This window comes from Tachysurus fulvidraco, chromosome 14 (genome assembly GCF_022655615.1).
Source record: "Tachysurus fulvidraco isolate hzauxx_2018 chromosome 14, HZAU_PFXX_2.0, whole genome shotgun sequence".
NCBI lineage: Eukaryota > Metazoa > Chordata > Actinopteri > Siluriformes > Bagridae > Tachysurus > Tachysurus fulvidraco.
Window position 1 is genome coordinate 15,945,195 of NC_062531.1, and position 63,130 is coordinate 16,008,324.

The 63,130-nt window shown below is 38.2% G+C and overlaps 2 protein-coding genes and 1 long non-coding RNA gene across 4 annotated transcripts in view; 1 reads left to right on the forward strand and 2 right to left on the reverse strand.

Moving 5' to 3' along the window:
• The window catches only part of snap29 (synaptosome associated protein 29), a 22,355-nt gene extending 22,203 nt beyond the window's left edge, over nt 1-152 (reverse strand). Inside the window, exon 1 of one of the 2 annotated variants that reach the window (XM_047799793.1) lies at nt 1-152. This exon is cut by the window's left edge and continues 4 nt beyond it. The gene's annotated coding sequence lies outside the window, so the exon portion shown is untranslated. The other variant, XM_047799794.1, reaches the window with a different exon arrangement.
• A 12,991-nt stretch (nt 153-13,143) lies between these two features.
• Nucleotides 13,144-15,670, reverse strand: LOC125138495. Its single transcript, XR_007137670.1, has 2 exons — nt 15,114-15,670; nt 13,144-13,634 (listed from the first exon to the last, which is right to left on the reverse strand). It is a non-coding gene; the product is annotated as an uncharacterized LOC125138495 (long non-coding RNA).
• A 1,329-nt stretch (nt 15,671-16,999) lies between these two features.
• Nucleotides 17,000-35,168, forward strand: polb (polymerase (DNA directed), beta). The gene is made up of 14 exons (XM_027167210.2): nt 17,000-17,222; nt 17,668-17,725; nt 17,913-17,979; nt 18,124-18,198; nt 18,372-18,430; nt 18,557-18,606; nt 18,707-18,758; nt 18,932-18,986; nt 19,078-19,150; nt 19,300-19,370; nt 24,897-24,983; nt 25,064-25,131; nt 34,219-34,358; nt 34,627-35,168. Exons 1-14 carry the CDS (start codon nt 17,162-17,164, stop codon nt 34,719-34,721), a joined length of 1,011 nt encoding a protein of 336 aa, XP_027023011.1. The 5' UTR covers nt 17,000-17,161; the 3' UTR covers nt 34,722-35,168.
• Nucleotides 35,169-63,130: the final 27,962 nt, after the last annotated feature.

The window sequence follows — 63,130 nt, forward strand, 5'->3', positions numbered from 1 at the left end:
CTACTTCTATTTCGTGGTTTTATTGACGGTTGACAAACAACGATATGGCGCATTACCGCCACCAACTGGTAAGGGGTGTAGATCAGGACTTTGTTTTAAAGGTAGGGTCTCTGATATTTGAAAGCCAATGTTGACCTATAAAATCTCCAAAGCAAACACGTCCCTAACCCAAATGGGTCCCACCCCTGTATTGATAGCCCCGCCCACGCATACAGACGCAACCCAGGCAACTAACTAGATACAATAAATGTTGCAGATAAACAAAGAAGCAAAAATGACACACAAGTATAATCATGCAAAGAACGGCATATATTAGTTCTGTGAAACAAAGCAAAACCAACGCTACTCACCTCGGCGTCTTAAGTAAAGTTGGCAGCATATTCACAGATTCAAGTTTCCTGAGTCAATAACACCTGAGCTAAACACTGTTACTAGCAAAACACTACGATAGAAAAGAGGTGTTATTTGTGTAGTAACAGCGTTTAGCTCAGGAGTTATTGACTCGGGAACCTCGAATCTGTGAATATGAGGCCAACTTCCTGGTCCTTCAGTTCTCTCCGGCGCTGGAATGCTGATCCTATGTTAACACTAGTTCTTGTCTTATCCTAAGCCTTTCTTCACTTTCTTTCTTTGTTTTTATCCAGCCATGTCAATGTTAAAACCGCTTTCTGCTAATGTCACACATGTGCACTGAACACTCTCATATTGACAAGACCCGCCCCCTTCTGCTCATTGGCTACACGTTTGTTTTGATTTTTGTTTTGTTTTCGGCCCGACTGTTTTCTGAAGCTCAAAAATTGGAGACCCTACCTTCAATCCAATTTAATAGTGAGTATATTGTAGTGTAGATTATATTAAACAAGAATTCAGCTCTATTAACATTTGACAACATTTCAAATATAATATGGTCTCTAGAAAAAGTAGATAGTGACTGTATTTTTGTTTTCAACCAAAATGACATTTTCCCAAGAAATCTTTGAGTGAATACAATAAAAAATAAAAGGTCAGTTGGCCCTATGTCAGTTTGGCAAAAAGTACAAATGTTGTGGTCAAAATAAAATCTAAATATTAAGAATTCCCCTGAAGGATATATACCATTCAGTATTTCAAAGTGAATTTCCTTTGTTTTAGGAATCACTGGAAATTCTATATACTGTTTATTTTATATATTATTTAAATTTTTAGGACAAAATTACTGCAAAATTTTGTATGAAATATAAAAAGTATAATATATAATTTTGAGATAAATGTAGAGCAAATAAATTTATTAGGAATCATGAGTTTTCCAACAAACAAATAAAATTCCTTGGAATAGCTTTTATAATATGCTCAAATTGTTAATATTCACCCGATAAATTGTATTTTGTACAAAGATTCCATCTCCATCAATGAATTGAACCACAGACCAAATGCCTTTTTCAAGCCAAACAAGATTGAATATCTATTTAAGTCTGGATAAAACAAATCTATTATTCCAAATTGAAATTCTGTGTCTTGTATTGTTATGATTATATAAAAGTTCCAATATAATAAAACTTGTTGGTGAAAAGAACATAATTTAACCGACAATTTTGAAACCATAATATCACATTTTAAAAGGTAATTAGTTACCAAAATCTCTGAAAAATTTATTTGCTAATTTTCTTTGTCATTTGATTTTTAGCATACCATTCATACACAAAAAGTCAAATGATTGTACAGTAATCCACCATTCTCAGTCTTATACAAGTTGTGCTCTTTTAATATACATTACACGATTTCTCCATCTAAAATTAATGGCTGTATTAATTTATATACATTGTATATAATGTAATTTGTATACATTATATATATATTGAACAAAATTACAAGCGCAATACTTTTGTCTTTTCCCCATTTTTCATAAGCCGAACTCAAAGATCTAAGACTATGTACACAAAACTCCTATTTCTCTCAAATATTGTTCACGAATCTGTTTAAATCTGTGTTAGTGAGCACTTTGGCAAAAACAAAAGTGCTGCTTTTATAACTTTGCTCAGTGTATATACTTTCCATTTCTGTAAATCCTACCAAAAATAGATGTCTCTTTGCATCCAATGATTCAAAGTTTTAAGTCTTAAGTTTTAAGTTTTTTCACCTAAAGTTTTGGAAAACATTTTCCTGAATAATGATCAAAATTGATGATCTCTTTTGCTATTCATTTAGCTTCAAAATATTCTACACTATCAACTATTAAATATATAGAAATAGAAATTTCTCCATCCATTTAGCTCTTGGACTAATGCATGCCCCTTTAGCTTTACTCATATAAATTTCATCTCATTTTGATTGCAAAGCCAATCAAATGTGCAGAATCATTCCCAGTTAAATCTAATTTGTTAAAACATTCATTTATCTCCTTAAAAAGGTAACATCTACATGGTCTCTTCTACAAGGTAACATTTACTTTGTATCTTACTGTATGAAATTAATAATTGACGAAACCTGTATTTAAAGAATTCCCATTTACTTATCCAGGAAACCAGACTATCCTTACTCATAATGTTAGAAATAAGATTGTCTACCAATTTCATATATTCCTCTCACCCAAGTAAATGAGAGTAGAATTTCCAATACCGTTTGTTAAGAAAAAGTTTATCTTTCTTATTTATCACCAACTGAATTGAACAATGGTCTGTAAGGGGAGCGGCAGATATATTACAAGTAATTTGGTAAATCAAAAATCTATGAGAAATTAACCGACTTCTTTAATTCATGACTTGCTAGAAGCATCAGGTTTAAACCAAGAAATCTGTTTTAAATATGGGTTTGATTCATGCCATGGATAAAAAAACAAAACAAAAAAAAACAGCATCTAGGGCTGAGCACCTGAGCAAACTCATAGAAAATAACCAAAACAATCCCAGGTTCTTATTTATCACAGTAGACAAAAATATCTTATATCTGAATCACTGGCATGGACTCACAGAGGTTTCTGAGGGGGCAGGTTGCTGAGTGAGCCGATGCTACTGATCCCAGAAGCTAAAGGGCCAGTGTGCGTGACAAGGGTACATGTATCTGTCAAGAGAATCAGTGAGGACTCACCATGCTCCACATGGTGACTGCTTCACATTGACCTTTTTTCTGATAGATTATATTATACAGCTCATTAAGAATTATCTATAGACCACTGATGATCAGTGTGATTTGCTAAACTTATAGGAGCAACTTAGCATTATAGGAGCATTAAGTTAATAATGCTGAGAGAGGAAAGTAAGTATCTGCAAGCTCTTACATCCCAGAACAATAATGCAAAACAATTTGGTTTGTTTAAACAAAAAATGCATGATAAAACAAAACAATTGACAGTATTTATAAGAATAAAGGCATAATGTTTTATGGATTTGTGGATTTAAAAGTTTTGGCCAAAATTCTAGTGCCAGAAAATGTGGGATGAAAACAGACCCAAATGCAGGATAGTCAAAACAAAACAAAAAAAAGCACAGACAAAACAAAAGACGACACAAAAGACAGAACAAAAGACAAAATATTCCAAGCTGCCAAAGGCAATGTGGCATGGCTAAATACTTAAGACAATTAGACACATAAAGTACAGGAGGGGGGCACGGTGGCTTAGTGGGTAGCACGTTCGCCTCACACCTCCAGGGTGGGTCGGGGGTTCGATTCCCGTCTCCACCTTGTGTGTGTGGAGTTTGCATGTTCTCCCCGTGCCTCGGGGGTTTCCTCAGCCGAGCAGAAGGGCCAAGTGACAACCCCGCGGCCAGACCCACGTCCAGAAACCCAGAAATTGTAATCTCTATACACCCTCTATAGTGTAATCTGTACCTCTTGACAGTGCATAGGCAAAAGCCTATGCAAAACCCTGGAGCATCCTCTGCAATGCAACTGTACCACATTAATCTCATTAAAAGTCTCACTTTTACTCAATTCCACATCACCTTGTTTTTCAGGAGGTCATACAAAGGTTGTTTAATAGTAGCTAAATTAGGGATGTAGTTCCCCAATTAGTTCACCATCCCAATAAACCATTTGAGTTCATGCACATGTTTAGGAACAGGAAAGCTTGCAATGCTGTGACTTTTCCAGGGCCTTTCCTCACACCCTGTGCATCAATTATGTGGCCCAAAAATCTAATTTGTCCAGCTGATGCTGTCAATTTTTGTCCAGCTGGTGCTATGACTTTCAGTACTTTCTTGAGTCATACAGTATATTGTGTTCCTTGTCTCACGAAAAAACAGAAAAGTGCCGATATAAATAGCATCTCTTTTAAATATTTTCAATGATGCCTTCTTTCTCCAAAGAAGGGTTTCCTCACCCATTACAAATGAATCTGCTCCTGTGTCAAATTTGAAGTAAAGAGGTGTCTGTTCAATTTTCATTTGAACTGTCCATTTGTCATAATTTTCCTCCTTATTTACAGTCCCTAAAAACATTGATTTTCCATTTCTTCTATTTTCTTTTGTACATTCTTTTCCAATGTTTCTTCTTATTGCATTTATTACAGATACGTTTAATTGCACATTTCCTCTTTAGGTGTTTGTCTTTTACCACATCTGGTGCAATTTCTCTCATTACCACAGCAGGCTGTGCTTATTCTCCTTGCTGTGCCAATTGGTCTTTGGGTATGTGCCCTTTTGTAGACCTTCCATGTATGAACAAGCTGTATGTTTAAACAAGCTCACTCTGCATCTGCACCTCTGTTAGCATGAATGAAGGCATGAGCTGTAGCTTTTGGGAAAATATTTCATTCCTTATCCTGACTACCAGCTGATCATGGATGTGTTCATCCCTTTTGTCACCAAAAGCCATTTCAAACAATTAGCAAATGTATGTTTCCGCTTTCTCCCTGGCAGCTGGTTTCTCTGATAAAAGCATACACACCCATGTATCAGATTGCTTTTTGGAATAAAATACTCCTTAACTTTTGACAGTAAAACATCAAACTTCGTTATCCCCTTCATTATCAAAACTTAAAAAAGCTAATATCTTCTATGCCTCACTTTCCATGACATATACCAGAGAACTGACCTATACAGCTCCATCATCTTTGTTAACTTTTGTTGTTCACTCTAAACTTAATTTAAGCACTTCTAACAAAGAACCCACCTGTTACTTGTTCAACAAGCACCTTTACTTTACCATGCTCATCTTGGTAACCCTTGTATCCACAAAAAATCACGACATGTACAGGCTTGGCTAGGTGTCATCATGTGTCTGAACCAACGACAGCTTTTGGGGTGGGCCTAAGACTGCTGCAGTGCTCACACAACCCGAAACAAAAAAGAACTTTCTGGTACAGAAAAATAAAGAAGGGTACCAGAAATGGACATTTTCATTTGAAATCTCTTCCAAAATGTTTCTGATGTTACCTGTTCAGAAAAAAAGGATTTATAAATGTTAAATTGCTGTTGCTAGGAAGGTGCCTGCTATAATGTTATAATTGAGGTACTGGAACAAAACAATAATTCATTAGCAGTGGCAAATAACTTAACTTATATAAATTATTTGATTACAATAACACTATGTTTAAGATTTACAAGAAGTATTTTAACTGCTGTATGTAAATGGAATACTGCTGTAAAAAAAAAGCACCTTATTTGTTTTAAGTGTTTGAAAGCCAAATTTCATTGCACTTTTGGTTCACATAGCAGAACTTGTGCTGCAACACATTTCTTTTCAATTCATTGTTGAATTCATTGTTGAATTTGTAAAAATCATGCAATTAATCAGGGTTAAATTTTAATTGTTTCCCGGCACTACAAAAGATATTACAGTATGCAGATGTATTGTACTGTATTATTACTATAACTGACACAGAAATATCAATACCAATATGAATATAAATGTATGTCCAGATACAAAAAAAAAAAAAAAAAAAAAAAGTGGCTTTCAAACGATCCCTCAAAGGTATCATATATAGGAATGTATATTACACCAAAATCTTGACAATTTTATGATGCCAACATTAAAACATCAATAGCTGGCATCAAAGAAGACCTCACTAGATGGTCAAAATTTAGTCTCTAGGCAGAATAAATCTTATAAAAATCACAATCATCCATAAGATCATATATCCATTGTCCATGACTTTTTTAAATTTAAGAAGAATTTACTCATTTAAGCCAGTGTATAGCCTTGCTTTTTATAATGTGTGATTTCTCGAACCCTCGTTGATCAGTGGTCCATATGAATGCTGTAAGCTGTTGCATGTGAAAAGAATGATGCATTTGTGGTAATATCCTGTAGCAGGTTTTTCTTCTCATATTTTCCAATTGGTGCATCCTGTTGTTATTTCTACGGCGCTGTGACTAATTTCCTATACTACTGTGGGACACCATTGCCTTTGTTGCCATTGTTGCAGTGCCATCACAATTTGTTGCTATTATAGCAGTGCTGCTGTAATTCACTAGTTTCTGGTAATGTAGTTGTCTTCCTGCCATTTGTGAAGAGACTTTTGTGTCTTGTTTCTTTTTTTGTTTTTATCAAATATTTTATTTTGTATTTTTTTTTGGGAGTGTTCAGAAAGTTATTTAAATCACCAGAGTACAATCTAGGTGAGTGCTTAGACTACCTTCTTTAGGTATGGACCTTCTCTATTTATTTGTGGTGAGGATTTTCTTGTTTTAGTAGAAGGTCATTTACAGGGATGGCTTTTCTATTAACTTTTTATATTTCCTTATTTGCAGCAAGTTTGTGACTAAAGCAGTAATGTAATTTATGATTTACTGACTCATTTTTTATCTGTTTCAGTGGCTGGGGGCCCTGTGGGTGAATCTTCTCTTGTTTTGAGATGGTGGGCTTCTTCAGTGAGTGCTGAGCTGAATGACACCTGCACCCGATCTCAAGCTAAAGGACAAAAGCTTGATTTCAGTTCACGTTCATCTCCAGGTAAAACAATTAGTTCGACTGCTCAACAAATTGGTTGCTGCTACATTTCATCATATCGTAAGCAAAATCTCAGTGATGCTCAAATGGGCGGGGGGCATGCTGCCGGATCGCAAAACCTTTACAAGCCTTTTTGGACAATGTGTATATGGAAATGGAGACAGACCTGAAGAAAATATATGTAAGATATATATGTAAAATACAAGAATATGTTTCCACCACCGCAGATCTATGGACTGCTTAGAATATTTATTCTGTATAATATTAATCTATATTATTATTCTATATATATATATATGTGTTTTTAAAAGAAAATGAAAGTGTAGGTCATATAGGCTACAACGAATGCAGAACTTCTCAGTCAGAAAAACACCTGCAAGGCCCAAAATAGACCAAGCCTCAGACAGGTAAGAAAACTCAAAAGTAATGTAACACATTACTTTCCATAAAAAGTAGCTAAGGCCATCCTTAAAAATATTTTGGTTTGCAGTAACAGTAAAAAAAAAAAAAAGGGTCGGTAGGTAGATCTGTATATATATATATATATATATATATATATATATATATATATATATATATATATATATATATATATATATATTGTATGTATATATATATATATATATATATATATATATATATATATATATATATATATATATATATATATATATATTGTAAATTTTGGTGATGGTGATTACGTAGGTATGACATTAAACAAATTAGCATATTGTGACGTCACTGACTGGATCTTCAACCCGTGCCTTCGGGCACATCATTGCAAACCTCATTTTGATGCTGGGCACAGTTTTTCCAGAACTTCATGCCAAGTTAATGCACTGTCGAGCTGTTTTAAAGATTTTTTTATATGTATTATGGTGCCTGGTGCCCGTATGACTTTTTTTTACTGCAGCCTCAGCCATCATTACCAAGTGCGAATCGTTGAATCTCTATTTCATGTAAAGATGAAGCTTTGTCCTGGGATTCACTTGTTAAAACATTTTGTTGTGATCACTACTGCAGCAGAAGCATCGTTGCCTGTGGATCCATCTGTGTACACCAGTACATGGGACATTTTTTGATGTTCCACGGGGTTATAGGACACAGATGTGTTGAGTTTAAGATTTATTGGTATCTAGTTTCTCCGAGTGGGGTTCTATGCGGATACCAAGGGGGCTGAGGCATCTAGGTCTAGCCTTGTAAAGGTGTGAGAAATGAGGTTTAAAGACTGAGGGATATGCTGTGTTGGATTTATTAGTTTTTAGTTTGACTGCATAACTGAGGGCCAGTTTCAGTCTTTTATTGTATAGTGATGGTTTTCTTGATCTATATAAAACTTTGGACAGGAGATCTTTTAAAGGCTCCTTAGGCAAGTCTCAGTCCTATATGATGTACTGTGTTTAGCATTTTGATGTATGATTTCCTGTCGGCTCCATAAATTATACTCTCATAGTCTATTTTGATCTTACAAGTGTTCTGTAAAGTCTCAGGATCACCTCATAGCCTGCACCCCATTTAATCCTTACTAGTGCTTTTATGATATTCATTGCTTTAAAACATTTATTTTGCAACATTTTGATGTGATTGAAAAAGGACAACTTGCTATCCAGGTTAAGTCCTAGAATTACAACTTTATTGTCATTACACATGTACAAGTACAAGGCAACGAAATGCAGTTTAGGTCTTACCAGAGTGCAATAGCAGCAAGTTCAGGAAATACAGTTTTTACAAGATTTGGATAACTTAAATAAAATGGTAATATGGAAGTGATTTATAGGTGTGTGTGTACTATGAACATAATATACAGATGGCTATAATTATAACTGAAATTTACAGAAGGATGTAACAAAATATATGGCTATTGCTATAAACAGTAATTTACAGATGTGTATGTACTATGAATATAATAATCAGGTGAATATATATGTACTATGAACATAATATACAGATAAATATATATATATATATATATATATATATATATATATATATATATATATATATATATATATATATATGTACTATCAATATAATATGCAGATGGCTATTAGTATAAACTGAAATTTACAGAATGGTACAGTATGTGCTATAAACAAAATATATGGCTATTAGTATAATGTATATATAATGTATTGCTGTTACTATAAACAGAAATCAGGTGGGTATTTACAATGGTAAGACAATGGTGAGCAGCAATGCAAAAAAAGAGAGCAAGTGTACAAGTGAGCATAGTTTGTGTAATAGTCCATTAGTGCAATAACGTCCATTTTGTAAACAGTCCATTAGTGCAATAACGAAGTGTGAGGGGGAGATGTAACAATGTATGAAGTGCAGTAGGATGGGCGAGGGGCAGAGTTCAATAAAGAGACAGCTCTAGGAAAAAAGCTGTTCTTTAGTCGGTTGGTCCTGGTCCGGAGGCACCTGAAACGCCTGCCGGAGGGCAGAAGTGAAAACAGTCTATGGGCGGGTTCCTAAATAACTTTAAATTCCTTTTCTAAAAACAGCTCTGGATCTAAGTGCATAGATCATACATTCTTTTTTAATAAAACCATCTTGAATGAAAGATTCCAATCTTATGAGATGATTAAGAGTATTTTTTCCTTCATCGAAACCCACACTGGTATTTACTGATTTTTTTTTCAGCACCCATACCAGTCATTAACTATTCTCTCAATGGTTTTGCAGAAGCAGCTGGTTAGGTCTATTTTACAGTAATTGTGTGGGTCAGTGTGATCTTTTCCTGGTTTGGGTACTGGTATAATTGTTTCTTTCCAATAGTCTGGAATTTTCCCCAATTACATGAGTTTTTAATGGCTTTTAGCAGTTCCTTCATTGTAAATGGTTAGTTATATGGTTCAGTGTTTTCCGAAGCAAAGGAGATTTGATCCTTTTCGTGTTTGCTTGTAATTCTCTAAACCTGGGATAACCATTTTCTAATGAGTAATTGCTTTCAAACATCTTCACCAGATTATTTGAAATGCTTTGTTGTCAATAAAGTATCCTGATTTTTATACAATGCTCTTGCTTGTTTTTCATCTTTTGTTCCATGTGCCATAATTTCTTTATTAGAGTCTGTAATGATAAGCTTGATATATATATTTTCCAACTTCTTTGCTTCATTAATGATTCTTCATGCTTGTGGGCTACAGATTAAAAATTTGATACATTGATCAAATATTTTTTTTAGTGGATCTCAATTTTCTTTCCAGTCTATGTTGAATTTTTTTGTAGCATAGCGTTTGGAAGACGCTTTTTTCAGTTGCCATCTTAGTGAGTCCTGTTGAATGTCCTCTTTGGTAGATGTTATAATCAAACCCACAAAGATCCTTCCCTATTGTATTTCTGCATCTGATCTGCATGGTCAGCCAGTGTCTCCTGGGATTGTTGTGGATGGGGCCGCATGGAGACTGTCATACCTTTGTTGCGTCAGACAGCTGTATGGTCTAGACTTTATCAGCAATCATTTCAAGACTTTGACAGGAAAGAATTAGTGATGGGTCCATGGTGAACTCAGAGTTTGCGCTGATCCAATATATCCTCAGGAGCTCTCATTTACACTATTCTAAACTCTTTTATACATGGCATTATGTACATTTACATAATTTTCTGTCCAGTGTCACCCAAATGAGGATGGGTTCCCTTCTGAGCCTGGTTCCTTCCTCAAATCATCTCAGGGAGTTTCCCCTGCAACCATTACCTCCGGCTTGCTTATTAGGGATAGGGATAGATATATAGTATTTTACATTTTAAATTAATATTTTTTAATTAATTTTAAACTTTAAATGTATGTATTCATTTATTTATGTTTTTTTATTTTTTCTTCTTATTATTGTTATATACATTCATCTCTTTTTTCTCTTCTGTATCTATAATTCTGTAAAGCTCCTTTTAAAACACTGAATTGTTAAAAGTGCTATACAAATAAATTGAATTTACTTGCCATGAAAAATCAATTATTATTTCAGGCTTGCATAGGGCTAGGTCAATAGCAGAATACGTTCCGTGTCCTGGATGAAGGGTACATGTTGTAGCAGGCACAAATTATAATTATTCATAAATTCTTCTATTCTTCTGCCTCTGGTGTTTGTGGAAAACCCCTAGTGTATTATGACAATTAAAATCACCCATCAACATATATAGTGATGGTAGTTTTTCTACCATTGCGTTTAATTCTTTTGTTGTCACTGATGTATTAGGGGATATATAGATAGTTTTATGGAGGATTAGTCATGCACTTGCAGGGTTGCATTAATTGTTACAGGGCTATGGGTTATATCATGTCGAATTCAGAAAGCAATGGGATTAAAAGATAGCATCAGCATCTATGTGAATCCAAAGCCAAAGTATTGTGTTGGATCTAAGTCAGCCGCATCATACACATTCCTCAGATAAAGGTTCTTGTCCTCCCCAGACATGGGTTGCAACTTACGGCAAAGAAGTTGTCCCATTTGTCGCAAGGGGGTGCTGGGGACCTATTCTACCCTGGGTACCCACGGGGAGACTTAAAGAAAACCGTATATGGACATGTATAAATGTTAAAGTGCAGGATGTGCATGGTTACAACAGCTCTAATCTGGGAGTAATTTTACTGGAGAAAAATTAATCAGTTTTTATTGTAAGCATGGATTAATATGCTTTGATTACATTGTCTAATCTTATGAATTTAATAAACACGCAAAAGAAATCCACAGTAAAATGTAATACTCTTTATTGTGAACATTAACTAGGTAACTATGAAATGATATGAAATGGTATGATTAATATTTTGAAATATCCACTTTATAATGGATTTTTTAATGGACAATTAATTTACAGACATGGTGACTTTGAAGAGAAATGTCTCCATAATTTTACAGTAAAATTAATTAATTTTTTTCTTTATTATTACAATTTTATGTCTCTTAAATCATATTCTCCCCATTCATTAAAATGAGAAGGGTTATAAAAGTGTTTAGCTTTTTGTAGTGTTTGAGTAATTTTTTGTATATTCATTTTATGCAACCTTTTTGTAGTAGATCATATTGCTGTTGTGTAAGAGCTTTCGGGAAAGCTCGCTTTCCTCTTTCAGCGCTCCACCAAGCGTGTGGCTAGTTTAACCATGCTTTCAGAAAGAGTGGCATATTTTAATCTACAGTAAGGAAAACACACTTTTACACAGTCAGTCATACACACGGGTATCAACAATCAGCTTTGAGTGTCATTCGCAAACTATACCTACCTTTTGTCTGAATTGTCATTGTGTTTTCGGAATTTTTATTTTGCACTTTCCAGCCACCGCAAGAAACATTAGAACACGTACTTATTATACATGCCCCATAGCACAGGCTCTTAACACAAGTCTTAAGATCCTTGGGAAAAATATAGCTTGTCTGTACAGGTTCTGCTAGAATATTGTCCAAAGCAGGTAGTACTTCAAATAAATAAAACTGATTAACAGAATTTAGGCTACAGTTTTTCACCCTCATCAAACGCCTCCCATATTGTACTCCGCACTCCCATCCAGTAGGTGGTGAGATTGTACATTTTAAGTTGGTCTGCCACATCGTCAATAAACATTATAGATGTCACCTTGTATAGGGCAGTACATTGGAACGAATGCATCAATTGCGTTAATGCATTAGCGTCAATTAGGCAAACAAATAAAATCACCATAAATGGTCATGAATGCGGTTTCTATTATTTTTTTTTTTTTTTGGTTCGTTCCAAAAGGTCAGACATGTATTATATCATTATAATATAGTGTATATGATAGTATACATCATTAAGTCCAGAGAAAATTTAAAGGTTTTGATATTAAGATAAATCTACTTTTTCACAATATAATGCATAGTGCTAGTAGGTGTAAGTTTATTACTTACATTCTTCCACTTGAGTAATCTTCAAATGAACAATCACTACTTACCTTATAGCCTACTGCATGCAACCCTGCTACAATGGTGTGACTATACATGTTCATTTAAACTGTTTATTAAATATGATACACAAAGCAATTTGCAGGTTGAAGCAAATCACAAATTCAAGAGGAACATAATGTGAAAGTTAGATAGTTGAGGTGCCAAAGACTGTTCAATCTTTTATTTATTCCTTTCCCACAATACTTTTGCCACATTAAATAAGTGTTACGAACTCAAATTATCTAGTGGGTTATTGAGAACGTAAACAAGTAAAATAAATAAATGAGAACTTTCCTTTTATCCCAGCCCGTCTCACTTTATGAACTGGTAATACTCAGAGGTTCACTCTTTAACACCATACTTGGGAAGAACACCGCACCAAAAATATTATTATAATTTTTGTTTATTGTCCAGGGCATAACAAAAACAATGAATACAAACTATAAATACGCCTAAACAACCCAAAGCGTCAGGAGAGAGCAAATGCCGAAAACAACAAACAAAAGAAACTTACTTAAATGTTAACCAAATAACTTCCCTGCCCAAAATAAAAATAAAATTAAAGACAATAGTCTTACCTCTCTCCCTGACTAACGAAAAACAGGTGAAAAAAATATAGAAAGGGAATATAAACCCAAATAAATCGGCGCCCAACTCCCTACACAGGTTGACAAAGGCAGACTCACACATCAACACTTTGTTTACATATGTCCAATTGCTTAATAGCAGCCACAAGAGCCACGGTGCTGGGATAGCGGATAAGAAAAGCCTCTCTCTTGCGCTGTGTCTCTCTCCTGTTTTATCTCCCCAGCACGCCGCATAGCAGGTAAGCCACGCTGCCGCTAATTGGCCTCAGCTGCAGATGATTTGGAAGCGCTGCTTAGCAGAGAGAAAAAAAGAGAAAGAAAAGACAAGGGAGAAGAACACAACATCCCAAAACCTATACATTACGTAATTGAACGTAACAATAAGTATGTAATAAAGTCACATAAATTAAAAAAAAAAAAAGTTTGACTTTGAGGCTGAACTGCCAACCTAACTGGTGACATCCTTCCAGGACTGTCAGCTGAATTAACCATTAAAAAAAAAGTGTTTAATGTCCCTGCAACTTGTCCATGACTGCTGTCTCTGTTTACCACTTGGGAATCTACAAACAGATTCAGATTCACTCTCTCTCACTCATTTTCTACCGCATTATCCGAACTACCTCGGGTCACGGGGAGCCTGTGCCTATCTCAGGCGTCATTGGGCATCAAGGCAGGATACACCCTGGACGGAATGCCAACCCATCGCAGGGCACACACACACACACACACTCATATTACGGACAATTTTTCCAGATATGCCAATCAACCTACCATGCATGTCTTTGGACCGGGGGGAGGAAACCAGAGTACCCGGAGGAAACCCCCGAAGCACGGGGAGAACATGCAAACTCCGCACACACAAGGCGGAGGCGGGAATCGAACCCCAACCCTGGAGGTGTGAGGCGAACGTGCTACCCACTAAGCCACCGTCCCCCCAGATTCAGATTATTTTATTTAATAAAAATATTCAATTATTATTCAATCAAAAGCTATTTTCATGGCAAAATTTAATTACAAAAACACAAATATCATATAAATGCAATAAAAACAAAACAAATTATAAACAGCAAGTCATATTATCCCATTTTTTATTTTAATTAACATACGATAAAAAAAAAATCCAAAACCTTTTCAGGCATAATGTCATTAAATATGTCCTTAAGTGAAGTAACTTTATAAAAGAGCATTCTGCTTGTGTTAAGTCCAGGATAAATCTAATAAAATATGTTTGACGGATAAGGGAATCTTACAAAACATACATAAAGTTGGGTCTTTTCACCTTTAAGCAAAAAAGCATGGGTCAATTTTTAACATCCTTATTAATATAATCTTCAAATACCATACACATTTATGTATATGCATATTATGCATATGTATATACATTATTTACTCATCTATATTTTCATATTTTTATATAGTTTTCTTATATAGTTTTCTTATACAGTTTATACTTGTTATTATTTTATTCCTTGCTTTTTTTAAAAATACTTTTTATATATCTTTTTTATTCTTATACCGGACAGTTGCATAAAGCATTTCACTGCATATCGTACCCTGTATGTATGTTTATGTGACAAATAAAATTTGATTTGATTGATTTGAAGAGCTTCGGAATCTACATGGTCGGTTTCCCTAACTGTCAAAAACTAATGGGTAACTAGCATGGATTAGCTGCGGTCGTTAACCAAGGACTTAAACAAACCAACGTAACCAGAAATATAATTTCCTACCATTCAATATCATATATATATATCAAACACATTCTCACTTGTGTAATGTAATCCCTTGCTGTCTGATTTTTAGATTTCTTTCGTTTGAACAACCAAACGCAGCATAGAAGTCCGGCATCATCCATGATTTAAAGTACAAGAGCACCATATAAAGATGGCGGCGGTTTTGACGCATTTTTAGGACCCCAAGGCGACATCTAGATATCTATGAATATGTATAGATATCTATGAATAAACACCAGAAGAAGAAGAAGAAGAAGAAGAAGAAGAAGAAGAAGAAGAAGAAGAAGAATGACGTGTTATGTCCCGGTAGTTAAATATCTTGGTGTGTGGATGGAATCTAGATTGATGTTTGCAACTCATGCTAAAAAGTTGATTAATAAATGTAAGAAAGGGGTAAACATTTTAAGATGTTTATCCGGGGTAGAATGGGGAGCTAGTAGATTATCCTTGAAAAGAATTTACTGTACATTAATCAGACCAAGTTTAGGTTATCGAAGTATTATTTTTGGATTCGCGTCTGAATCTATTCTGAAACAATGCAGAATCAAGCATTAAGAATATGTTGTGGGGCTTTTAAAACATCTCCCATTGCAGCTATGCAGGTAGAGGTAGGGGAAGCTCCATTACACCTTCGTAGGTATAAGATGAGAATGAACTATTGGGTGAATTTGAAAGGACATAAAGAGTCCCATCCAGTAAAGGGGGTGACTGGAGAATGCTGGGAGCATGGAAATAAAAATATTAAGAGCTTTGGATGGATTGCTAACAGGGAAGCAGAAGTAGTTGGTATCGCTGACTGCGATATAAGTCCAACTGTGATAGTATCCAAAATTCCACCATGGTTTTTTCCAATGCCTAATGTAGATTTTCAAATACAAGTTAAAATAAAGAATAAGGAAGATACCCCTAAGAACATCATTGCGCAACAGTATGTAGACCAGAGTTATTCATCATGGTTACATGTATACACAGATGGGTCTAAAGACCCTATCTCTGGTAGAACTGCTGCTGCAGTATATATTCCACAATTTCAAACCAGTATAAAAAAAGAGTAACTGATCATGTATCTGTCTATGCCACAGAATTAATTGCTATGGTGGTAGCCCTCCAGTGGATAGAGGACGTAAAACCAAGCTTAGTTGTAATCTGTTCTGATTCCTACGCAGCACTATCGAGTCTTACAAGTGGATTAAAATCATCAAGACAATACATTATATATGAGATACTTGCAAGTTTATTAAGAATCAGCAAAGTAAGCTTGATAACATTTTTGTGGGTTCCTGCTCATGTGGGAGTGGAGGCAAATGAAGTGGTAGATAAACTAGCCAAGGAAGCTCTTAAACACTCGGAAATAGATATCCAAGAGGCTTGGAATGGTGATAGCAAGGGTCGGTTTATGTATAATATTCAACAGCAAGTAGGAAATGGAAGATATGTTGTCAGGAACAGAAAAAAAGATACAATTATTTCACGCATACGAATAGGTCACACTGGATTAAATCATTCTCTGTTTAAAATAGGAAAACATGAATCGGGACTGTGTGTTTATTGTGATCAGCCAGAAACCATAGAACATGTTTTAATAAAATGTAAAAAATATGGAAGAGAAAGGTTGAAACTAATTAATGCAGTTAAAAACTTAGGTGTTGAATCATTCAATGTGATAGGCCTGTTGAAAGATCAAGAACAGCAAAGTATCATCTATGGTTATATAACAAAATTCATCCACGAAATCAGAATTTTTGATAGAATTTAATTTTTATTTATTTATTTATTTACTTACTTATTTATTTATTATTATTTTTATTTATTTATTTATTTTTTGCTACATATGTCATGCCTACTAGTGTTTCACACTCCAGTCCAGTTGGTGGCGGTAAATGCACCAAAAGTTGGTTTGCCATTCGCCATAAAAAGTCAGAAGAAGAAGAAGAAGAAGAAGAATGACGTGTTATTGTTGCGACGCGTGGCAAGCAATCGCTTTGTTTTCAGGTTTTAACTGGTGTCCGTGTAATTTGTCTAATATTGATTAAACAAAACAACCCTAAGAAATTCGTTACTGAAGCATTCGTTAAGAGCAGCGATGAGCAAACGGAAAGCGCCGCAAGAAACTTTAAATGAGGGAATCACGGACTTTCTTATTGGTAAGTTTTGGTTTGCATTCAGTCAAAACAAAGAGTATGTAGCTGAGAAGTAGTATGAATGTTGGTAGCCAGCTGTCTGCACAGGACAACTTAGGTTGTTTCCCGCTGTGATCTGTGTTTTAATGACACTGATGACTGCATTTTAGTTTTCTTCGGCAACGATACGTCAGATGTTTTCCAGAATAACAGACTTAAAGGTTTCACAAGCTTTGACTTTTTTTTAATCGGTTATAATTCCAGTATAATATCTTGTCTAATTTCTATACAGTCCGAGTGCTTCAGATAATCTTCACATTAAAAGATCAGAATTGATTAATACTATTGCAGATACCACATCAAACATTGAAAATCCTCACCTCATAATACAATTAAATGCATAATTGTGTCTTTTTAATTTTTTTAACAATTCTTCTTCTTTTCTTATTTATTTATTTATTTATTTTAGAATTGGCCAATTATGAAAAAAATGTAAACAGGGCCATCCATAAGTACAATGCATACAGGTAAATCAACAACATATAATCATTTTATCTTCTATCACAAAATCTTTATTTTGTGCATTTTTCAGTGTTATGGCTATTAGCTGCACAATTTAAATATAAGTTTAGATGAATGGTAAAAAAGTCTGTTTGGATGGTGATACTTGAATAAACTGCGGTGATGCACACTGTTTTCATGCATTCTTTCTAGAAAAGCTGCTTCTGTGATTGCCAAGTACCCACATAAAATCAAAAGTGGCACTGAAGCCAAAAAACTGGTAAATAAGCAGTGTTTATTATTTATTCATTTAATATGGTCTGTTGCTATGTATTGAATTTAATACGAAGGGTATTGTCACCTGAAGATTAATATATCTCGAAAGGTATATTATTCCTAAAAAAATATTCTTCTGTGCTTTCAGGATGGAGTTGGTGCAAAGATTGCTGAGAAAATTGATGAGTATTTAACCACAGGGAAACTACGCAAACTGGAAAAGGTCTTAATTTTACATGTATTATTTAAATAACAGTTTTATCCAAATAGGACAGTGCACTTGAGCGTTAGTGACTTGTGCATGGGTCTGAACTTTAATGTCTATGCTCTAGTAAAGGACTACTTGTATTGATCATGCTTGTCATGTATCATGGTGTCCTATTTTATCACCTGTAGATTCGCAATGACGACACCAGCTCCTCTATCAATTTTTTAACTAGAGTGACTGGAATAGGGTAGGTTCATTTTTTTTTTGTTAATAAATATAAATATAAAAATTACAGTTATATAGCAGCTATATTTTTTATAATCTACCAATTTATACCTACATATTATCTTTTTTATTATTATTTTCTTTTTAGCCCAGCTGCTGCTAGGAAGTTCTATGATGAAGGTGTCAAGACCCTAGATGGTTTGTCTTTTGTAGTTGCACTATATTCACCAATGAACATGTTTTTTAATTGTTTACCTTCATGACCACAGTCTTGCATATTAATTGTTTCACTGTTCAGATTTGAGGAAGATTGAACACAAGCTGAACCATCATCAGCAGATTGGCCTGAAGTAAGTGTGTGTGTGTGTGTGTGTGTGTGTGTGTGTGTGTTTGTGTTTTATTTATATATATATATATCATTGGCATTAATGTCATTTATTTTAATTTTTACTCATATATTAATTTATTTAGGGGGAAATATGAGTGAATCATGTTCATTGGTGATATTTTCATTTTTGTAAAGGTACTTTGAAGAATTTGAGCTCAGAATTCCCCGCAAGGAGATGGAAAAAATGGAGGTAATTTATGTTACTATATTCTCAAGTTTAAGTTTGAATTTGGAAATATTTATAAATTACTGCATTGTTTATCTGGATTTTTTTATTGCAGGCTTTAATATTGCAGGAGTTGGAGCAGCTTGACCCAGAATACATTGGCACCATCTGCGGCAGCTACAGACGAGGTTAACTACCCTGCAGTTCTAAATAATTCTATAGTCATTATTTTACTTTAGAAGTAGTAGTTCTTAACTTTGCAGCAATATAAAGAACGTTTTCTACTGAATTGTACTCTACTGAAACACACTGAATATAATCATTATGGCATTTTCAGGAGCAGAATCAAGTGGTGATATTGATATACTGTTGACTCATCCGGATTTTACTTCCCAATCCCATAAGCAAGTAAGTATTCTGTTATATACAAGTATCTATTTACTCTTGAAAAACATTTTTTAGCTTGTGGTGAAATAAGTTGAGTGTGCATACATCTGTAACTCTAGAGTGCATTCTGTACATTATTGATAGATTACACATGTGTTTTTAACTTAAAAGTTAGAGATACTTTATTGACATTGTATATGATGCCAGCATTGGGGAAAGATGCAGCACTGAAATCAGGGTTGGGAGATCAGTGTCTTGTTTTAATTAGCTGAAGTATTTGCAGTTTTCCTCAGTGCAGCTAGTATAGCACACTCTAGAACAGGGGTGTCAAACTCAAATTCACAGTGGGCCAAAATATAAAACTGAGATAAAGTCACGGGCCAAACTGAATATTTATTGAAAAATTAATTGCAACTGATATGTAATCTTCAACCTTTTTCCTATGGAAACACTTTAGTTTTGCTTAAATACAGGATTTGGAACAACCAGAGCTTGATATTACAAACACATCAGAAATTAAATTTGAAATAAAAGACACATCACTGGTGTTCATTTCACAAACTTTGACCATACACTTTTTGATAAACTCTCCCTCATTAAAGGGCCGGGCAGATTTTGCAATCTCTGCTACCACAATAACGCTTTACAGCCTTTACAGCAGCTTCACTTTTTGATTTTTGATTTTTCCGGGTGAGTCAGCAGTATATCAATATCACCACTTGATTCTGTTCCTGAAAATGCCATAATGATTATATTCAGTGTGTTTCAGTAGAGTACAATTCAGTAGAAAACGTTCTTTATATTGCTGCAAAGTTAAGAACTACTACTTCTAAAGTAACCAGACTTTTTTCATCTCCTCCACCTACTGGAGCTTCTGCCTTTCATCCAGGTCCTTATACTTCTCATAATGTTTCGTTTCATAGTGTCTTCTTATGTTATATTCTTTCGTTACAGACACATTAGCTCCGTTAGCACACAAAACAAACAGGTCTGTCCTTTATATTCATGAACAGATAATCTGCTTCCCACCTGTCATGAAAGCTCCTATTGTCCATTTTTTGTTTTTTGTGGAGGGTGGAATTAACTTGCCCGATGTGACCGTAGTATGGTTGTTAACGACTGTCAACAGAGGGGCGCTTGCTGTTCATGACTACACGTCAATACAGTGGCAAGGCATTCTGGGATTTGTAGTATTAGCGGACCATGCGGCTAGCCAGCTGTAATGCACATTTGATATGATCTCGCGGGCCAAATATAATTAAGAGTTTGACACCCCTGCTCTAGAATAGAATCGAATAGAATAGAACGGGGCATAGAAGCCTTTATTATCACCACATGTACATTACAGCACAGTGGAATTCTTTTCTTCACATACCCCAACTGAGGAGGTTGGGGTCAGAGTGCAGGGGCAGCTATGATGCAGCGCCCCTGGAGCAGGGATGGTTGAGGGCCATGCTCAAGGGTCCAGCAGTGTCGGGCCTTGAACCCCAATCCTCCGATCTACAACCCAGAGCCTTAACCAGTTGAGCCACCACTGCCCCCACTGATACCATTTGTGATTCCATATGACTTCTGGAATGTAATGTTATGATTTTCACTGAAACATGGCTCATCAGTGGCCTGACAATGCTATCAAGCTAGTTGGATGCAACACTCTCCGGGCAGGCAGAACAGCAGATGAATCTGGTAAGACTAGAGGCGGAGGATTGTGCAATTATGTTAAAATCCTGGTGTACAAACAAGACACAGCTCATTTAACCTTGAATTTCTCATGGTTCTCATTTCTCATCTGCCAAGGGATTTCACCTCCACTATTGTTACCGCAGTATACAGTTGTGATCACAATTATTTATACCCCCTGGACAATAACATTTTTTCATTTATTAAAAACTTTGGCTTTAAAAAAACTTAAAAAAAAAAGCACATGGTTTCACACTTCAGTGACTATAATCAATATAATCATTTAATTATTCTCAGTCACTTTCACCATGGCCAAGAAGAAAGAACTCATTCATGATCTTTGTATGCATGTTGTCAATACCCATAGTGAAGGTAAAGGCTACAAGGCCATTTCGAAAGAACTGGATTGCCCTGCATCAACTGTACAGAGTATCATCAAGACATTCAAGATGTTCAACACTGTCAAAAACCTGGATGGGCATGGCAGGAAGTGCAAAGTATTCTCTAGAGTCATTAGAATGATCAACGTTTATGACGATGGGATGTACGCCTCTCCTTGTGAGGGGTTACCTAGTTAGAGATCTCAATTTCTGGTCAACCATCCTCTCGTCAGGTGAGACTAACTTGGAGCTCTTTGGTCATATGGATGTTGCATTTGTTTGGCGTAAGAAAGGAAACGTGGTTGTCATAACATGCTATGGGGATGCGTTCTCTGCCAGTGGTACAGGTAACCTTGTTAATATAGTCCTCCTTTTTCATGATACCATCTATCTCAAGATTCTTGTTGAAAACCTGGTGGTGCCAGCACACAAGATCAACCTGCCAGACAGCCCTGACCTGAACCCAATTGAGAATTTGTAGACAGACCGGTAGAAATCTTGTGGAGACCTACAAGAATTGTTTGCAGGCCATCATTAAGAACAAAGGTTTTCTTACCGATTATTGAAACTTTGTAATATAAAGGGTATGAATAAATCTAAACTTGGTGATTTTTTAAATATTTGTCAATAAAAACCCATGAAATGTCATATTTCTTGAAATATCATGTTATTCTTTAGTTGTTTGTCACATATTAAATATATGAAAGTATTATAAAACTCAGTCATCAAAGATGACAAAACAAATACCAAGGGTATGAATAATTTCGAGCACAGTTGCATGTCCCCAGATGCTAATGCCAAGCTTGCTATGACCAAACTTTATGCAGCCATTAGCAAACAACCCGGAGGCTGCCTATATAGTTGCAGGTGATTTTAATCACTCAGACAGTGCTCTCTAAATTTCTCTAGCATGTTTCATGCAATACAAGAAGAAATAAAATTTGGACTATGTTTACATAAACATCACTGGACCTACACCATGACCCCCACCCCCCTGGACAACCAGACTGTCTTTCTTTGTTTCTCACCCCTAAATACTCCCCACTTATCCAACTTGTGAAGCCAAAAATAATCACCATCAAAGTGTGGCCAATGGGGGCAGAATCTGGACAGGACAGGTTTCAACATACTGACTGGAATTTGTTTGCCTCTCAGGTTTCGCTCTAACATGGACATTGATATTTACACTTCCTCTGTGCTGGACTATATTAACACCACCATTGACAGTGTTACAACCCAGAAACAGACCACCACATACCCTAATCAGAAGCCATGTATGAACGAGGAGGTACGGCTTCTGCTGCAGGCCCATAACACTGCCTTCAGATCAGGGGATGCATATGCCTACAACCCATCCAGAGCAAACCTGAGGAGTGGCATCAAAAAGGTTAAGCACTACTATAAGCTAAAGGTAGAGGAACACTTGTCCAACTCCGAACTCAGGCACATGTGGCAGGACATCCAAGCCATCAGCTACTATAAGCCCAGCAACTTCCCCTCCCTTTAACTAAATGACTTTTATGCTCGCGGACACTAAAAGGAGACCGTCTAAAACCCTCAAGCCCCTTACACCCACCTCCTCCGACATCTATGCTGCACTGGGCAGGATCCACTCACGATGGCATCCCTGGTCATGTGCAGAACAGCTCATTACATCATTAACCATTAACTGTAACAACGTGCTTTAAATCGACCTCCATTGTCCCAGTTCAGAAAAACTTTAACCCAATGTGTCGAAGTGTTACCCATTATCATGAAGTGCTTTAAGTGACAGGTCCTGGCACACCTAAAGAACTGACTTCCACAAACATTTGACCCAGATCAGTTGCCTACCGGAGCACTCTTCCATTTTAGACAAGAATATAGAAGCCATTACTGTAAACTGTAACACGTAATGTGTAAAATCTATGTTGGAAATAATTTTAATGTTAGTGTTTGAGTTATTTAAGTTTATTCAGCTAGACATTTAAACATTTACAAGCCTGTTATGGGTGTGTATATAGGATATAAGATTCTATACAGAATTTACAAAAATTTGCCATATCCAATCAGGCAATCATGTGGCGGTAGGAGTAAGCACAAAACCATTCAGATAGATCAAGAGCTTAAGTTAATATTCATATCAAATATCAGAAAGGTGAAACAGTGTGGTCCATCATTTGTGTGATGCATCACAATTGGACTCATTTGAGTATTTAAAAAAATTGATCTCCTGGGATTATTCACACACATTTTCTAGAGTTTATACAGAATTATGCACAAAAAAAAAACTAATATGTGTACAGGTTCTGCAGACTGAAAAATTCTGTAGATGGGTGAGATTAGAGAAGAATTTCCAGACTGATCTGAGCTAACATGAAGTCTATAGTAACTCAAACAAGCACTCTATAACTGTAGTGAGCAAATTAGCATTTTAGAACATTTACGTTCTTCAATTTGGGTGATGCTGTTTCCATGAAATTTTCCTCTGACTTTGCTTATTTTTTCCATCACCATTCATTGTAATCCATTGTTGTATGTCAAAATACCAGGAGATCAGCAGTTTCTGAAATACTCAAACCAGCCATTTGGCACTACCAGCCATGTCATGGTTTTTGTAACAGATATCTCACCTTTCCCCATTTTGATAATCCTGTGAAGAAACTTCTTACTCAATCTGTCTTGGGAGTTTGAAGTGATTACCTGCCTACAACATGGTGAAAAGTTTGTTGTTTGGATGACTGACATTCTTCACTTTCTTTCTTTGCCCAGCACCACCTGCTGCAGTATCAGGTCAGGGAGCTCACTGCAATTGGCACACGCCCCTGTTCTTCCCACCCTCTAGGGAACTTGTTTATCCTCCTGTTGTGCTGGCCCCAAACCAGGCTGTAATGTTTCCTGACAGAATTCAGGTGTAAATGTACCATTGCACGTAAAGTGATAGCTCTCCTCACCAGAGTGTTGATGTGACTTGATTGAACACAAAGATACGGATTGTAATGATTCCAGCATGTCTGGTATTGAAGAGGTGATGAAGTATATAGTAAGAAGTCTCTGATCTGATTTTCAAACACACCACTGATTGTGTTTGAAAGTCAGATCAGTGACAGGTTGAAGTTCTTCGAGACAGGAACCACAATGGACTTAATGAAATGTGGGTTTAACAGGTTGTTCCATGGAAATGTTGAATATCTCAGTGAACACCAATGCTAGCTGGTTAGTGTTCAAAATTGTGTTTGGAGAGTACATTGTAAACCAATAGAAATAAAAGGTTTTCTGTTTTAATTCATTTTAGCCAAGTTGAAAAGGAAAAAGTTATAAAGTATAAAAAATAAACAAAACAAAGTGTGGTCAGAGCAGTCATGATCGCAGCCTACCTTACCATCTTGATAACTGCATAAATGAGCAGGTGTTCCTAGCAAAGTGGTATAATCCCAATTGGTCAATTACAGCTCCAGATGGAGTGCCTTGTTTTGTATTTTAATCTTCATATTCTTTTCTCCCCCAGCCCAGGCTGCTCCATGCAGTGGTAGAACACCTTGAGTCTATTGGATTTGTCACTGATACTTTGTCCAAAGGAGATACGAAGTTCATGGTAAGATCGGTTCATATTCTCATTCTCTCATTTACTGTCTCTTTGTTTATTCTAATAGAACTCTGTTTGTCTTCATACAGGGTGTATGCCAGCTACAAAGAGGAGTTGAGAATAAGAATGATTATAATCATCGCCGTATTGATATCAGGTGCATAATCATTATTAAAAGGCCAATTATGCATCCCCTTTCTATAGCGGAAAAGTTTGTGTGCTGCACCAAAAGCATTTCTTATCTTTCAAAATAGATTTAATTAGTTATTCAAAAAATATGTAGTTCAGTCATATTTTTGGTGGTGTAAATCACAATACACATTATCCAAGTAATTATATTTAGACAAACTCCACTTCCCTTTGTCTTTGTAAGAGACCAAGAAAAAGATGACGTGGTTCAGTATTGTTTGGTTCAGACATGTTCAGACTGGATATTGGCAACCAGGTTACCACACGGAGAGCAGTGTGTGTGCAAGCCCTCGCTTTGTGGCATCAATTGGGTGCAGATCGTGTCTTGTTTTCTTACCCAGCCTCTCACTTGACCTATCATCCTGGGACAGAGCTGGTCAATACCGTCTCCCACCAAGCAGACTACAGCATAGATAATTGGGGAGGCCACAACCATATCAAAAAATGTCCTCAAAAATGTCCTGCACACCTGTAAGGACCCTAAACTCCTCAGCAGGTGGAAGCGATTCTGGCTCTTCTTGTACAGAGCATCAGTGTTATCCAGCCATTGAAAGTGGACACCTAGGTACTATCCACCAACCCAGTGTCCAAGACCTGGATATTCACTGGTGTGTGGTGCGGTGTTCTCCTTCTCCAGAAGTCAATCAACATCATCTTCATTTTACAGGTGTTTCAAATGCAGGTGGTTACACTCACACTAGTTAACAAGTCCTTCAAGATGTCCCTGTATTCTTGTTTATTTCCATCAGATAAACAACCAACAATAGCTGTATCATCTGTATAACTTTTGATGGTGGCAGGTGGTAGTGTTATGTGGTATGTAGTGTTGGCAGGTGGTAGTGTTATAACTGAAGTCTGAGGTGTACAGTGTGAAAAAGAACGGGGAGAGCATTGTGCCCTGGGGAACCTGAGATGAGTGAACGGGGTGAAAGGTTGGGAAAGGTGGGGCAGTGTGGTGTGAGTGAGGTGGAGCTGAAGACAATCCAGAGTGGGGGAGTAGTTGCTGCTCTGGAAAAGGATGGAGAAAACACATTCAACCTACAGTGAGGAAAATAAGTATTTGAACACTCTGCTATTTTGCAAGTTCTCCCACTTAGAAATCATGGAGGGGTCTGAAATTGTCATCGTAGGTGCATGTCCACTGTGAGAGACATAATCTAAAAAAAAATCCAGAAATCACAATGTATGATTTTTTTAACTATTTATTTGTATGATACAGCTGCAAATAAGTATTTGAACACCTGAGAAAATCAATGTTAATATTTGGTACAGTAGCCTTTGTTTGCAATTACAGAGGTCAAACGTTTCCTGTAGTTTTTCACCAGGTTTGCACACACTGCAGGAGCGATTTTGGCCCACTCCTCTACACAGATCTTCTCTAGATCAGTCAGATTTCTGGCCTGTCGCTGAGAAACACGGAGTTTGAGCTCTCTCCAAAGATTCTCTATTGGGTTTAGGTCTGGAGACTGGCTAGGCCACGCCAGAACCTTGATATGCTTCTTACAGAGCCACTCCTTGGTTATCCTGGCTGTATGCTTGTCATGTTGGAAGACCCAGCCTCGACCCATCTTCAATGCTCTAACTGAGCGAAGGAGGTTGTTCCCCAAAATCTCGCAATACATGGCCCCGGTCATCCTCTCCTTAATACAGTGCAGTCACCCTGTCCCATGTGCAGAAAAACACCTGAAAAGCATAATGCTACCACACCCATGTTTCACAGTAGGGATGGTGTTCTTGGGATGGTACTCATCATTCTTCTTCCTCCAAACACGTTTAGTGGAATTATGACCAAAAAGTTCTATTTTGGTTTCATCTGACCACATGCCTTTCTCCCATGACTCCTCTGGATCATCCAAATGGTCATTGGCAAACTTAAGAAGGGCCTGGACATGTGCTGGTTTGGAAACGGTGGTCCCAGCTCTTTTCAGGTCATTGACCAGCTCCTCCCATGTAGTTCTGGGCTGATATCTCACCTTTCTTAGGATCATTGAGACCTCACGAGGTGAGATCTAGCATGGAGCCCCAGTCCGAGGGAGATTGATAGTCATGTTTAGCTTCTTCCATATTCTAATGCTTGCTCCAACAGTGGACCAAGCTGCTTAGCAATTTCCCCGTAGCCCTTTCCAGCCTTGTGGAGGTGTACAATTTTGTCTCTAGTGTCTTTGGACAGCTCTTTGGTCTTGGCCATGTTAGTAGTTGGATTCTTACTGATTGTATGGCGTGGACAGGTGGACTTTATGCAGCTAACGACCTCAAACAGGTGCATCAAATTTAGGATAATAAATGAGGTGGAGGTGGACATTTTAAGGCAGACTAACAGGTCTTTGAGGGTCAGAATTCTAGCTGATAGACAGGTGTTCAAATACTTATTTGCAGATGTATCATACAAATAAATAGTTAAAAAATCATATATTGTGATTTCTGGATTTTTTTTTTTTTTAGATTATGTCTCTCACAGTGGACATGCACCAACGATGACAATTTCAGACCCCTCCATGATTTCCAAGTGGGAGAACGTGCAAAATAGCAGAGTGTTCAAATACTTATTTTCCTCACTGTATTTGCCTAGAGCTGATCAGCATTTACTGCTTCTCTCCTACCACTCTGTCCATGCCCTGAGATGTTTTTCAGTCGTCTGCACACATCGCAGCCATTGTTTTGCGTTAGCTGTCTCTCCAGTTTTCTTCTGTAGCTCCTCGCACCATCTCATCTTATATTTGATCTCCTTCTTAACCCTCTTAAGCTCCACTTTTTTCCCTGAAGTAAAAGCCCTCTTCTTATTATTTACCAGGTCTTTGAGCTCAGGGGTCACCAGGGTTTGTTATTGGAGAAACACTGTACCCTCCTAGATGGTACAGATCACACAAATATTTATATAACCTATAATGCAGTGGGTGAGACCATCAATGTATTTGGCTTGAGAGCTGCAGTGTCTCCTAGTCTGTAGTATCAAAACAGTCTCGTCTCGTCAGACCAGATCCTCACAGACTTTTTTGTGGTTGTTCTCTCTTCACCCTGGCTGTGTATTTAGGAAGCAGACAGATGAGGTTGTGATTCGAACGGCCCAGCGGGGGTAGGGGGAAGGAACTGTATGTATCCTTTACATTTGCATACAGCAGGTCTAGTGTTCTATTGTCTCTGGTGTTGCATTGAGAACATAATGTCTGAATGTGGGAAGTGTGGAAAATAGGCAGGCATGGTTGAAGTCACCAGAGATGAGAAGGAGAGACTGCGGGTGCTGGGTCTGTAACTGAGTTACAACACTGTGTAATAGTTCACGTGCAGCGATGGCATCAGCTGAAGGAGGCACATACACATTGATCCCAGTGATGAGTGAAAACTCCCTTGGAAGTTAATATGGCCAAACAGAGAATAACTGTCATGTCTTTTGTGCAGCATTATTCCTTAACATTGATGTGCGCTGGGTTGCGCCACTTATCATTTAAAAATACCGTCAGGCCTCCTCCTTTCTTCTTACTGATTGCATAGCTTTTCTGTCCACCTGTGCAATTTTAAAACCATCCAGATATACCAGTGAGTCCAATGTAAGATCATTCAGCCATGTCTCAGTAAAAAAAAAAACAAAGCTGCACTCCCAGTATTCTCCATGCAGTATTTTTAGTTCCGGTAGCACTTCCATCTTATTGGAGAGGGAGCGGATGTTTCCCATGATAATACATGGTAAACATGGTTTATACCTCCATTTCCTCTCTTTACATCTCAGTCCTGTTCTGCAGCCTCTTCTCTTGCTCTGTGTCTTTGAAGGAATCTCCAGTTTCTACTTATAGTCTGGCACGACTTGGAGCTAACACCAAATCTCGGGTGTAAACGATGGAGCCGTGACTGAAGGGGTCCAATTACAAATATTCCAAAAAAGAGTACAAGGCATACTGGAAAGAGAACCAGCTTTGACCCCTTATTTGTGTAGTTGCATAGGAGCATAAAAAAACATGATTAATTTGTTATATTCATATCACATTGTTTAGACAACCTTATGCAACATTCATTTCTTTATAATTTTCTACATTAAATTTCTACATTAATTTTCAGGACATTCAGGTCCAGAGAGAAGAAGAGATCACACAAGGAATGTAGTATACTGTGAGCTCAGGATTAGCATGTGTAGCGAGAACGAAAATATTATATATGCTTGTGTTCATGTAATAGATGGACAATGTACTTTGTGTACAAAATGCAAACAGGGATGCTCACAAATCTAGCTGAGAGCATAACTAAAAGGGGGAGCTAGAAGGTGAAACGAATATGAGGGCTTTCTCGGACATAAACCGACCAGCCAAACCTGAGTGAATGCTTGAATGGGGATGACAGCACCAAGAATACTAGTTCACCAAATATTCTATGCCCATGAGCAATCCTGTTCCTTTATATTAGAAAAAACTATACATACAAAGCTTGACTAAACAAATTTGTGTTTTTCCTGAGACTGTGTCCGAGTCCTGAACACTGAAAGGTGTGCCATAAATCTGGAAGGTGTGCCATAAATCTTTGTAAGACGAAGCTCTGACCCCTGCTTTAGCCTTTTACTACTTGAGGTGCTACCAAATAGACTGAAACTTTTAATCAAAGTATTTTCTAGCATAATATAAAAATAAATGTTCACATAAGACTATGACAAAATGACCTATTCAGTGCCTTATAGGTCAGCAGTAATATTTCGTATTCAATGTAAAATTTTATAAAGGTTATTGCTATGCAAGTATGAGCATAATTTATGTTCTACAACATTGATGGCACGTTTTCTTTCAGTGGTTTTATTTACGTTTCTTACAATATTAATTAAAAACTTGTTAGGGTGGAGAGATATGCTTATCTAGCATTAGTAGTGCAGGAGAAAATCTCTAGCCTTCCTTCCATGCTATTTGAAATAAAACCAATTTAGTTTGATGCGATTTATGTTCTAATCTTAGTGGTCTACTTTAAGGTATGTGATCATTATATCAGGGTGCTAGTTTTTTAGCAATATACTTATTTTTCTTCTATGTTGAGCTACATTTATCTAGGGTGTAGAGAAATGGTGATTTAAGTCATTGATAATTCTATTACTCTGGCTGAAGTAAAAGTACATTTAACATTAATGTAGCAAAGAGCATACAGTATCTCACAGAAGTTAATACACTTACATTTTTGAAAATATTTTATTGTATCTTATGTGTGACAAAACCGAAGAAATGACACTTTGCTACAATGTAAAGTAGTGAATGTACAGCTTATATAACACTGTAAATTTGCTGTCCACCCAAAATACCTTAACACACAGCAATTAATGTCTAGACCTGCTGGTCACAAAAGTGAGTACACCCCTATGTGAAAATGTCCAAATTGGGCCCAATTAGCCATTTTATCTCCCTAGTGTCATGTGACTCGTTAAAGGTCTCAGGTGGAATGGGGAGCAGGTGTATTAAATTTAGTGTTATAGCTCTTTATAGCTCTCTCTCTCTTATAATGGGCAATGGAAGTTCAACATGGCACCTCATGGCAAAGAACACTGAGGATCTGAAGAAAAAAAGAAACAGAGCCTAAAACTGAGCTGTAGCACCATGGCCAAGACCATAAAGCGGTTTAACAGGACAGGTTGCACTTCGAACAGGCCTCGCCATGGTTGACCAAAGAAGTTGAGTGCACTTTGTCAGCATGAAATCCAGAGGTTGTGTTTGGGAAATAGATGTATGAATGCTGTCAGCATTGCTGTAGAGGTTGAAGGGGTAGGGAGTCAGCCTGTCAGTGCTCATACCGTATGCCGCACACTGCATCAAATTGGTGTGTATGACTCTCATTCCCGAAGGAAGCTTCTTCTCAGGATGATGCACAAGAAAGCCCACAGATAGTTTGCTAAAGACAAGTAGACTAAGGACATGGATTAATGGAATCATGTCCTCTGGTCTGATGAGACCAAGATAAACTTATTTGATTCAGATGGTGTCAAGTGTGTGGCAAACAGGTACAAAGAGTACAAAGACAAACGTGTTTTGCCTACAGTCAAGCATGGTGGTTGGAGTGTCATGGTCTGGGGCTGCATGAATGCTGCAGGCACTGGGGAGCTACAGTTCATTGAGGGAACCGTAAATGCCAACATGTACTGTGAACCATACTGAATCGAATCTGGACTTATTATCAAAATGCATATTAAAGTATCCAACAATTCATGCTTTGTCAAGAGAAACACCTAAGTTTGAAAAGAAATCTGTAAATTCACAGAGGAATTCAGAGCATGGGCCAACTCAATTAGTGGGATCATCTCTGTAGTCTTTTTTTTGTTGTCTCTCAACTTAATGCTGCAAGAGGCTGAACACAGACACAGGACAGAGCAGGTGGCATTAATCAATAGTGATTTTTCAAGAAACATGGATTAGCATTCAACTCAGTTTAGTCATCACCCAGGGCATTTAGATCACTTTCACCACCATCCAATTTACAGGCAAATTATCAATAAAGAAGTCCACTCAGTCATCTGATTCTTGGCATCTATTAGGTGGCTTGGACTCGTGGCTGTGGAGCAGCAATAGCAGCGTGACTCAGGAGGAGCTCTGTTCCTTCCAGGCTTTCTGTGTACGAAAGGAAAAAAGGCACAAGTTTCTTTTCTTGCAGAACGAACACTAACCTGTCTGAAAATGCCGCGTCACACCCAACTCTCTCTTACAGAGGGTTTTGGCATGCTTTTGCCACTTTGCCCCACTGCCATGTGCTCACCACCCTTCCACAACATTGGGGGTGCTCAAAGGGTGCTGGTCCTTCAGCACCACTGCAGTGGTAGCATGAGGAGCATTAGAGTGCCTTTGAAGGGTAGTGGTGTATGCTCTGCCAACACAATTAGTATAGCATTGAACTAATGTACACCGATCAGGCAAAAAATTATGACCTTCCTAATATTGTGTTAGTCCCCCTCTTGCTGCCAAAACAGACCTGACCCATCAAGGCATGGACACCATTATATCCAGGAATTTGTTGACCTCACTCTGAGCCGGGGCTTTCCGTTTTAGCCTTTGTTTGGCACATCATATTTAGGCATGAGGAAAATGGAGGCATGGTCCAATTTACTAGACGGCAGATATGATTGAGCCTTCGAACTGTATGTGTATGGAGTGTAGCAATAGTCCAGTGTCTGGTTGCCCCTGTTGAGGCAGGTGATGTGTTGGTGGAGATTTGACAGTACATGCTCGTGGTTGGTACTGTTAAAAACCACCACCATGATGAGTGCAGTGTTGTTGTTTTTTGTGACGTGAGAACCCTATGTAGGTCTCATAATGCAGTTATCCTTTCTGCCTGAGGTGGAATATAAATGGCACTTAAGATGACTGAGCTAAGCTCCAGAGGAAGGTAGAAAGAGCGACCTTTTATACTGTCATGCCAGCTATTGTTCACCATCAGATACACTCCACCACCTCTTGTCTTTCCCGATTCCATTGTCTTGTCCATACGGTGGATCAAGAAGAACTCTGCCGGCTGTACAGCATGGACCAGCATTGCTGGGTTCAACCATGTCTTGGTGAAGCAGAGGATGTTACAGTCCCGAATGTCCCTCTGAAACTATATCCTGGCCGTGAGGTCATCAAGCTTGTTTTTCAGAGACTGGACATTGGCTATCAAGATACTAGGCAGGGGAGCCCGGTGTGCTCGTGCTCTCAGCTTGTTCCTGATGCCGGCTCGTTTCCCTTGTGGTCGCCGTGTCACGTCACGTCCTTTTGTTATTCCTCGGGATCTCCCGTGGCCAGCTTTATAACTGAGTGTCTCTGTGATATGTAATAATGTCTGGGCTAGAACAATTGCAGAAAAAATACAAAAACAAATGTGGTGTGATCGGAGCAGTCGTGACAGGAGCCGACCTCACCGGCACCATCTTGAATGTTGTATGTGTATGTTGTATATACATCGTAAAACATACATCGTTTTATGTATATATATGGCCGAACTTTATTTAATGCTACATAGTACATTAAACTCCTGATCAATAAAAATTTCATTAACAGTACATGCGTTAAGAAAGATCTGATGTTTAACCGTCCTAGTTTTAAGATCAAAGGTGTACATCATTAGCTCCTACATATTAAACTTCAAGAATCTATGATTGCATAAGCTTCTAAGATATATTTGGCACTGTGGCTCACAGTACACACCTAACCAGTGCTAATTTCACGTCTTAACATAGCCTCCTATAACCACAGCTATTTCAGGTTTCTCATTGTGTGCATGACTAAGGAGAGCAAACCTGTAAAACGTGGAAAGGAGCCTTAGCTTTGGCTTTGCAACTATGCTGTCGAGTCATCTTCTTTTCTCCCCTCTGCCAGGGCTATAATGTCAAGGCTTTAAACTCCATCTAAGGCATCCAGACTTTCCCTTACAGAGACTTTGCTGCTCTCACTATTGCTGACCCTCTCTAGCAACTGGATGTGCATCTCTAATTATGCAGTCTTCTGTCATGCACTTATCACGTTTAACATGTTAACACATCACATTAAATTTATTAAATTTTAGTATTAAGTAATAATGACTAACCATCCTGCAGCTAATGCCCTGATACTTGATAACGTACCCTAAGCTGAATATAGGGTGAAAATTAAGAATATCCTATGTGGGTTTCCTTGACATACAAAAGTGTTCTCTTATAATTTAAACTGCAACAGCAGAGTGAAAAAATATAACAAACGAAAGAAACAGATTTTTTTGAAGAAAAAAGGAAAAAGGAAAAAATTCAATCCAACCCTAAGCTCTTAAGATTTTTTCTGACCATTTGAACTAGTATGTCAATATACCATTGGTGACATTATTTAATATGTAGGTGTACTGCTGTATATTGAGATGAATGTGTGCTGTAGAGTCCAACCAGCATTATAAAATGAAGCATGAAGCTTATAATACCTTTTATTTTAATATATTTCACATATATTTTTTCGGTGAAATCTAAAAAGGTAACTTTTTCTGTTCTTTTTGTATTGCTGTGTTGCAGTAGCAAATAAAATAATTTAAAGATGTTAGTATATTTGGACTTTGTATTATACTGTGAATACAATGAAATTTCTCACTATACCTATATCTACAGGCTTATTCCCAAGGACCAGTATTACTGTGGTGTGCTTTACTTTACTGGAAGTGATATATTCAATAAGAATATGAGAACCCATGCACTTGAGAAAGGCTTCACCCTTAACGAGTACACTATTCGTCCACTAGGAGTCACTGGTAAGAAAATTAAAGTAAAAGAAAAGTTGTCTTTTCTTACTTCAATCTGGATAATTGACTCGTTGTTAGTTTACTGTTGTCTAAAGTTGATCTTTGTTTTTTAGTCTTTTTTGTTCATTTTTTTCATAATTTTCTACTTTTCCTCTTACCACTCATCTGTTTTGATGCTTTTTCTTTCAGTTTAACTTTTCACAACCTAGACATTTTGAAAGTGACACATATTGTCAATTATATTGAAATGACAGCCAATCCCCATTCTGTGCTGTAGGTGTGCCTGGAGAGCCCTTACTGGTGGACAGTGAGAAGGATATATTTGACTACATCCACATGAAATACAGAGAGCCGAAAGAACGCAGCGAATAAAAGTCACTTGAGGTCTTGGTAGTAATCTTGTTGATACCTCAGTAAAATCTTCAGTGACAATAAAAGAAAGTGTGTGTCTGTGTGTGGTTAGAAAAGTGAATAGTCAGTGAGAGTGTGTTGCCAGTTGTTGTTTTTTTGTTTTTTCAACCATATAAGCAATAAGTTGGTTACATTTTAATACTTTTATTTTCAGTTGTTGAATATGTTTAAGTATTTTTTTGAAAGTTTTTATTTTATTTTTTTATTTGCCATTCTTTATGAAAGTATATTTCCTAAATGCTGTTACTACTGTTAATGCTGTGGTCTTTACCACTTGTGTGTCAATTTTAACACCACTTATGAAATGAGATGTAACTTAAATTAGTCAACTTGTGTACTATTGCAGCTGGTTTTAGTATGTATTAATATTTTTACTGATTATTAAATAATTTTGTTGTTAGCAACAGATTGTTGGTTTGTGTAAAATTTGATTTGATCATTACAAAACAATAATGGATGTTTTTTTTTGTAAATATTGCAATTAATTAAATTTGTATAGTGCTTTTAATAATTAAATGTTATCCCAAGCAGCTTTTAAAGTATAGAAACAATAATAATTTTACATACATTTTTAGTTACTATATATCTCTAACATCTACTGTATCTCTATCCCTAATGAGCAAGCTGGAGGTGATAGTGAACCAGGCTCAGAAGGGAACCAATCCTCATTTGGGTGACAATGGTCTGTAAATAATGTCCTACACCAGTTTATAGTTGAGCTCCTGAAGAACTAATGGGTAAGTGCAAATTCTGAGTTCACCATAGATGCAACACTGCCTTCCTGCCAAAGTCTTTAAATGATCGCTGATGAAGACCTGTGCAAAAACTTGACTGACTCAACAGTCAGTCAAAGAAGGCATGATAGCCTCCGGGTAGCCCCATCCACAGTAGTCCCATGAGTCACTGGCTGTCCATGAAGATCAATCCCCGGCAAAGTGCAGAAAAGGCAACGGGATTCCAACCAGGGGTAGAATGTCAGAACTGATTAAGTAGGTCCAGAAGAAGCGCGATCAGACTAGGACCTCAGAACACTGAGATCTCGGGAGTGGCATGTATACACAGAGGGAGAGAGACAAATGTTAGGTATGATCGTAATCATGTGATAGACAATGTACATAGTCTGGCAAGACTAGCTATGACAGCATACCTAAAAGGAAGAGCCAGAAGGTGACGGACATAAGCGGTTCTTGGGACATAAAGCATCACACCATTCCACAGTCAGCAAACCTTATGTGGGTGATAAGACGACACCATCCAGATATCCCAGTTCATCAAATGCTTATGAACCCTTCAGATATTCTCCTTTATTTAAAAAAGTCTATTCATAAAAAGCTAGACTAAACAAATGTTTTCTCTTCCTGGACTTGAATCCTGATACTGTGTAATACTAGTAATACTAATTGGAAGGCTGTTCCATAACTGTGGGGATCTGTAAGAATAATCTCTGCCTCCTGGTGTACCCTTTTGTACTTGAAGAACTACCAAATAGCCCGCACCTTTTAATCGAAGGTATGACGGATCATAAAAAAAAAAAGATCGATCAGGTACTGTGGTGCAAAACCATTAAGTACTGTATAAGTAGGTAATAGTATTTTTTAATCAATGCAACATTTGACTGGGAGCCGATGCAGTGTGGATAAAATAGAGGTGATGTGTTCATAACTTCTGGTTCTAGTTAGGACTCTCGCTGCTGCATTCTGGACCAACTAGAGCTTGTTTTTGCTCCTACTGGGACATCCAGGCATTAAAGCAATACAGTAGTCCAACCTAGAGGTAACATATACATGAAATAGTGTTTCTGCATCATGTAGTGACATTAAATTATTTTCTTAGCAATATTTCTGAGATGAAAGAAGGCTAACCTACCGATATTATTTATGTTAGTCTTTTACTTGTAGTAAAATCACTTCACTTCTGTCAGAGTTAAACAGAAGAAAGTTAGTAAGTATCCACGGTCTGATGTCCTTCACACAATTTTCAATCTTATTATGCTGGTGTCTCACATCTGACTTAGCTGAAACATATAGCTGCATGACATCCACATAACAGTGGAAGCTAATACCATGTTTACGAATAACTGCACCAAGGTGGAGCATATATATTGAGAAAAGCAATGGGCCTTAATATGTTTTGAGTCATAATTTAGATTTACGAACTTATAGCGATCAGTCAAATAAGACCTGAGCCAGGAGAGGGCTGTCCCTTTAACACCAACAACTTGTTCTAGCATATCGTGTACAATAGCATTGTCAGTATTTTATGTGTCTTTTTTGTGTAAATAAAGACAGACATATCAGACTAACTTGACTCTTCTTTTAATAAACTTGTGAGCCCTACACACATTATTTACATGAGGTTACCCCAGGTGTGCACCCTCTTCTCTGGCCCCCTCTACCACCGAACATACAACAATTTTTCCTATTGTCACATCCTTTCTCTTTTTTTTTTTTTTTTTTTTTTTTTTTTTAAACACAACTCAATTCCTTGTACAAACAAAGAACATTGTTTACTTATTACTCCTGTGTAGTAATTTAACATTTTCATTCTGACATTTTAATTTCTGACTTCACTGGTTTTTTTTTGTTTGTTTTTTGTTTTTTTTTTAACTTGTTATATAGTCTTTTAAATATTGTGGTTTCCTTATTAGACATCCTGCTTTTGTGACAACAGATGCTTTGAGGTCTGACTGTTGAGTGTTCTGCATTTGATTTTCCACAGCCCTAAGGTGTGATTTGAGCATTTGCAGTTTCTGCGTGTTTTGTATTGTCAGGACTAACAGTCTCTATTTGGTTGGAGACTCTGGGGGTCAGTCCATGATCCCTCCGAAGATGTCTCCTGTTCCTTCTTATAACACCTCCAGAATCCAACTGGACACTGTAGGATCTCGAGTCGATGGGCTCCACCACTGTCCCCTTTCTCCAGATCTTATGAGGCTCAAATGGTTGTATTCTTACAGAGTCAACTTGTTTTAATGTTTCTAAGTCTTTGGCTGATCTGTTGTAGTATGTTTGTTGTCGTTGTTGATTTGTCATCAATTCTCTCAATGAATTCTGGATCTTTGGTTGTAGGAGGCTGGGTTTCATGGGTAGAAGTGTCTTGGTGCGACGGCTAAGCAACCTCTGTGCTGGGCTGGTTGATAATCCATGTGTTGGAGTGTTTCTATGATCCAGGATTGCTAGGTATGGATGCTGTCTTGATATTTGTGCTTTAAACATCAGCCTCTTGGCAGTTTTGACCGCTGATTCTGCCTTGCCATTATTCTGAGGATAGCCAGGTGATGAAGTTTTGAGCAGGAATTCCCAATGGTGACTAAACTTCTTAAACTCGTATGATGAAAACTGTGGGCCATTATCAGAGATGACAATGTCTGGGATACCCTGACGGGCAAAGTGACCTTTCAGCTTTCTTATGACAGTAGTGGATTTAGTGTCTGGCAGATAATCAATTTCCCAAAGGTTGGAGTAGTAGTCTACTGTAATTAGATAGTCCTTGTTGTCGAAAGTAAACAGGTCCGTGCCTACCTTGGCCCAAGGTCTGTCTGGCATATCATGTGGACATAGTGTCTCCTTTTGCTGGTTGCAGTCAACTGCGCGGCAGGTGTCACATTGCTGTACATGTGATTTGATCTGCTCGTTCATACCTTGCCAGTACACACACTCTCTGGCCCTCCTAAGGCATCCTTCCACACCTAAATGAGAGGTGTGTATTCGTAGCATTATTTCCCTCCAAAGCTGCTGAGGGATAACAGCTCGTTTGCCCCTGAAGACAATTCCATCCTGGTAGCTCAGCTCCTCTTGAAACTGGTAATAGTGACCTATTTCTTGTGGTGTGTCAGTTTTGTTCTTCGGCCAACCTTGTAATATGGCTTTAATCAGTGTCTGCAGGGTGTTGTCCTCTTTTGTTGCAGAACGGATTAGCTGAAGTCTGTCCACTGAGATCGGTAGGTGTTGTCATGTTAATAGTCTCTAACTCTGCTTCAACCGATCCAGTGGGCGTGCTCTCGGGCAGAAATGCTCTACTTAGCGTGTCTGCTAGCCACATCTCTGGCCCTGGAACATACACTACATCCACATCATATTTTTGAAGTCTTAGCATCATTCTTTGGAGTCTTTTAGGTGCACTCAGTAGTGGCTTACGCAGGATGTTCTCTAAGGGTTTGTGATCACTTTGTGCTGCTACTTTCCGCCCATATGTATAATGGTGAAACCTCTCCATCCCAAACAGTAGAGCTAATAACTCCTTCTCAATTTGTGCGTAGCCCGTTCTGTGTGTGTTAATGCTTTACTGGTGAATGCTACTGGTTTACCTCCCTGCATGAGTGCAGCACCAAGGCCTCCCTGTGAGGCATCACATTGGATGGTAAGTTCTTCATCAGGGTTGTAATACTTTAACACTGGTGCATTTGCGATTGTTTCTTTTATTTTATAAAATGCCTCTTCATGCTGCACGGCCCATCTCCATTCAGAGTCTTTGCGGGTTAGCTGTCTCAGGGCCTCACACTGGTCTGAAAGATGTGCACAAAACTTTGAGAGGTAATTTATCATCCCTAGTAGTCTCTGAACTCCTTTAACCCCTTTATGCCTCGACCCCCTTTTGCAGGTTTTTCGCCTACATGACCTACCCAACAAAAAGTGGTACAGCTCCCACATACTTTGACACACAGGGGTGAGCCTGGTCTCATTTGAAAGAAGAGATTCTCTAGTTTCAGAAACTAGTTTCAGATTGATTCTAGTTTCTAGATCAAAGTTACAGGGGTTTGAATGCAGGTTTTCATTTCCTCCTGGGTTGTTTACCTGATAAACTGATTAATCTTATTTTTCTGGAACATGTTAGGGACCAAATAACAACTGAGAGTCATAGCCACATGTCTTGGCTTTCACCAAAAGAAATTTCAAGTCAAAAGACCCAAAAATGGCTTCAATAAAAATATTTTTCTACGGCCATGGTCGTCTGGTGCAGCGTTTTTGTGTACTTGTTTACTATATAACTTTGAAATAAAAGGCTGCAGGCTCAGTCTGAAAAGCCATAAACATGCATAGACTCTCTCTCTATCAATCTGGTGTGAAAACAGGCCTGTAACTTGACACCCTGAGCTGTGAGAGGGACAAAAGATCAGGGATAACGCAAGAATTCTTCTGCGCATCCAGTTCACGCAGACACAGGCAAAGAATGTAAGGCATGTCATATACCGTTGGAATCGTCTGCTTATTGGCTAAACGTCTGTATAGGTCCCAGCCCATTTCATTGCTATTGGAAGGAGTAATTGTCAGTCAAAGGCGGGTTCCCAAAAATTAGGTCATGCCACCATTGGCTTCCCAGCCGTCTATCTCTGCCATACAAGCACCGATGAGGGCTTATTTGATTCGTTAGGACCTGGGCTATAAACGTAGGCTATGAATTTTTGAATATCCTAATTAGGAGTTAGAGCGGCAAAACAAGATGATGGCGCACTTCTGTTTCCAGTTTTCAGAACACTAACGGAATATGTGCGGTGCGACCAGAGCGTTTTGGATTAAAAGGCTTACAGATTTCAATTCCTTGGACCTGTGTGGATTTTTGTGGATTATTTGTGTTGGAATATATTACCCCCGTGAAGAAAGAGACGCGTCTAAAGGTAAGGGAAAAACCGGTCTAGCGCCACCTAGGTCAGTTTTGTCCGAAATTTTTTTCTAATTGTATGAAGGCTGTGAATCATATTGTGCTTTGTGTGTGGGCTTAAAAAATTATTGAGAGTATAAACTTTACTAGGTAAATAGGTTTTTTCGTGTTTTTGGAGGATTTGATGCTTTAAAGTTGAATTGAAGCTTGTTTCTGGGTCATCCCCTAGTGGTCACTTCTACTTCCGTACCGTGCACGGTACAGCGACCCGTAAGAGGTTTTAACATCTGTTGGTTTCGGCATGTGTATTATTGCTCGAACTTTGTCTGGGTCTATTTTCAATCCATCTCATGTCAGGAGGTGTCCGATGTACGAGACTTCTTTTTGTTTCAGTTTGAGCTTGTCCGCATTTAGCTTGATACCTTTCTCTCTGCACCGTGCTAAAAATGCTTTCAGCTTTTCATCATGGTCTCTCTCAGCTAATTCTTGTGTCTCTCCTTGTCCTGTAATGAGAACATCATCTGCAATGATATATATTCCTGGCAAGCCCTCTAATGCAAATGTGAGCTTCCTCTGAAAGATTTCAGGGGCCGGACTTATGCCCATGGGCATACGCAGCCATCGATATCTTCCGAATGGGGAAGAGAATGTGGTGAGGTAGCTGTACTCTTCCTCCAGCTTGACATGCCAGAATCCACTTTTAACATCGCACACTGTAAACACTTTGGCTTTGGATAGTTCAGGGAGTATTTCATCTATAGTGGGTAGTGGGAAATGACTGCGCTTTAAAGTTTTGTTCAAGGGTCGTGGATCTATACATACTCTGAGTCTGCCGCTGGGCTTCTGTACGACCACCATATTACTAATCCAATTCGTACTCCTCTCTACTGGAGCAATGATTCCTCTCCTCTGAAGATCTTGAAGCTCTTCCTTCAAAGGTTTCATCATGGACACTGGAACCCTTCTTTTTGGGAGCTGTACAGGTTTTACAGTGTTGTCAATCTCAATTTTGTATTCTCCCTCTAGGCAGCCATCGCCCGTGAATACATCAGCATATTCTGTTTTTATCTGCTGTACAGACCACTGGCTGGATGCAGGGTTTTCTGTTCTGACTATGTTGTCTATTGCAAGAATGTTCTCGTAATGCACTTTGATGAGCTTCATCGCTTCACTTGCTCTCTTTCCTATTAGTGGGACAGTACAGTTGTTATCTACCACCTGGAATTCCAGCCTGTACAGTTTGTCGTTTCTCGGGTTTCTTACTTTCACTTTGCACTTTCCTAGTGGTCTCACTTTGCTTTGGTTGTACATTACTAGCACAGTCTTTGTATCCTCCAGTTTTATATCTGGGCTCAGCAGATGAATAGGAATTACATTGCAACTTGCTCCACAGTCAATTTGAAATTTCACAAGATCGTTTCCCAGAAGCATCCCTGCGTACAGCTGTGTTTGCTTTTTGTTTTTGTTTATAGTCTCTGGGTTTGCTACACCAACAGTGAGAATGTCCTCATACTCATCACTGTCCTGTTCAGTCACTTTATTTACTGATTTATGGTTTCCATGTCTCAGTTGGGCTCTCAGTTGGGCTCTACATTTAACTGCAAAGTGATTTGCCTTTCCACACTTTTTACATTTCTTACCAAATGCTGGGCATTTCTGTTTGTTCATTTCATGCTCTTTACCACAGAATCTGCACCCGATCATAATGCCGGGTTGGTGTTGATCTTGACGTGCTCCTTGTCTGACGGCACCTCTTCTACCGCTGCACCTGCAGCAATGGCTTTGCTGTTCTGCCGCGACAGCTCTGCTGCTCTGCATATACGTATGCACGTCTGTAGTGTTAAATCTTTCACACGAAGAAGTCTCTCTCTCAATCCTTCGTTGATAATTCCGCACACTATTCTGTCACGTATGAGTGAGTCTTTGATGTCTCCAAAATTGCATGTTTGAGCGAGCATTCGTAACTCCGTGACGTAATTATCGATCGACTGTTCAGCTCCCTATCCTTTCGAGAAGAATGAATAGCATTCTACTGTCTCGTTTATACTGGGATTGCAATGTTCATCAAACATTTCAATAATGTTTTTCGCCGTTCGTGCATCCGCAGCCACATCACTCATCAGAGTTTCCAGCAGTTCCCGACCGCTCTCGCCGGTGAGGTAGTAAAACAATTTGACCTTCGTATTTTCTTCTGCATCCAACATTGTCTGCTCCAGGTAGAGCTTAAACTGGTCCCTCCAGGATTTCCAGGTCTTGGATAGATTGTTGGCGTCCATGCATAACGGTGATGGTGGCTTTAATCCATCCATCGTGCAGCTCTGTTCACGTGCAGCTCTCCGCTCTAATTCTAACTTGTAAACTAACAGTCTAAAGGTGTCCCCGCTGTCACCATATTTTATGTATCTTTTTTTGTATAAATAAAGACAGACATATCAGACTAACTTGACTCATCTTTTAATAAACTTGTGAGCCCTACACACATTATTTACATGAGGTTACCCCAGGTGTGCACCCTCTTCTCTGGCCCCCTCTACCACTGAACATACAACAATTGTTCCTATTGTCACAGTCAGTGGTATCAAAACCTGCACTAAGATTGAGTACCACCAGCAAGGATAGACAACCCTGATCAGAGGCCAGTAGCAGGTTGTTTACAACTTTAACCTGCTGTCTCTGTGCTACGATGAGGCATAAATCCTGACTGATACATTTCAAGAATATTATTCCTATATAGGTTACTAAAATATATTTTCTAAGTGTTTACAGATTTTTGCTTAGCTCTTAACAGACATAGTCTTTATATTGTGAACCCTAGATGATGACTCATTGCAGCTAGCAGATGGTCAGATTAGCCTGCTTATCTGCTCCCTGGCCCTGCATTTTCACCAATTATGTAGGGCTGTTCTTAAACTATGTACTATGCTGCAAGAAGTGAGAGCAGCACCTTGCTGAGTGGGATGGACACTGCCCCATAGTGCTCCAATTATCTATGAAGCCCAAATGGAGCACAACCTGGACATCAACCTGGACCTCAAGCTTACAGTAGACCATAATCTGTTGTAAGATACATCGCAATCTGGGTGGGGCCAGAGCAAACTATAGCATTCTTACATCATCTTTGCTAATTTACATACCTCTACTATATTAATTTTAGTAAGCTAATTAGTATTTTTCATCTAACATTTATTGAAGTACAGCACTTCTACTGCTATTACGTAAGGTACAATGGATATAAAAGTTTACACAGCATTTTTAAAATTGCAGGTGTTTTTGATGTAAAATATATATATATATCTTCTTATATATAGAAAAATATCTTCCGCCTTGTGTGATCTAGCGACCAACAAAATTCAAGTGAAAAATTTAAACATTTTAGTGGAAAAACTAACTAGCTAACTAATATTTTGTTAAAGCACTTTTTGCTTGTAATACAGCACTGTTTTTATCGGTCTGAATCTACCAACTATATCCTAATTTGACTTTTTTAATCAGATTTAGGGGATTTCCTATTTCAAAACCTAGATCATCTTCTGACACCATTCCCTTATTGACTAGGATTTATCCGCTGGGTGCTGGAAGGTGAAATTCTTTGTTGCTTTTGTCTGAATTATATAATTCAAAACAGATCCTGAAAATGATTTGGATGAAATCAAGTCATGTCAAGTCAAGTCAAGTCAAGTCACTTTTATTGTCACATGCTGCAGCACATGTGCCTTGGTGAGTGAAATTCTTAGGAGCAAACTCCAGAAATTACAGAACAGTTATGCAGATAAGATATAGATAATGAGTTGATGTGAAAATGTGCAATTTTCTCATACATATAGTTAGTGCAATGTGTGTACAATATGTACAATTAACAATCATAATGAAATCAACAGATGAAATGTGCAGTATGCTCATACATATAGTCAGTACAATGTGTGTACAATATGTACAATTAACAAACAGGTAATGGAATCAACCAATGAACATGTGCAATATGCTCATACATATAGTCAGTACACACAGTGTACTATTGGGCATCCTTACAGGGCACATTATATGCAATATGTACGTGTATATGTGTAAATATATGTAAATATAATATATATATAAAATACTATAAGCTGCAAAACAGATTCTACAGGTACAAAAGTGACATGGATGTGCATTGGATGGTATCTAGTGGTAACAGTTGGATTATGGCATTAAATGCATTGTGCATGTTATAGTCCAGTGTGTATAATGTAGTGTGTATGTATAGTCCAGTGTGGATAGTTCGAAGTTAAGGTGCAGTGTGTGGCATACAATATTGTGAAAGTATGCTGTAGGGTGTATTAGTTGTGACTGTTAATCAGTCTGATAGCCTGAGGGAAAAAGCTATCCCTCAGTCGACTGGTGCGGGATCGGATGCTGCGGAGACGTCTTCCTGAGGGAAGCAGAGAGAGCAGTCTGTGGGACGGGTGGCTGGATTCACTGATGATCCTCCGGGCTTTTCTTATACACCGCCTTGTGTAGATATCCTGGAGGGAGGGAAGCTCACCTTCAACAATGTGGCTGGCAGTTCGCACGACCCTTTTCAGAGCTTTACGGTTGCCAGCGATGCTGTTTCCAAACCAGGCAGTGATGCAGCCCATCAGGATGCTCTCTATAGTGCAGGTGTAGAATGTTCTGAGGATGCTGGGGCTCATTCCAAACTTCCTCAGCCGTCTCAGGAAGAAGTTGATGTGCCTTCTTCAGTACTGCGTCAGTGTGTATGGCGAGAGGTGAGATCCTCGCTAATGTTAACACCGAGAAACTTAAAGCTGCTCACCTGCTCCACAGGTGTCTTGTTGATGGTGATAAGTTTGTATTCACTCCACTGTCTCCTGAAATCCACCACCAGCTCCTTGGTCTTGTCAATGTTGAGTGGGAAATGGTTCTTCTGACACCATGTAGTCAGGGTGCTCACCTCTTCTCTGTTGGCCGTCTCATCGTTGTCAGTGATCAGGCCTATCACCGCTGTGTCGTCAGCGAATTTGACGATGATGTTGGAGCTGTGTGTGGCTGCACAGTCATGTGTGTACAGGGAGTACAGGAGTGGGCTGAGGAGCACCAGTGTTGAGGGTCAGTGGGGAGGAAGTGTTGCTGTCCATTCTTACCACCTGACTTCTGCCTGTCAGGAAGTCCAGAATCCAGCTGCACAGAGATCTGTTTAGTCCCAAAGTCTGAAGCTTCACAACAAGTGTGGCAGGTACTATAGTGTTAAATGCTGAGCTGTAGTCCACAAACAGCATTCTCACATAATTGTTCTTATTTTCCAGGTGGGAGAGAGCAGTATGAAGAGTGAAAGCAATAGCATCATCTGTGGAATGGTTGCTACGATATGCAAATTGTAGCGGATCAAGTGAGGCAGGCAGCACAGAGCAGATGTAATCTCTGATGAGTCTCTCAAAGCACTTGCTGAATATGGGTGTGAGAGCAACTGGCCTCCAGTCATTTAGGCATGTGATTTTTTTTTTCTTTGGTATGGGCACAATGGTGGATTTTTTGAAGCACGATGGGACCACAGACAGACAAAGGGATAGGTTGAAAATATCTGTGAAAACACCGGCTATTTGGGATGCGCACGGCCTGTAATACCATCAGGACCCGCAGCTTTGCGGATGTTTACCCGTCGAAAGGATCGGGTTACATCCGTGACATCTTCTGCAGCAGCCGCGGAAGCGCTCTCTGTGTGGGCGAGGGTGTGAGCCTCGAAACAAGCATAAAAGTTATTTAGCTCATCCAGTAGAGAGGCGGCAATGTTCACAGTCGCTGGTTTGTTCCCTTTAAAGACTGTGGTGTTGTTGATGCCCTGTCACATGCTTCTTGTGTCGTTGGTGTTGAATTGTTCTTCAAATTTGTTTTTATATTGTCTTTTTGCAGCTTTGATGGATTTCCTAAGATTATAACTAGCTTGATGACTAGCTTGGTGATCATCAGGATTCCCGGATTTTAAACAGACGACCGCGCTGTCAAGGCTGCTTGAACATCGCTATTAATCCACGGTTTTTGGTTGGGGTAGACGCAGATTGTTTTTGTTGGCACAACATCTTCTACACACTTCCTGATGAAACGTGTGACAGAATCGGAGTACGCCTCTATGTCGTCATCAAACGCTGCCCGGAACATGATGAGGATCAAGATGAGGTCATGAAAATTCAACTTTAAAAGCAGTAACCAATACATGGGCCAGTGGTGGCTGAAGTGGTTTAAGGCATTGGGTTGTTGATCGGCAGGTCAGGGTTCAAGCCCCAGCACTCAGAAGCTGCCACTGTTGGGCCCTTGACCAAGGCCCTTAACACTGGTTCACTGGGGTACAGAATTAGGATGCCATCAAGCTAAAACTGTTCAGGTTTTTTTTAAAATATACACCAAACAAACAGGGGAATTAATGCTAGTTCAAGTGTTTCAGGAAGCAGGTCTTTAACTGTCATTTAAAGATAGCCAGTGATTTACCTGTTCAGACTTCTAGGGGAAGTTCATTCCACCTCTTCAGTAACAGAATAGAAAAGAGTCTTGCTGTATACGTACCTCTTAAATGAAACTTACCCCTTAAATCTTCAATGTAACTGTTACGTCAGTATTTTTTTATTTATTATCACTTTAGTCAGTATTATGTTATTTCAGTGACCATTGTATGTTATTCTTTCTTCAATGGAAGAGTATGTCGAAACTCAGAGTCCCTCTCTGAGGCAGTCAATGGATGGATTTAGTCCTCATCCAATTACCTATATTTTTATGCTTAACTCTATAAACTCAGAAAAAACACTGAAAATTAGACTCCACACGCTTGTATGAGAATGAGCAAAGTCCCAACTTTATTGCAGTAAGACAGAAATCCTCAAAGAAACTCACCTCAGAGAAAATGTCCTCAGCAGTAAGTCAGCAATTGTCCAGGTGTGGTGCAGTCGAGTGTGCAAAGTCTCAGTCAGGCTGTCTCTATTTATGCTCCTTCTCTTAATTTACATACCTTGGCTGATTTCCCATTATTTACAGATTCGATAATTATTTCCCCCTACTTATTTTATATAGCTCCTCACAATTTCCACTTATTTCCAATTTCCGGTCCAAAGACATGCATGGTAGGTTGATTGGCATCTCTGGAAAATTGTCCATAGTGTGTGATTGCGTGAGTGAATGAGAGTGTGTGTGTGCCCTGCGATGGGTTGGCACTCCATCCAGGGTGTATCCTGTCTTGATGCCCGATGACACCTGAGATAGGCACAGGCTCCCTGTGACCCGAGGTAGTTCGGATAAGCGGTAGAAAATGAATGAATGAATGAATGAATGAATGAATGAATGAATGCTTCTACTTAAGCCTGGCACTACATCAAACTTGCACATTATTTCCCTGGACTTCAAGTCAAGTGAGCCCATGTTTTAATTTTATGACTTGGCTAAAGTGTCTTGTGGACTATTTTCTTAATTTTTCTCATTTAACTTCGACATAAAGTAATTTATTTAATTTAATTAAAACTTTTCTGCTTTTCTGCATTCTATGTATGTGTCCTTTTGCTCCAGTGACCTAATGTCATGGATATGTGTGTGTAGATCATTTTAGAGCATGCATCCACTGTCCTCCTCTTCGCTGTCTAGACTATCCTTATTTTAAACTGGTTTAAGCCTTGCACAAATTTACTGTATTGCCTTTCTTTTCTTGTCCTCTTTTCTTGCCTTGGTTTTATGGAATCCCAAACCTCCACTCATACTTGCCATCTACATCTTTACAGGAGCTTATAGTTGTCAGAAATTGCTGTGGAACTCTTCTTAGATCACCTATTCAGTACTGACCTTCCTGACTACTCTTCCATGCCTGTTACTATCTCTCACCATACTTCAACCTATGATGTTTCCACTCAAACCGATCCTGTCCCTACTATTTCCACATTCATTATTCATGGCACTCCCACTCCACTGCACCCACGGAATTACCAGTAGGTGTGTGTGGCATTTGATTGATTTGTTTGCCACAATCCTGATGTTTTTCCTTATGTTAGCCTGTCTCCAACTTACTCCCCCTCCTGTACTGAGGTTGAGATTCCTTCTCCTTGATATCCTGGTTCAGATTACTCTATTTCCCTTAATCTTACCTCACCTATTCGTCCTACTTCTCCCCCTCCAGGTTGTTCTTATACTTGTATTGACTCTGCCCTTTCTACAATAAAATATTCCTTTTTTATAACATTCCTTGTTTCCCTGAGTGATTCATTTTCGATTAAGCATTTGTTTAATAAAATAAAAGCACAAATGTTCTTGCCAATGTTATTAGAGCTGTTGTGTTCAGTAGATAACATTATAGGTTGTTCTGATGTTGCAGATAAAAAAAAAGAAAAGAAGAGTGAGTTGAGATGACAAACTCGTAAGACTATGATAGAAGTGAAAGTCACCCTTTAGAATATTACTCAAGTAAAAGTTTTAAAGTATCTGATATATACTGTAGTAAGTACAGGTACGTGAAATTTCTACTTAAGTACGGTGACGAAGTATTTTTACTTCGTTACATTACAACACTGCTTGTATCCAGTGCCTGCGTGTAAGTCAGAGTAAGTTCACAGAAACATTACAGTTGTTTATTTCTAGCTGCACTTAAATAGAACAAACATATATATATTTATATATATAATTTATATATATAAATTAATTGAATTGAATTGATTGATGAAAATGTGGATAGGGAGCCTTTTGCATAGACCAGAAATGCAGAGGATCTAAGCAATATTTGACACAACTGTGACATCTTTAGTCAGATTTTTCATTTTTTTCGTTTCTACAACATGACCATTTAGATCCATTAGATCCCACATTTCCACATTTACCAGAAAAAGCATTGAATAATAAAAAATACAAGTTTAATGAAATTCAGGTTCTCTGCAATACATGATCACTCCAGTACATACAGTAGACAAATAATGTACTCACACCACATACAATGGCCTGTGGCTCTTGCTGGTTCTGGTTGTAATGATGGGGAGTTTTGGACTGCCTTAGCTCTTATGATTGCAGCACATTGAGCTGCATTATGATTCCTCTGGAATAAAATAGGTGCAGAGATGTTCCAATAGCTGGTAAGATATAAGTTACAAGCTTAGTGGAATAGGATCTTGTGACAGGAGCTGGGAAGAGACAAACAAAGTAAATATGAATACCCTACCAGACATAATCAGAACACAATACATAAACAATAGTGCATACCAGAGGTGGGAAGTAACGGAGTAAAAATACTTCGTTACTGTAAATTTTTCTGGTATCAGTGCTATACTCCACTATTTATTTTTCGGACAACTTTTTACTTTTACTGATTACATTTTACATTTACATTTTTACAGCCAACAATTCCATTGAGCTCAAGGAAAAAATTCTAAGTCAAAAGTAATCAAACAAAAACCCAAAAGAACCCATGCCACCCAAAAAAGTTCAAACACAAAAAAGCAAGCAAGCAAGAGCCCCCTCCAAAGGAAATCTCCTCAATATATACCCTGGCACCTCTAGGTGCGTCTATACCAGGGGTCGGCAACCTTAAACACTTAAAGAGCCATTTGGACCCATTTCCCACAGAAAAAATACCACAGGGAGCCACAAAACCCTTTTGACATCTAAAATGAAAATAACACTGCATATATCGTTTTTTACCTTTATGGAAAGTATAGAAAAAACTGTTGTGTGTTGCATTTATGAAATCAATTAACTGCTACCGATTAAACGCAATTTTATTTCTGCAGGCAAACAAGAATATTATGAACAGTTTGAACTAACCTTAAGAAAAAAGACGCTGGGTTGAAGGTTACTTTCAAATAAAATGTTATCCTTAAAATAATATATAATTGAGTCCTTCGTATTCATGACCAGGGCTCTCAAGTTTTGAAGACAGGCAAGCATGACCTCTCCAACCCCTCGCTTTCATTGGATGTTGCGTTAAATCTTTCCCCGATAGTGCTATTTTCTGATTGGCTATTGTGTAGCCTCTTTTTTGATTGGATGATAAGTGTCAGGCCCGACTAAGAACTGAGACGCGCTTGATTCCTGCCCGGTTCCACAGAAAAGACAGCGGTGCGGACTGATACATTTTGGGCGCTGCGGCTTATTAAATATATGATAGGCAAAAAGTTTTTCTGCGTGAGAATATGATGCGTGGCGGGAGAGAGTGAGAAAAGACCCAAATGCGTGACTGTCACTCTCAATGCGTGACACTTGAACGCCCTGCATGACATAAAAAATTTACTTGCCGGCTGCAGCAAACCAAAAATGTGTCTGCTTCTGTGTGTCGGATTTCGCAAGTCGGCAGTTATTACGCATATTTTGAGCGACCAAAAAAAAAAAAAAATTAAACACGGTTTATTTTAATGTTACAAGAGCATCATGATCTTAGAATTTAGAATTACATTTTTTTAAAAACTAACTAACAAAAATAAAAAAAAATAAATTAAATATTTATTTTCCAAATCTACAGGGAGCAGCAGCAGAGGGATGAAAGAGCCACTTGCGGCTCCAGAGCCGCGGGTTGCCGACCCCTGGTCTATACCTTCTTACGTCAATCCCTGACCTGTCTGGGTTTTTTCCCCTGACTCTACAGAATCGCCCCGTGACCCCCCATTTCCCCGACAACAAGTCTGCCTTTTACCAAAAATCAAGTCTGGCCTTTTGTTTTTTTCTGTTGTTTTTCCTGATGTACTTCTGCCTTATTATTAAAAAATATGCTGCGTTGTCAAAACTGTTGTTAAAAATGTGCTCCAGAGAACTTCTTGTACTCTTCCCTGTCATGTATCACACAGAAGACACGTCTCTTGGACCAATCTCCCAATCTCCCTTTACAGTTACAATGAGTGAGTTTTGCTCTATCTTTTTCTATATTTTATCTGTATATGATTTCCTATATATACATACAGATTCAGCAGGTCTGTCCATCTGGTCGCCTGATACAGCTGTCTCACCCTACTCCCTTCATGAGGCCTGTTTCAGCTGAACTCTTTACTTTCACTTCCTCACACATTGTTTTTCAGAGAGCTCAGACTGACTAGGCCTGACAGCACTGAGTCTGGTTACTTTGACTAAGTTTATGATTACAATAACATCTTTTCTTGTTTATATCTGGCCTACAACATCGCCTACATCTGTCCTATAACACCAATTGTAATATTTTGCAAGGCTTAATACTTTACTTTGGTTATAGTATTGTAAGGAATAATACCTTAATTATTTTTACTAAGATTTTTCACAACAGCATCTGAGTGTATTTATTTATTTTTGGCAAAGGGTTTATTGACTTGAACAGTTAAGAAGTGACCATACACCGTGTCACCATTAGTAGGTCATTTACCACTTTAATCAATGCTGTCTCTGTGCTATTATGAGGTTTAAATCCTGACTAATACATTTCATGAATTTTATTCATGTATACTGTAACAAGGCAACAAAAAGAGGGGTGGGGTCTCTAACCCCATTACAGATATAAGCCGCACTTATTTAAAGGACAGACGGAAGCAAAGGGCAGCTGGGGTCCTGTTAGCAATAACCCGTTGCTCAGCTTGTAGTGAGACCGGGAGTCCCGGTGTATTTTCCCCTGTATGAGTGTTTTATTCTGTTTTGAGAAAGCGAGAGTTTGAAGCTCAGGATCATCGTGGATTTGTTTGGTTTTGCTTTGCTAAGGTATGTTTTGTTTTATTTGTTTTGTTTGTGTGGTTGGGTATGATTGATGTATGAAAATGATTTATTTTATTTAGAATGTGGGTGCTTGATGTTCGGGCATTTGGTTGGTTTTGTCTCGTTAAGGTATGTTGATTATGTTGGCTTTGTAGAAGCTTTGTGATTTCCGTTATAAGCTTATTATTATGTTGGCTTTGTAGAAGCCAACATTCTGATTTCCGTTATAAGCTTATTATTATTATTATTATTATTATTATTATTATTATTATTATTATTATTATTATTATGTTGGCTTTGTAGAAGCAAACATTCTGATTTCCGTTATAAGCTTATTATTATTATTATTATTATTATTATTATTATTATTATTATTATTATGTTGGCTTTGTAGAACAAAATTAAAATTTTGCACAACATGGACATGTGACATATCAAAACACTCAGCACAATGAGGGGAACTGCCCCACGGGTATTCTCGTCACGTCACGTGACGTCACGAGTAGCCCCGCCCCAAAACAAGCGAAATCAAAATTTTGCACAACATGGACATGTGACATATCAAAACACTCAGCACAATGAAGGGAACTGCCCCATGGGTATTCTGGTCACGTCACGTGACGTCACGTGTAGCCCCACCCCCAAAACAAGCGAAATCAAAAATTTGCACAACATGGACATGTGACATATCAAAACACTCAGCACAATGAAGGGAACTGCCCCACGGGTATTCTGGTCACGTCACGTGACGTCATGTGTAGCCCCGCCACCAAAACAAGCAAAATCAAAAATTTGCACAACATGGACGTGTGACATATCAAAACACTCAGCACATTGAGGGGAACTGCCCCACAGGTATTCTGGTCACGTCACGTGACGTCACGTGTAGCCCCGCCCCCAAAACAAGCGAAATCAAAAATTTGCACAACATGGACATGTGACATATCAAAACACTCAGCACATTGAGGGGAACTGCCCAACGGGTATTCTGGTCACGTCACGTGACGTCACGTGACATCACTTGAGGTCATGTGAAAATTAAAATATTGCACAACATGGACGTGTGACATATCAAAACACTCAGCACATTGAGGGAACTGCCCCACGGGTATTATGGTCACGTGACGTCACGTGTAGCCCCGCCCCAAAACAAGCGAAATCAAAAATTTGCACAACATGGACGTGTGACATATCAAAACACTCAGCACATTGAGGGGAACTGCCCCACGGGTATTCTGGTCACGTCACGTGACGTCACGTGTAGCCCCGCCCCCAAAACAAGTGAAATCAAAAACATGCACAAAATGGACATGTGACATATCAAAACACTCAGCACAATGAGGGGAACTGCCCCACAGGTATTCTGGTCACGTCACGTGACGTCACGTGTAGCCCCGCCCCCAAAACAAGTGAAATCAAAAACATGCACAAAATGGACATGTGACATATCAAAACACTCAGCACAATGAGGGGAACTGCCCCACGGGTATTATGGTCACGTCACATGCTCATGTCCGCTCACCTCCAAAATTATTGGCACCCTAGCGGTCCAGTAGCTTTCACAATCTTTCCTTCCACTCACCTCCAAAATGCACCGGCCTTTGCGAATACTTGCACCGTCAAAGCCAACATCAAAGTTTGTCGCGACGAACTTTACAAATCTAGTTATTTTGGCTTTGTAGAAATATTATTAGTAATATTTATTAGTAATATTAATAGTGTATTATTCTTAGACAAAAATGTATTTAAAAAAATGCGGCCTAGGGCGTTCTAGCCACATGCACGAAATTCGGATATGTCTTAGACCCTGTCCAGTCAGCAAATTTCCTTTGGCCCAGATAAACGGCTGAGCTGTGGCCCAGATAAGTTTGTGTTTGTCGGCCCAGATATGGCCCACATCTCCTTTGCTAAAACTGAACCAAAGCAGAGCCATAAGTTTACCAAGCATGAGCCAAATGTAATTTATGTGGCCCAAATATGGCACACCTCTTTTTTGTCAAAACTGAACCAAAGCAGTGCCATAAGTTTACCAAGCATGAGCCAAATGTAATTTATGTAGCCCAAATATGGCACCCCTCTTTTTTGTCAAAACTGAACCAAAGCAGTGCCATAAGTTTACCAAGCATGAGCCAAATGTAATTTTATGTGGCCCAAATATGGCACACCTCTTCTTTGAAAGAACTGAACCAAAGGAGTGCCATAACTCCACCAAACATGAGACAAATAATATAATTTAATGTGGCCCAAATATGTGCCTTATATACAATTTTAGTGTGGTTGAGTTCTGTTAAAATCTATTGGCCCATATGTGCCACACATGCAGCTGACAGTATGTAAAAGTCTTATTAACTTGAAGGTAAATGAAACTCTCAACAACAAATGTACTCAAAACAATTTACTTCAAAACAAGTGTTTAAATAATTACAGCTTTAAGAGTAAACATAAGAATACATTTAAGAATGTATTCAACTCAGAGTAATAAAAATCACAGAAAAAAAAATACAAAAAAATCAGATTAACTTGTACAGAGAACTTAAATTGAGAAATTGAGTTTTGATGTGCCTAATGAGGGTCGGCAGTGTTTTGTTGGGCCTCGTGTTTCTTCATTCGCTCCCTCCTACCCCCCTCTCGGTCTCTGCAATAAAGATGAATTTAAATAATGCTAGCAGCAATACAATATGGAAGTTAGAGCTGGAGGATAATGGGAGGAAAAAATCATTTAATATAAATTTCCTCCTTTAATATTTTAATTGCAATAATTAACCCCTTTATGCATCGCCCCCCCTTTTGCAGGTTTTTCGCCTACATGACCTACCCAACAAAAAGTGGTACAGCTCCCACATACTTTGACACACAGGGGTGAGCCTGGTCTCATTGGAAAGAAGAGATTCTCTAGTTTCAGAAACAGATTGATTCTAGGCCTTACTGGCACAAAGTTACAGAGGCTAGAATGGAATTTTTCATTTCTGCCTGGGTTGTTTACCTGATAAACTGATTAATCTTATTTTTCTGGAACATGTTAGGGACCAAATAACAACTGAGGGTCATAGCCACATGTCTTGGCTTTCACCAAATAAATTTCAAGTCAAAAGACCCAAAAATGGCTTCAATAAAAATATTTTTCTACGGACATGGTCATCTGGTGCAGCGTTTTTGTGTACTTGTTTACTGTATAACTTTGAATTAAAAGGCTGCATGCTCAGTCTGAAAGGCCATAAACAAGCAGAGACTCTCTTTCTATCACTCTGGTGTGAAAACAGGCCTGTAACTTGACACCCTGAGCTGTGAAAGGGACAAAAGGTCAAGGATTACGCAAGAATTCTTCTGCGCAGCTTGATCACGCAGACATGCCAGAGAACACACGGCATGTCGTATATCGTTGGAATCGTCTGCTTATTGGCTAAAGAGCTGTATAGGTCCCGGCCCATTTCATTGCTATTGGAAGGAGAAATTGTCAGTCAAAGGCGGGTTCCCAAAAATTAGGTCATGACATCATTGGCTTCCCAGCCATCTATCTCTGCAATACAAGCACCGATTGGCTCAAATGAGGGCTTGTTTGATTCGTTAGGACCTGGGCTATAAATATGACGTAAATTTAGAATTTTTGAATACCCCAATGAGAAGAGCGGCAAAACAAGATGATGGCGCACTACTGTTTCCAGTTTTCAGAACACTAACGGAATATTTTGCGCGACCACAGTGTTTTGGATTAAAAGGCTTACAGATTTCAATTCCTTGGACCTGTGTGTATTTTTGTGGGTTATTTGTTTTGGAATATATTACCCCAGTGAAGAAAGGGACGCGTCTAAAGGTAAGGGAAAAACCGGTCTAGCGCCACCTAGGTCAGTTTTGTCCAAAATTTTTTTCTAATAGTATGAAGGCTGTGAATCATATTATGCTTTGTGTGTGGGCTTAAAAAAATATTGAGAGTATAAACTTTACTAGGTAAATAGGTTTTTTCGTGTTTTTAGAGGATTTGATGCTTTAAAGATGAGGCACAGCGACCCGTCCACCTCTGATTGACCAAAAAAAATTTTTCCAGTATATTTTCAAAAGGATTTGCAAATTGTATTTTTCAATATGTTGGCCATAATAATATCATATTTTCTTATGACAAATTATTTAGATTTTGTTTTTAGAATATATTTTTAGAATACTTTTTCACCAACTGGTTAAAATTTACAGTGGGTGTATTCTGCTTTAAAAAAGACATGCATGACTTTCAGTGCACAAGAGAGATTCCAAGGGACCGTCTGCAAAGTGCAAATCCCGAAAAGCGAATACTGTACTGTCACCAAATTCAGCTCACACATCACTGATGTCCTGATAGTTATACTACAACACTTACTTGGGGGAAATGTGTTTTACTTTTGGGGGAAATATTTTCATATAAAAAAACAAAAATGTTACAAAAAGACATTTATTCCAATTTGACTGCCTTTGGTATTCGCTTTTCGGGTTTTGCACTTTGCAGATGGTCCCTTGGTTCGCACAAAGAGACATGTATTTTGTCCACCGCGGAGGAAAGCCGATTTTTAGGAAAATTGGGTTGTAGCTGCCTCTCTACATTACTACGATAGAAAAGAGGTGTTATTTGTGTGGTAACAGCGTTCAGCTCAGGAGTTATTGACTTGGGAAACTCCAATCTGTGAATATGCGGCCAACTTTACTTAATTAAGTACTGTTGATTTATAGCCAAAAACATCAGAATGTAAAACGCCAAATCAGCGGAGCCTTAGCATACATTAAACTGAGGAAAATATTAGATAATTTGACCCCTTCCTCAATTAAACTAATAACTAAACGCTTAATAACATGCAATATTGACACATAATGCTGCATATTTCAATTATATGACTGTAAAGTGCTTATATCACTTACCTGAACGTAGCTTACACAGTCGTGAGGAAAGCAGAAATGCCACCCACTGCCCAAGTCTCAGTCACATTCCCGCCGTAGTCTTACTCCACCAATAGGAGGGAAGATGCATAGCAACCCAAAACAAGCGAAATCAAAAATTTGCACAACATGGTGTAGCAACCCGAATGCCCAGGGAACTCAGGTGCATACAAAGAAAATCCACCACAGTAAGCATAAATTAGAAAACACATTAAACTTTATTTAACAGAACATAAAAATAATTTGGGTCGTTCACCCTGACCGGACACAGCCCCCCAGAGCAGCCTCCTTCAGATGGTATACTCAGCAGACAAAAGATAATAGAGCTTCCTACAGGGAAGAGTAGTTTCACTGCAAACTGTATGAGCACAGCAATCTCCGCCCCATAAACCCACCACAAATCATTAATAATGCACCCTCAATATCAATACATCACACAATTAAGCACACAAAACCTGTTGGGGCTCTATCAATCCCCGTCTCTGATTCCCCACAAATTGGTGGGACGCTACCCAAGGGGTATACCCAAAGGGTACAGGAAGACACAGAAAATCAAATGTACTTAAAAAAGAAAGGAAAAATAAAAATAAAAACAAAATCCCCTAGCCAACCATTAAACCAAATTACACAAACTTAATAATTCGAAAAGAAACAAAACACCAGCTGGCTAGGGATTTAACATACATTCACCACAGGGAGCAGTCAATTTTACAAAAAAGAAAACCCAAAAGAGAACAGCGACTAGTCACTATCATCCAACAACCTATAACGAAATAGGCCATTTAATTATTACCAGTCACACTCAAATAAACAAACCAAATAAAAATTAAACATACCTTAACGAAACGAAACCAACCAGCCAACTGCACGGTGGTCCCGAACATCAAACCCACATTCTAAATAAATTAAATCATTTGCATACATCACTTATAACCAAACACACAAACAAAACAAATAAAAACAAACAAAACATACCTTAGCAAAACAAATCCACAATGATCCTGAGTTTCAAACTATCACATGCTAAAAACAGTAAAATACTTATACCGGGGGAAATATACCGGGACTAATGGTCCCACACAGCTACAAGCCGAGCAACGGGCAATTGCTAACAGGACCCCAGCCGCCCTTCGCTTTCGCCTGTCCTTTAAATAAGCGTGGCTTATTGGCAATCTGTAATAGGGTTAGAGACCCCGCCCCTCTTTGTTACCTTGCTACAATCGACATGTGACATATCAAAACACTCAGTACAATGAGGGGAACTGCCCCATGGGTATTCTAGTCATGTCACGTCACGTGAGGTCACGTGACATCACGTGAAAATCAAAAATTTGCACAACATGGACATGTGACATATCAAAACACTCAGCACAATGAGGGGAACTGCCCCACGGGTATTCTGGTCACGTCACGTGTAGCCCTGCCCCCAAAACAAGCGAAATAAAAAATTTGCACAACATGGACATGTGACATATCAAAACACTCAGCACAATGAGGGGAACTGCCCCACGGGTATTACGGTCATGTCACATGCTCATGTCCGCTCACCTCCAAAAGTATTGGCACCCTAGCGGTCCAGTAGCTTTCACAATCTTTCTGTCTATTTAGTTTTGTTTATTTTGAGTGTGACTGGTAATTAAAAATAACAAATAATTAAATGATCTACTTTGTTATAGGTTGTCAGAGGATAGTGACTAGTCGCTGTTCTCTTTTGGGTTTTATTTTTTGTAAAACTGACTACTCCCTGTTGTGAATGTATGATAATTCCCTAGCCAGCTGGTGTTTTGTTTCTTTTTGAATTATTAGGTTTGTGTAATTTGGTTTAATGGTTGGCTAGGGGATTTTGCCTATTTTCTTTCTTTTTTTTCCTTTTCTTTTTAAGTACATTTGATTTTCTGGGTTTTCCTGTACCCTTTGGGTATACCCCTTGGGTAGCTTCCCACCACTTCTATGGGGAATCTGCAGTGAAACTACTCTTCCCTGTAGGAAGCTCAATTATCTTTTGTCTGTTGATTATACCATCTGAAGGAGGCTGCTTCTCTGAGCTGTTTCTGTTCAGGGTGAATGAAATTATTTTAATGCTTTGTTAAATAAAGTTTAATGTGCTTGCTATCATCCTATGCTTACTGTAGTGGATTTTCTTTGTATGCACCTAAGTTCCCTGGGCTTTCGGGGTGCTACATATAGGTATGAAAATAATTGAATAATAACTGTCTTCATATGATAATCAGGGATGAGGGCTAGCTGACAGTAGCTGGTCAGATCAGTGTTGGAAATTAACCAGGCTGTCCCAAGTCTCTCCAGGTCATCGATCTGACTAAGAGACTTGGTTGAGACGTCGAAAGTCATTGCACAGCCTAAACTGATTGTTTTATTTCTTACATGTGAACATGGACCAGAAGCCCCGTCGTGTCCTGTGGACCAAAGCTCATCTAAAATGGGCTGTTTCTTGTTGGAAAGACCATGTCCTCTGGGCTAAAGAAGAGGGAGACCTTCCTTCATGTTATTAGTATGGTTGCAAAGGGGTGGAAAGTTTGCGGTAAATTTCCAGAAACTTTCCACGGGAACTTAATCTGGGGAATTTTGGAAATATTCAAAATTGGAAACTTTACATGAGTTTATGGAAATTTCCCGGAATTTATGGAAATTATATGGGAATTATTTGGAAATATAGGGAAATTTATATAAACTGTATTATATACAATATTATATACAAACATAAATAAACATTTTGTTTGGTCATAAGCAGACATGCATGCAAGGTAATACAAATTTTATGTCTTGACTGATTTAATTGTAAGTAGAACTTTAATTGATTATATTATTGAGTAACAAAAGCATAATAAACATTATTATGCTTGTAATCAACATGATGAACTTAATAATTGTAATAAACATTATTTTATAGAGGATTTTTTTTTTATTTCAGGGGGAGTGAGTGTGTGGGGGAGGGTCATCAAATTATCTGTGCATGTGGTAACACTCCTAATTTACTGCTTATTAAGAGTTAGTAAGGTAGTTATTAAGTTTAGGTATTGGGTACAATTAAGAATGTACAATAAGGTAATGCAGAATAAGGCATTAATATGTGCTTAATAAGTACTAATAAATAGCCAATATTCTTTTAATATTCATGCTAATAAGCAACTAGTTAAATGACCCTAAAACAAAGTCTTACTGTGCATGTTATGGAAGTATGCAAGTACATGCAGGGAGTTTGGCATCAATGGCCCTCCAGTAAGCAGTGAGTTGTGTGTAGTGATGTTACCAGTGACACCGAAGCTCTGAGGCGTGTGTCAAAAAACATGAACCGATTTTCATTGAAGCTTTGTATCGAAGCTTGATTCGTTCTGGCAAAATCACGTGACCAATGACGTCGGAAGCTTCGTTTCACACACACCCACATGACTGCTTCTTTATCTGATTCAAAGGTTTAAAATTGTGATAATTAACCCTTGATAATTAAAATAATAATACATCATCCATGTTGAGGCATTTTTGTGCAAAGCATGACAAAGCCAGATCCATAGGCGTAAATTTCATTTAACAGTAGGGGGGGACAATAAATATAAAATTTCTCATGAGCAATTTTTGAAGGGGGACACAAATAATACTCTAATTGTACTTATAAAGATTATTATTATTAGCATGGAGACGCGTCATTATGGGTATTTTCAAAGTTTTATTTCAAAGAAAGTAAAACATAAAAATAATCACAACAATAAAAACAAGGAATTAAAAAAGGTTTTAAATTTTCTTTAAAATTAATCAAGACACTTAATAACCATAGAAATTGATTATACAAAAAAATACAGTGAGGTCAGTTCGGACGCAGCACGGTGCTCATTTAGTAAATATGCTAAACAGCTAAACAATATGCTAATTGTGGCCATTAATGTTAAGTTAACATTATGCCAAGTCGTCCCAAATAAAACAATGCATGGGAAACGGCTTTGGCGTGTTAGTTACAGTGCACTATGCAACAAGCAAGTAAACAAGCTAACGTTAACTAAGTAATATTGTAATCGCTAATATAGCAGATTCATGGAAAATTACAACCGTAATCAGCATTTTTGGCGCAACTAAATTATGAATGAGTCTGCATCAACTACATTAAAGATAATCACTTTATTTAAAGTGCATAAAATCCCCGACTTAATGGAGTTAACTGAGCCGCAGCCACACACCTGACTCCTGTGTACAGAGTAGGTGAGATGACCTGGGAACACAGGCAGTGGGTCAAACCATTGTGAGGAAGGGGAGGGGGACTCAACTGTTTCTAAATGCATTTTTGCCTTTGTTTTTTTTTTTCTACTTACACAATTATTTAGGTATACATACATATATTTTTCACAATAGAGAGTGCAATATTTTTTAAATAATTTTTTTTGGGGGGGGGGCAAATCCTCGGATGGGGGAGTCTCTCTTCTGGTCTCTCTCTCTCTCTCTCTCTCTCTCTCTCTCTCTCTCTCTCTCTCTCTCTCTCTCTTTTAATTTCAATTTAATTGTGCTTTATTGGTATGACAAAAACTTTACATTTGTATTACCAAAGCATTTGCATACAAATAGTACAAAAAGTTACATTTAAACAAAGTACATTGTGCATAATTAAAAGTAAAATAGTAAATTATAGATATACAATAAGAACTTACATTATTGCATTTAATATATTGATTCATTTACTTATTAATCTATCCTTAATTTGTCAATCCATTAATTTTACTTCTAAAATGAATACGTTGTTTGGTTGTGGAACATTCTCTGATAGCACTTTCACCAGCAGAGGTCCTCATCGAGCTCTGATTTGAAAAGCTTCGAGTAATGAACCTTTTTCCGATACAATTGGGTTGAAAGCTTCACTGCTTCAATAAAGCTTCACTTCACCATCACTAGCTGTGTTAAATTGCATTAAATCTTGTTGTTTTAAACAAAATTATGCTGTCAAGATTTTTTTTAACTACATTTAAGTTCCTTGTTATAGGCAACTCTGCATTTTTTTTTTTTAGAAATTCCCAGTTTATTTCCATATATTCCCGTTAATTCCCATATATTCCCATTAATTCCCATGGAACGATTCCAGCCTTGAAAATTCCCAGTATTTTGCAACCCTAGTTACTAGCTTTCATTTTAAAAGCCAGCATCTCCGATGATACGGAGGGCAGCTTGCATGTTTTGGAAGGTATTATTCAATTCAATTCAATTTATTTTTATAGCACTTTTAACAATCCCCATTGTTTCAATGCAGCTTTACAGAAGTATGGAAATTGAAGAGAGAGAAAAAGGAAATAAATATATAAGAAGAAGAAAAATAAGAATAATGAATAAAATGTATACAATTAAAGTTTAAAATGAATTTAAAAAATATTAACATAAAGTTTAAAATATTATATTTCTATGCCTATCCCTATATAGCCAGAGGTGATGGCGGCAAGGAAAAACTCCCTGAGATGATGTGAGGAAGAAACCTTGAGAGGAACCAGGCTCAGAAGGGAACCCATCCTCATTTGGGTGACACTCTACAGTAAATAATGTAAATGTAAATCATGTCCATTCTACAACAGTTTATAATAGTGCAACCGAGAGCTCCTGAGGAACTCAGAGTTCAGCACAGAACTGATTGCTGATCAATACCAGACCATACAGCTGACTGACACAACATTGGTTTAAAGAAGGCATGAAAGTCTCTGGGCAGCTCAATCCACAACAATCCCATGAGACACAGGCTGACCATGCAGATAAATCCTTGGCAGGGTGACCACTGGGCGACGAGACTCCAACCAGTGGTAGAAAATCAGGATTGACGAAGTAGCTCCATAAGAAAAGACTATCAGGCTATGAACTCGGAACAATGGGAGCGGCATATATAGCTCGACAGGGACAGAGAAAAATTGTTAGGTATGATTGTAATCAGGTGATGGACAATGTACATTATATGCAAAGTGCAGACAGGGACTCTGGCAAGACTAGTTATGGCAGCATAACTAAAAGGCTAGAGCATGAAGGTGTGACAGACATGAGGGCTTCCTGGGATGTAAAGCATCCCACCACTCCACAGTCTGCAACCCTGTGTCAGGACTCTGCCCGGACTTTAGCCATGTGCCTTTTTGTTTATGTTCTGTGTTTACATGTCTGCCCGCCCTTGTCTTTTCCTCCCCGACTCTGCACACCTGTCCCTCACGTCTGATTAATTATTTGTACTATTTAGTTGAGCCGCGTTGCCTTGAGCGCGGAAT

Bases quoted from the DNA above. Each gene is read 5' to 3' on its own strand.
- polb (XM_027167210.2), top strand. From the start codon at position 17,162: ATGAGCAAACGGAAAGCGCCGCAAGAAACTTTAAATGAGGGAATCACG. The intron at 18,759-18,931 runs GTAAGTGTGTGT...ATTTTTGTAAAG, and splicing joins CATCAGCAGATTGGCCTGAA to GTACTTTGAAGAATTTGAGC. The intron at 18,987-19,077 runs GTAATTTATGTT...TTTTTATTGCAG, and splicing joins AGGAGATGGAAAAAATGGAG to GCTTTAATATTGCAGGAGTT.